The 72089-nt window shown below is 38.3% G+C and overlaps 3 protein-coding genes and 1 pseudogene across 4 annotated transcripts; 3 read left to right on the forward strand and 1 right to left on the reverse strand.

Moving 5' to 3' along the window:
- Nucleotides 1–9237: 9237 nt before the first annotated feature.
- On the forward strand, nucleotides 9238–14667 carry LOC143586141 (ATP-dependent 6-phosphofructokinase 6-like; annotated as a pseudogene). Its single transcript, XR_013144662.1, has 12 exons — nucleotides 9238–9696; nucleotides 11351–11397; nucleotides 11486–11525; nucleotides 11605–11667; nucleotides 11748–11885; nucleotides 11970–12180; nucleotides 12262–12330; nucleotides 12402–12531; nucleotides 12961–13226; nucleotides 13404–13452; nucleotides 13992–14146; nucleotides 14256–14667. The product of XR_013144662.1 is annotated as an ATP-dependent 6-phosphofructokinase 6-like (transcript).
- Nucleotides 14668–21298: 6631 nt separating this feature from the next.
- LOC143586144 (uncharacterized) lies at nucleotides 21299–23575 on the forward strand. The gene is made up of 3 exons (XM_077067749.1): nucleotides 21299–21611; nucleotides 21722–22557; nucleotides 23240–23575. The coding sequence occupies exons 1-3, from the start codon at nucleotides 21299–21301 to the stop codon at nucleotides 23573–23575; spliced, it is 1485 nt and encodes a 494-aa protein (XP_076923864.1).
- Nucleotides 23576–41027: 17452 nt separating this feature from the next.
- LOC143586145 (uncharacterized) lies at nucleotides 41028–42626 on the forward strand. The gene is made up of 5 exons (XM_077067750.1): nucleotides 41028–41129; nucleotides 41292–41388; nucleotides 41480–41553; nucleotides 41895–41984; nucleotides 42274–42626. The coding sequence occupies exons 1-5, from the start codon at nucleotides 41063–41065 to the stop codon at nucleotides 42360–42362; spliced, it is 417 nt and encodes a 138-aa protein (XP_076923865.1). The 5' UTR covers nucleotides 41028–41062; the 3' UTR covers nucleotides 42363–42626.
- A 1104-nt stretch (nucleotides 42627–43730) lies between these two features.
- Nucleotides 43731–45454, reverse strand: LOC143586146 (inositol oxygenase 4-like). Its single transcript, XM_077067751.1, has 8 exons — nucleotides 45279–45454; nucleotides 44980–45184; nucleotides 44780–44892; nucleotides 44588–44710; nucleotides 44425–44494; nucleotides 44238–44316; nucleotides 44058–44139; nucleotides 43731–43966 (listed from the first exon to the last, which is right to left on the reverse strand). The coding sequence occupies exons 1-8, from the start codon at nucleotides 45306–45308 to the stop codon at nucleotides 43940–43942; spliced, it is 729 nt and encodes a 242-aa protein (XP_076923866.1). The 5' UTR covers nucleotides 45309–45454; the 3' UTR covers nucleotides 43731–43939.
- Nucleotides 45455–72089: the final 26635 nt, after the last annotated feature.

Raw genomic sequence — 72089 nt, forward strand, 5'->3', positions numbered from 1 at the left:
TTGAATTTTAGCAACAATGAAGATGAAGATAAAAATTTCCTAAGGGCATGCTTTTATAGGCCCAGGAGAGAGAAATGTGGCAGCTGATCGGATTTCACGCGCCCCCACTCGCAGGGGCAACCCAACGAAGGCGCGACACGTGTCCCTAACAGCTGTGTGAGGGGACAAAAAGATGTAACCGACCTGCCACGGAACAGAGACGCGCCCCCACTCGCAGGTACTAACCAATGCGAGTGCGACACGTGTTCAAGACAGCTGTGTGAGGGGACGTGAAAGGCAACTGTAGCACCTCGAGCACACGAAACGTCTGACACGTTTACGGCGCACGTCATCACCAACCAACCACGTGTTTGGACCTTTCGTTTTCAACCAAATGGATAGAACTTCGCGCGACGATGGAAACAACCAAGAAAACGACAAAACCCCCTATAAAAGGACAATTCAGTGAGTCTAATATCTATCTTACCACGCTCGCGCAAGATAAGACACACATTAGACTGGGGGGGCTTGAAGAGGTATGTACCCGCCTCAACACCAAGCAAGGCGGGTCAACCCACAAGATAAAGACATTATGAAGGCACAAAGCCAAAACCCAGGCGCATGGCGCATACAAAACATGCTCAGGCATCATATGCTCGCGCATCACATATGCGCGCGGCGCATATCACATGCTCTTGCACATCACATATGCTCGCGCGTCACATATGCGCGTGGCGCACCAGCGCGCGGCGCATATCACACGCTCGTGCATATCACACCTGCGCATGAAATATCTGCGCGTGAGAATAAAAAGAAGACTTCGCGCATCCTCAGGATGGGCGCATATCACACGTACACATAATCAACCTCGTCCTTATCCAAATCAGGATCAGGGCAACCTTGATTGTGCACGTCAGACAATCTTCCAGAAGGCATCTTTTTAAGGAGTAAGAATATGCTGATGTTGACAGCTGCCAAATGAAAGGTCGACAACTCAGCATGACACATGTGCTACCACATGATTACAACCAACGAGAAAGCGCCAAGTGTCCCAGAGGACACGTGGCGCAGTGCGATTGGAGGAGGCCAACGAGGCTGAGCCCAACCAGTGGAAACCCTAGCACTATAAATACAGCATCAACTCCACTTTGATGACACATTCATTCACACTCAATCATTGACAGTTACAAGCAGTGATATCACATTCAATCATATTGAATTATATTCACTCACAGTCAGTTACAAAAAACACACAGTCACACAATCAAGAGTATTCAGCGATTCAGCGATATTCTTGAGATTCACTGACTCACACCTTATTATCTTCTCCACAAAGATACTGATTCTCACGCCGGAGGGTTACCCCAAAGAGGACCCCTCTGTCCCTTTCTGAGGGGTAAGTAACGGCGCTGTTCATTTTGTAGGTGGAAGAACACGGATTCAGAGGAACCATCGGTGAAACAGTTTAATCATACCCGAGGAAAGTAGATCTGCTACCAGTGAGTAGATCCACGTTTCTTCATCAGCCGTTTAAAATAATCAAAAGTGATCCTATCAATCTCAAGAGGGGTGACGAAAGCGTTTCCTCACTACCCTTAGGTACTCGCAAAGAAGTATCTGTGCTCCCATAATATAACCATTTGGACAATGGTTTTTTGAATGTCGGCTAGCCTATGGGCATTCAGTGACACTTCAGTTCATGGTTAGTGACATACAGCCCCTTAACTATCAAATTTATCATTTGCTCACCCGTCTCCTTTTTATGATCATAGTTTTCGTTCATATAATAAACTAGTAATTTTACCCTATGTGTTGCACCGGGTAGTTAGAATTTGCTTTTGTGCCCGGCGGTGCACTAAGATGGATTTGGTTGGTATGATTTAAGTTCGTTAAAATACTGACGCTAAATTATATTAAAAAAAAATGTGTACGCCAACACTTAAAACATAGCGACGCTCCTATAACTAAAAATTAACATATTATAAGTTCGGTAGGTATCTGGTACGTTCGTAATGGTACATGAATTAAACCAAAAAAATAAACTCGTTGAATTAGCATATTAAATCTTTAAAATTTACATGTGTTTCGTTGAAAAAAATTTATGCGTAATTTATCCCTCTTCGTTCTAAAATTTTGCCCCCCCACCCCCCCTCTCAGGTTTCCGTTTAAACTTTGTCACTGCATATTTCAAAAGAATTACTTTTGTGTCTGCTTGAATACATAGTTAAATTTCATTAATTTGGATTTTAGTTACGATTTGGTTGATTTTAGTTATGAGATCTTTTCACACCCAACTTATAATTACCTAACCATTTCTCTTCTTAAGGAGAGATACCTAGTCGGCTAGTCCGATTGGCTGTGAAATCAGACCTTGTGGATTCAATAGATAGAAATTAGATACCTTGTGACTAATAGACAAGAAACCGTTAACGAGCTATACTAAACATTATATAGGTACGTATCAAATATACACCTTGAAATCATGCACAAAAGCAGAAAGAGATAACCTATGACCTAACAAAATATCAAATTGATGTTCCATATTCATGACCTAATGAACTAAACGCCCACTAATCTTTCTATGTGGTTACGTCTCTGTCAACAATGTTCAAACCTCGTGTGGAAAGGACAAAAACACATACGGTAGTATTCAAGCGTCATTATTATTATATTTTTATTTTATTCGTTTCGAATGTTGTTCAAATAAAAAAAATTAACAAACAATATTATATATCTTTATGTACATTTTGTTAATAAACTAGGAATAAATAAAAATAAATACATCATATTTTACTATTTTTGTAAAGAAAACAAAAACACTTCAGTTTCATCATTTAGCATTATTCACATTCCAATTATCTTAATATTAATCTTAATCTTAAATCTATAATATATATAAACAAAACCTCTAAAAGCTTACTTGTTGTTCTCTATATTCTCTTAAGCCATCAGATTACTTTATTTGTAAATAGAGGTTTCTAATACATTTAAACCGAATGCACGAGTATGGGTCTTACCAAACTCAGATAGCCTTTAGACAAATTATAACATCTCATTAAATTACAAATTAATCTCACCAAATATTTGATATGATGAAAATCCTATATAATATGGATATACTAAAAATTAATATCTTATTTTATTTTTTTAGAAAACTATTATATATAATTAAGAAACAATTTTATAGTAAAAAAAATAAGTGGGTCATGGGTCTCACCAAACCCAGATAGCTTTAAACCGGGTTATAACATCTCATTTATTTGTGAAACCTTTTCATCACCAAATCGTAAATATATTATTAATTTATTTACAATAAATAAAATTAAAATCCTAAAAATATTTATAAATATTAGAAATAAATAATGTAAACCAACCCCATATTACGGGGGATTAAAGTTAGTTAACATATATACAAAGCAAAATATAATATAGGGGTAATTCCCAAAATAGTCCTTTATAAGAGAGAGATTCCCAAAATAATCCATTTGAAGAGAAAGATTCCGAAAATAGTCAATGCAAACTTATCTCCAACGTGACATTGGTAATCGTGACGTGAGATTTGTTAACCACTCATATACTGACACGTGTAAAGGTACGTGAAAGTTCCTCCCAAATCTGTCTGCGCCGATAGTTTTATGGCCAAAATCCTTTTCTGAAAAACCATGGTTTTCGAATTAAAGTTATCAGCCCCGTGTGTTTTCAAAAGCTATCGGTTTCCGTGTTTTTTTGAAACTTATCGCCTCCGACGCATTTCAGGCGAATTTCATTTTTTTTTACATAAAAAGAAGAGTTGTCAGAAAAGATGGATTTTGTTATAAATTATTTGAATTAAATAGTTTTTAGATGAAAGTTATCTTTTTTTGCATAAAAATAATAGTTGTCTATAAAACTTTTTTGAAAATCATATCTACCACCCACCGCCCACCACCGTCATCATCAACCACCACCACCTACCGCCATCATCCACCACCACCACCACCCACCGCCATCATCAACCACCACCCACCACCGCCATCATCAACCACCACCACCCACTGCCATTATCAACCACCGCCCACCACTGCCATCATCAACCACCACCACCACCCACAGCCATCATCCACCACCACCACCATTCACCACCACCGCCCACCACCACCACCCACCGCCATCATCCACCACCACCACCATTCACCACCACCGCCCACCACCAACATCAACCACCACCACCCACCGCCATAATCCACCACCCACCACATTCTTAACACTTTCCATATTTTTAAAAGTTTTATGAAAATCATCTTTAAGAGATTAAATTCATTGGGTAATTATCGTTTTTTTATAACTTTTTTGAAAATCATCTAAAAGACTAAATTTATTGGAAAAATATCGTTTTTTTGTAACTTTTCTGAAATTTCTCGTAGGAGACGAAATTCACCTAAAATCCGTCGGATGAGATGAATTTCAAAAAAACGCGAATTTCATCTTTTTTTGAAAACTCACAGGGCCGATAACTTTAATTCGAAAACCATGGTTTTTCCGAAAAAAGATTTTGGGTAGAAAACTATCGGCGCAGACATATTTGGGAGGAACTTTCACGTACCTTTACACGTGTCAGTATATGAGTGGTTAACAAATCTTATGTCACGATTACCAATGTCACGTTGGAGATAAGTTTGCATGGACTATTATTGGAATCTCTTTCTTCAAATGGATCATTTTGGGAATCTCTCTCTTATAAAGGACTATTTTGGGAATTACCCCATATAATATATACATAACTAGTTTGAGGCCCGTGTATTACACGAGTAATTGTTGAAAATTTTAAACTTTGACCATTAAGTGAAATACAGTCAACAAATTGATCATATATTGTTAATACAATTAAATTAAAATTATAGAAATTATATAACTAAGATTACACAAATATATTACAATTAAACCAAAAAAATTTAGTCAATGTCTGCTTGTAACTCTTAATAAAGTAACATACAAGCCTGTTTATAACTTTTGATATAGCCATATATAGTTGTTCGTGTGACAAAAAAGGTTCTCCAAGTACATACCAATGATAATATATATCCATGATACTAATAAAAAAATATTTATACACATAAAATACCATAGCTTTTAATCAATTAATATGAGGGTCAAGTTATTTTACAAATGGGAAGAAAAATGAGAAGGATGAGAAGCCATAATTAATTGACATGTGTCAAGTATGAACCAAAGGAAAAAGGGTATAAAAGTAATATTATTGACGTGCTAAAAACAGTCAATTAAATATTAACTAAATTAAACAAGTAATAAAAACTAGACCTAAGACTCAACTAAACAAAACACCGGCAAGTGAACCGGTCAATTGTACTAAGCTAAGTAAGTCCGGAATATCAAACCCACAGGACTCTATAAATTACGTTAATTAACTAATTAGACTCGACTTACGACACGACTATTTATTATAAATGTTTTAAGGGGGGTTTTTTAAACTAATATTAAACTAGGAAATTAAATAAACAAGTAAACGAGAAACAAGCAACTAAACACAAGATCGAAAGCAATAAAAGAAGGAATCTACCTAGGTAAGAATCTCATGCATCAACAATCATCAAGCAATGGACAAATAACATGATTATGGAAACTGATTTCTAAACGTATTCATCTAATAAACCCTAAAGAACCCTTGACCGAATCAAATGTAATTCCAAAGAACAATTATTAGATTATTAAGCAATCAGTATTATTGATTTCCGCAAAGTCATCAAATAGGGTTAATCAATAGTATCTAAAGCAAGCAATCTTACGAAACACTAAACCCTAGATAACTTGATAAACTTAACATGACATCATGAACATGGATCAAGATAATAAGCAAGAATATTGTCACTAACTATCCTAGCATGCAATTGACCAAGACACATGAACAACTCCTCACCTTACAGCTATTGGAATTTAGCAAAACATTCAAAATCCTAATCAACAATCAAAAAGCTTCTATGATCTAATGGGCCCATTTAATCACAATAATCAAAACACCAAGTAATTATTTAAACATAAACCCTAAATCTAAAAAACACAATCAAAAGATAAAAGATCTATGTGAAGCAATAGTTAATAATCAACCAAGATAATAAATACTTATACGCATCATTAAAACAAAGCCAAGTCTTTTACTATTAAATTAACAAAACCATAATCAAAACATTATCCAAAGCAAGAATCAAGCGTCAAACATGTTCATCAAACCTAGGTAGACATGAAGTCTAGCCTAGAATCATTATTAAAAACAATCCTAAACAAGTATTAAAAACAAAGAGGCAAGACATGACAAATTATGAACAAGGAACGAAAGTTAGAGCGATAAAACCCTTTGCGATTGATCCATGAACACCCGGATGAAAGCTCTCTCGATCCTCCTTGGTTCCTAGCTTCAAATCACCTTCAATACCTTAGCTCCCTCTCCAAAATCGGCTGCCAAAAGTCTCAATTCGTCTAGGTTTGCAAAAAGATGTTTATATAACGAAAATCTTACAATTTTTGGCTGACCAAAAGGCCTAGGCGCCCCGCAACGGGAATGGCCTCCCCCGGTCGCGCGGCGCGGCGCCCTCCAGGAGGGAATTTTAAGATTTTTTTGTTTTATTATTTTATCTTGCAAAATCTTGATTAATATTCTTCCTTGAACTCCAAGTAACGCTTAGAACCTTCTAGCCCTTCTTTTCCTTGACTTTCAAACCACCATCTATATGCATATAAATCAAAACTCGTAAGTGAAGTAATCATGTAACCAATGATGAGAGCATAAACTTCGCATGAAAAGATAGAAAGAATTAAGTTTAACATGCAAGACACCAAACGATATAAAACACAATAAACATATAATACTTGACTCAAAACTTAAATTAATAAAAGATAAACAAAACTCGAACTAAAACGAACTCAAAACATTAAATATACACAACTTTACAAGGGATTCGAGATGTATAAATAGACGTATATCAATTATATATTTTCTCTCTCCATATGCAAGTCACATTTTAATCCTCCATCATTTTAAACGTCTATAACTTTTTCATATGATATTTTTTTTAAATAAAATTCACCATAATAACAAGCGTCTTTTTTACCTTTAATATGAGTATAATTTTTTTATATAAGAATAAAAAATAATTTACGTCATTGTGTCTTTTTGTTTACCATTGTGTCTTTTTTCGTCATTGTGTCTTTCAGTTTGTTATTATGTTTTTTCGCCATTGTGTCTTTCAACTAATCACTGTGTTTTTTTAAATACTAATAACACCGTTGTGTAATAATATATATATATATATATATATATATATATATAATGAAAACACCAACAAATTATCTAATACATAAAACACAATGATAAATACATATAACACAATAACCTGAAACGTAAGACACAATGCTAAATATATATAACACAGTGGCCTGAAACGTAAGACACAATGGTAAATACATATAACACAATGACCTGAAACATTAAACACAATGGAATCTACATATTATACAACGGTTTGAACGTAATACACAATCAACATAATACTATTTTTTTCAAATTAAGTGGATACTGAGCATAATGACTAAAACACAAAGATAAGTATAAAGCAAACGTTGAGCACAAAGACAAAATGACGTAATCTTTTTTTTTATTTTTATCTTTAGTATGATTATCAATTGAAAAACAGAATGCATAGAAAAATACAATGGACAACCAAATAACACAATATAAAAAAAAACCATCAACTTTTTTTTATTTTTATATAACAATGTGATATTCATATTAAAGATAAAAAAACGCTTGTTATTATGGTAATTTTTTTAAAAAAAAAATGTCGTATGAAAAAGTTATAGACGTTTTAAAATGATGGGGGAATTGACATGTGCCTTGCATGTGGAGAGAGAAAGTCATCATAAGTGGGTTATTACCTCAATGTCCTTTTCATCAATTTTTATTCTTCAGTTAATCACCACCATCCAAATTTAAGATCAATGGATTAGATTCCTTCTCACCATTCTCATTTTTGTTATCCTTTGTATTTTAACTTTACCCTTAATATGATGTCATTTGAGAACATTTTCTCATGTTTATCCACAAAAAAATATGATTATCTCAAAAACCATATACCTGAACTTTGATTATATAATCATCTTTAGAATCTTTACAATTAGAAATTGATTAATCATGATAAATTTCTTGGCATTAATATTCTGTGTATGACAAATTTTTAGTTAACTTTATATTTTACAATTAAAAATTGTATAATCAAGCAACATAAAAACCGAAAATTTAAATATAACAAAATGATCTGTTTATTTCATATGAATGTATTTGTCAAGAAAATGAAAAATACATACTAACATTAAAACCATGTTCAAATAATAGTGATTATTCCGAGTTAGAAGAATATTAGAAGATTTAAAGTTGCATAAAGTGAAGGTAGTGATTCTTATTTATAATCGTCGAAAGTAGGGCTGTCAATTTTACCCGTAACATGAAACCCAACCCAAGAAAACCCGTACCTGAACCCAAACTAACCCGACCCGAGAAACTCGAACCCAAGAAAATACTAACCCGAACCTGAACCGAAGTAATTCGGGTTGGTTCTTGGTTCCAAATTCTAGGTTTCGGGTCAACCCGAAAACTTTTAGTTATAAAATCATATGTATTTTTAGGTATTAAAGGCTAAGCCTTAGCCGCTGACGTTATCAGGATTTAATCAAGTCGATTGTTCTCATTCCACATATTATGAAGCGAATGTTTATTGTTTATTATTTTGAATATAAACTATAATAAACACTTTAATTAACACTTCAAAATTCACTAATCGTATCTTGTCAATCCATATGGAGAATACTTATTATATGTAGTAATGGATTTAGTTTGAATAAACCTATAAATTTAATATCATATATTGAAATGACTTAAAAGATAAAAATCATATATGAAATTGATTGTAAAAATTGTAAGAAGGATTATGGTATTGACAAGTGACAAAAATGATAAGCTTTTATTAAAATAGATAATTTCTGAAATAAATACACACTTAAATTCCAAATCCATAGTTTCCATATTCACCTCTCCTAGGCTTGTCAAACAAGAAAAGTCCCATAAATGTCAAAACAAAAGTTATTGCAAGGTTTTATTAAGAACAAAACAAAATCTCAAAGAACTAAAAACAATAATCCAGAAACTCCCAAACTTAAAACAATTTGTCCAAAAATCAATACCCTAAAATACCTCAACTGCCATTTCCAATACCATCCTCGGTTATTGACCTTCTTTCCCTAGAGATTTAAAATAATTTCTTTTCAAAATTTTAACTCCATGTAGAAAAAAACACACATCCAAACATGTTTCTTAGCTTCCAGGAACACATGCAATAAGTTGGTTCAAAGTCAATGATATGGACCATATGTCCATATGGTCATGTTTGGTGTACCATACTTTGAATCATATATAGAGATGTTGTTGAATGTGAGTTTCTCTTAATATTAATGCATTCTGTAAGTAACGGTGCTTCGATCGGTGCTTTCAAGTTAAGAAGTGACCGGAAAACGGATAATATTAACAAGGGAAAACGTGTAGTGAAAGTTATAACACCTAGTAGTTCAATTATGGGTCCGAAGGTGTTATCTCAACCGAAGGTTGTCGCCGGTGATCATGGTTATGTTCTTGAAGATGTTCCTCATTTGACGGATTACATACTTGATCTTCCGGTATGTTAATTCTGTCCCTGTCTCTCTCTTCACACACACAAACACGAAACCTTTTTTAGGACAAACATGATGTACGTGTTCCTGGTTAGAATTGATTTAATTCTTGAAACCGTTAATTTTTTGGTCAAAAAAGGTTAATTTTATGTTGTTCATACACCGGGGATCTTGATAGTTGGTACCCTTAACGGTGGACAAACAGGATTAACTTTTTTTCTCACTATTATTTTATATTTTCTTTCAGTTTTGTTAGTCATGCCGTTACTATATATTATATTTTATTTCATTATTAATTTAATAAGTTTTGAATGTTTTATATTTTATATTTTCCTTTTGGATGTTTTATATTTTATAATTTATATATTATGTTATCATAATATACTCGCACATAGTGCTTGTAATGTATGCTTGCAAGATATAATGAAAGAAAAGAGAGCGGGTAATGTATGCTTGCAAGATATAATGAAAGAAAAGAGAGCGGGTAAGCAACTAAATAACTGTTTTCTATGTATCGCAGTACAAGAGTTTATATGATTATCAGTGCACCCTATTAAATACCGGTTGCATAGTGCATATTCGATTCTCTCTCTATATGTACGTATATGTGTATGTATCCTCTAATTAATTTTTTTTATTAATTTAATATTTAGAGTTGGTCCTGATTTGTTTTTTTTTGGGGGGGAGGGGGGGGGGGGGTTGGGAAGGTGAGTTTGAATTTGGTGACAAGTTTTATTAGCGATCTTAATTGTACCTTTTTTGAATACTAACAACTTTTCTTTTTTTTTAAAGAAAATAAAATGCCAATATCATTGAACGAAAAAAAGAAGACCATTTACGAGAAGCAAAAGACCCGAAAAGTACAAGGAAAGAACATACAAAAACAACCCATGCAAAGACTTAAAGTGGAAAATACACAATTAAACTTACACAATTTCTCCCAATCCAAGCTAGAGCGATTAATTCTATGCTTAGCCCATAGGTAGGATGCCGCTTTGATATCATGCACCACCTTAGACACCGAAAATGGGACACCCTAAAAAATAACCTCATTTTGTGAATTCCAAATCATCCAACATGTGACCGCCGAGATGGATTGAATAGCAAGACATTCCTCCTTGTTCGAAGTGTACCGTGTGGGATATACGAGTAGCTCCTTCACCGAATCAAAGTAATTTAATTTTGGTATCTTAACCCAATCATGCACGATAGACCACACCAATCAAGCCACTTTGCATTTTACAAATAGGCGTTGTGATGTTTCAATAGTCGCCCCACAAAGAGCACAAATGCAATCACCCATCAAAATTCCTATGTACGACAACGTAATTTTCGTCGCGATCCTATCCATTAACAATCTTCAAATAAAGCAATTTATTTTAATCGGAACCCAATTTAACCAAAAAGAAAAGTCAAGAACATGATGATCTAAATTATCAATTTCCCATCTTAAGGATTTCACCATACAACGAGAGAGTACTCCATCTAAATCACTCCAAAACCATTCGTCCGGACTAACAGAAAACGGAAATTTTGGAGATCAAATCAAGACACCTACTTAGTTTGTATTGCTGCTGAACTGAAGTGGGTTGTCTTCTGCATGATGGTAATATGAATTATGAAGTGTAACTGATATTTTAAAATGTATGCTTTGTTACAGACTTATCCTAATCCGCTTCGAGATAATCCTGCATACGCAGTTGTTGAGTAAGTTAACAACCATAGCACTTTAACTAATCTCACTTGTCAGTTTCATAATGTTGATTCTTAAGAACTTGTTCTTGTGTTTTCTCAGGCAGTATTTTGTTGACATGGATGACACTATTGCTCAAAAGGTCAGCATTTTTCTAACTTGCATTTGATTTATGTTTTTGTGTGATTAATAGTCCTGATAATGTGTTTCCATGTTTACAGATTGTTGTTCATGCTAATAGTCCTAGAGGCACACATTTTCGACGAGCTGGACCCCGCCAAAAGGTAAAAAAAATTCACATGTATCAACGACTTATAAATAAGAGAAAATCACAAAAAATAATCATTGCTAGCTGTTATTTCAGGTGTATTTCAAGTCAGATGATGTTCACGCTTGTATTGTGACATGTGGAGGCCTATGCCCTGGTCTCAACACAGTAATTAGAGAAATCGTTGCTAGTTTACACGATATGTATGGCGTTACAAGAATCGAAGGGATTGAAGTAAGTTTACTAATACTTTCATCCCATATTCCCATTTATTTCTCTTTAAGTATGAACTTATATCCTATGTTAATGAATATGCAGGGGGGATACCGAGGTTTTTACTCACGAAATACAATACCATTAACACCTAAAGCAGTTAACGGTATTCATAAACGAGGTGGGACCATAATCGGGACTTCACAAGGTGGATATGATAATAAGAAGATAGTTAATAGTATTGAAGACGGGAATAAATCAAGTATATGTAATAGGAGGAGACGGAACACAAAAGGGGGCGTCTGCTATCTATGAGGTAAACATTTTAAGTTTAAACTAAATTTAACGAGTTTGAGTTTTAATGAAGAAAATTGTAAACAAATTTGTGTTATTGCAGGAAGTTAGAAGGCGGGGTCTTAAGGTTGCGGTTGTTGGGATTCCGAAAACTATTGATAATGACATTCCGGTATGCGGTTTAAGGTGGTTAGTTTTTTTTTCCTCTGGCTTTTTATTAATATTATTTGATCTTGTTCACAGGTTATTGATCAGTCATTTGGCTTTGATACGGCTGTTGAGGAGGCTGAACGGGCTATTAATGCAGCACATGTTGAGTCAGAGAGTAATGAGAACTGTATCGGGCTCGTGAAGTTAATGGGACGAAATAGTGGTATGTTTTATGATATGATGTTGGGCTGGGCGGGTCGGGTTGAGTCACAAACACTTTCTGTCAATTTTCCAAAAAATAATTTTGAGTAGCTATCAGTTTGTTAATTATAATTCTAGAAACTATATTATCAATAATAATATTATCAATAATAATCTAAATCTTTTGATTAAAATGTAGGTGGTTGTATACATTTGTTAAATAGTCTGAATGTTTGAAGAAGTTTGAACCGTTCTCTTTTACAAAAGCAATATAATCATTAGAATAATAATATAATTTGGAGTAAAATAACGACTTGTTTAGTCACTGTGGTTTCATTCTCGTTTCAGTTAAAGCCAGAGAATGTGTATATACAGTGGCGAAGCTTTAACGGAGAAGAGAGTAAAACTAATGGACTGAAAAGGCCAACTTATGTTAATTATGTTTATGCAGGGTTTATTGCAATGTATGCAACTTTAGCAAGCCGAGATGTTGATTGTTGTTTGATTCCCGAGTCATCTTTCTATCTTGAAGGACCCGGAGGTCTTTTTGAATACATAGAACAAAGAATTAAAGAAAATGGGCATATGGTGATTGTTGTCGCAGAAGGCGCGGGCCAGGATCTTGTTGCCGAGAGCTTAAGAGCTAATGATGGCAAGGATGCCTCTGGGAACAAGCTTTTAAATGATGTTGGCCTGTGGTTATCACAAAAGATCAAGGTAAGAATCACAAGACACGAGCACAGACATGTATGGGCTGGATTAGGCCTAATGGGCCGGACCTCATATGGTCCCAAGCCCACATGTTGAGCCTGGTCCAGACATACGTCATATGTTTGATCTCAATAAGTCATGATCTGAATTTTGTCAAGAGATATGTTTTATTCTTAAAAACAGGATCATTTCAAAAAACAAACAGAAATGGAGATCAACCTTAAATACATCGGTAAGGAACTGTATATACATCATTTTACCCTTGGGATATGTGTACGAGTCGGTTTTGGGCTCAAACCAAACCAAAGACTGAACAATCCTTTTTTTAGGTTTTGAAGAAAATTGTTTGAATTTGGTTTTCACTTTGAGTTCGCTTTGGTTTCGGCCTTTTCAGGTTTACCATTTGGGCTTAAAAGTTGGCCCAAAATAATTAACTTGGGCCCAACGTTTATCTTTTTGTTAATTAATGATCAGTTGATTATTACATATTTGGACCTAAAGTTTTGAGCTACATCATTTATTAGTTTCTTATTAATTATTTAAAAACGGTTTTTTGGGTTCGACTTGTTCCAATTCTTTCACTTTGGTCCATTTTTTTTGGTTGGTAGGCTGGTAGCAATATTGAAACAGAATAGTTGTTAAAAAAGTATTAAACCAAACCGTCAGTTTTATAGTGGGTTCGGTTATTTTGGTTCGGTTATGACATATATTATGGTGTAATTTTGGGTTTGTGCACACCCCTAAACGAAAGGGTCTGGATTTGTATTACAGATCCTACATACATGATTCGAGCCGTTCCAAGCAATGCATCGGATAACGTTTACTGCACTCTTCTAGCTCAAAGTGCGGTTCACGGAGCCATGGGCGGCTACACTGGCTTCACTGTTGGCCCGGTCCATGGTAGAGAATGTTACTTACCATTCTATGTAAATTAAAAACTTAAAATTACAATTATCTTATAATCATCTTCCATAATGGGAAAAGAAACAAAGTTCAAGTGAGTTTGTTATCAAAATATTATTGTTATTTTTGCAGAGAATAACTGAGAAACAAAACAAGGTTGTGATTACTGATAGGATGTGGGCACGGATGTTATCTTCAACGAATCAACCGAGTTTTTTGAACACAAAAGATATCATTGAGTCAATCAAGGATGAAGCACCACCAACTCAGTTGCTGGATGACCAAGTGACAGATAACGGTTTGGTGACCAAGGAAACTGTTGTTTGCTGATTGTGGTCATGACGCGAATACGACCTTATTTTCAAGTTGCATGAAATGAATAAAAGTCTTGTATCACTAATGTGTGTATATATATACAATAATGGTTGGTATAAGAGGGGTGTTGGTTATAGATTCTGATGATCTCTGAGAGTGGAGATGCTTTTTTATGTAATTGTTTGTGCAAGAGTTATGATTGAATAAAAAAAACCCCTTACATTGTAGGTTTTAATCCTATTTTGTCTAACAAACTAGTACTTTTAACCCCCGCGTTGCGGGGGGCGGGCGATCGATTTTAATGTAACAAAAAGAAAGTTATGAAAAATTGAAGTTAATGATGCTAGTTAATTAAAGCGATAAATACCATTTGCAATGCTTGAATCTTTACAATGTTTTGAACTCTTTCCTCACACATTACACTTTCATCTTCGTTGTTTTGTTCTTAAACAACATCAAAATACTAAGTACTTATTGACATTCATATTGTTTACTTTGGAATTGCATCCATTCAGAATGACATTGGCAGTGGTCTGGCTGTATTTTGATGTAAGGGGTAACTGCAGTTGAAAATCATGAAGGTCAACCTTTTAAGATAATGGGGAGTCATTAAATTTGTAGATACTGATTCAAATTTCATTCCTGTAAAAGAGAAGGTGGTGGTAGTGAAAAAGATGTTTATTGAATGAGTAAATATTACATAGGGAGTAAGAGCTAAACCCTAATAACAACCAATAATAGGCCCATGGGTTTTAACTAACTACATGGGCTGAAACCCTAATATAATACAACTAACAATCCTTCTCAAGTTGGTGCATAAATGTTAATCATGCCCAACTTGTTACAAATAAAATCTATCTGAGTTTTCCGAAGAGGTTTAGTGAGAATATCTGCAAGTTGAAAGTTTGTCTTAATATGAATTGGTTGAATGGATGGAGGATCTCCTTTTGTGCCTACTACCCGGCCTCTGATAAGATGGCAGCCAACCTCAATGTGTTTCGTCCTCTCACGGAATACTTGATTCTTGGCTATTTGGGTAGCTGATTGATTATCACAGTATAACCGCATCAAGTAATAACCCCAAGTTCTATGAGAAGATGACGAATTCATATCATCTCTGATGTTACATCTGCCATGGCTCTATACTCCGATTCAGCACTCGATCTAGATACCGTGTGTTGTTTCTTACTTTTCAATGATACAAGATTTTCTCCAACGAACACACAATATCCAGTGGTAGATCGTCGTGAAATCGGGCAACCTGCCCAACTGCGTCTGAGAAACCTGATATCCGACCATCTCCTTCTTCCGTGAAAGCACCCACTCGGCAATGACTCTGATTAGAATATAGGATGCCAAGGCCTGATGTGGCCTTGAGATATCTTAAGACACGAAGAGCAGTATCCAAGTGACCGGTGTACGGTTCAGCCATGAATTGGCTTAGAATACTGACTAAAAATGAAATATTCGGCCGCGTGACGGTTAAATAGTTAAGTTTACCAACCAACCGTCAGTATCGCTCAGGATCTTTCATCGGATCACCTTCCTTTGGGAGGAGTTTCTTTGTAGGAAGCATTGGGGTATCAACTGGTTTGCAACCCAGCAAGCCACATTCAGTCAACATATCAAGGACATACTTTCGTTGAGAGATAAGTATTCCTTGTGTAGAGCGAGATACTTCTATGCCAAGGAAATACCTCAATCGACCTAAGTCACTGACTTGAAACTGAGACTGAAAAAACTGTTTGAGTTCGGTAATCCCGACCTCATCATCGCCTGTGATTATAATGTCATCCACATAAACAACTACAATAATCCTTTTCCCTTTTGGTGTCTAAATAAGACAGAGTGATCATATGCACTACGAGTCATCCCAAATTGTCCCATAACACTAGAAAATCGACCAAACCATGCCCTGGGAGACTGTTTAAGACCATATAGAGAACGACGTAGTCTGCAAACTTTCAAGGCCTCCTCCTCAACAAATGAACCCTGGTGGTTGCTCCATATATACCTCCTCCTCAAGAACACCATTAAGAAAAACGTTCTTGACATCAAACTGATGGAGCGACCAATGATTAATGGCAGTAAGGACAATGCAAATACGGACAGATGGCCTTTCTGGACACGAGAATAACCAAGGAAGACACAACGAATGGCTCGAGGTGCAAGTTTACTAAGACCCAAACGATGATCATGCACATATGCTACACACCCGAATATTTTAGGCATGAGTGGAAACATGAGATTGAAACATGAGTGTGCGTGTGATATCCAATAAGTGACGATTTTTGCGTTCAACAACACCATTTTGTTGAGATGTGTACGGGCAAGAAGACTCGTGAACAATTCCATATGTTTTAAGGTATGTAGAAAATTCATAAGAGAAATATTTTGTTGCATTATCAGTGCTTAGGGTTTTAATGGATGTGCTGAATTGATTTTGGACATCAGAATGAAACTCGCGAAAAATGGAATTAATTTCACTACGAGCTTTCAAAAGATAAACCCAAGTAGCGCAAGAATAATCATCAAAGAAGGTGATGAAGTACCGAAAACCCAATGTGGTTTTAACATGACAAGGACCCCATACATCAGAATGTACAAGTTCAACTATGAAATCGACGCGTTTCGACACTTTTGGGGGGTAAGAACGCCATTTATGTTTACCAAGCTCACATGACTGACAATGAAAATCTTTAGGGATAGTAATATCTGTCTTATTTGCCTCATAACCGCTGCAGAATGATGGCCTAACCGACAATGAGTCTCTCTAATAGTGGAATTACATAAATTTTCTACAGGGTGCAAAAATGGGGATATACGATAGAGACCTCCTGATTCAAAATCGGTACAAATTACCCGGTTTGTTCCTAGTTCACGAAAAACACAATGAGTTGGGTAAAAGGTTACAGAACAATTGTTTTGCTTGGTAATCTGACTTACTGAACAAAGACTGGTAGGAAATTTAGGAACAAATAGAATAGAAGATATGTTTATGTTTTTTGAGTTACTTATGGATCCTATGCCGTTAACGGGGCATGAAGATCCACCGGCAAGACGGACTGGTGAATAACATTGTGTAGGCTGGATAAAATACCTCGATTCCGAATCATGTGATGTGTGGCTCCAGAATCGATTACCCACGATGAGTCGAGGCTAGAAAACTTACCCGGATGCGCTGAGTTGGTTTTAGGAGGATTCAACTTGGAGGCAAGAAATCGTTGAATCAGATCATACTCCTTTTTGGTAAATGTATACGTGTGTTTTTCGTTTCCCATGGTAGTATGCATCACGAAATAGAAAGCAGTAACTTTCCCGCGGTGAACAGTAACTTCTGGCGTGAACAGGATTCCAGCGATAAACAGTAACTCGCTGATGAACAGTACTTTTCCGCGGTGAATAGTGACCCCTGCTGATGAACAGTAACTTCCGCGGTGAACAGTGTTTCCGACAGTGAACAGTACTACGTCGGTGAACAGTGATTCCGGCGGTGAATAGTGCTGCCGAAAAAATTAATTTTAGCAAGTGAACAGTACTTTCAGGCGGGATGGCTGGACAGGTTTGAAACAAATCCGAAAACGAGTGCCGGGACAGAAAAACAAGATGAAAACTAGGAGCTATATTCAGATTTATACCGAGAGCCTTAGCTCTGATACCATGTAAAAGAGAAGGTGTTGGTAGTGAAATAGATGTTTATTGAATGAGTGAATATTACAAAGAGGGTGAACATCTATATATACAAGAGCTAAACCCTAATTACAACCAATAATAGGCCCGTTGGCTTTAACCAACTACATGGGCTGAAACCCTAATATAATACAACTAACAATTCCAAACAAAATTTATATAAAAATATACCATTAGAAAAATGTTCTCTTTCGCACTCCACTTGTTACGTACTAACGGACCGCCAGCATCTACATATAATTCATTCATTACTCATAAAAAAATAGAAATAAATAAAAGCTAAACCAAACAAATATGAATATAAATGAAGTTTGGCGAATCTTGATTAAGAACACCAACCTCTTATGTGCTATCATCACGGTAATCTTTTTTTTTTGTTGTTGCGCTTGATTTGGGCTTTGTTTCTTTAGTCAACTTCCATGATTGTCTTCATTTGTATTTTTTTTGTGTAAGACCGTAATAAATACACATATTTTGTCCAAATTGGTTTCTAACCTGAACCGGTTTGAACCAAAATGTTTTTGACTGATTTCAGTCCGGTTTATAACCGGAATCAGTTTGGGCCCATTAACCAATTCTTACACCTCTATATATCAACTATGATAACCAACGGCTTTTAACACAAAACTTACAACTTGTTCGTTAAGCAACTTGTACGCACCTCTACCATTCAGAACCAAACTAACCATATACTCAAACATAGCAAAGAGAAAGAAACGGATCTGAACATCCGAAGGTACTACCATTGCAACCTGTTGCATTCCTCAACATTCGCCAACTCGTCAGCCAAATAATACCCTAAAGCGTGTTGTACCATGAAGTGAAGCCACATAAACAATGCAGCAACCTGAAGTGTGTTGCAATGTAATTATTAATGCTTTGAATATAGTTTGACATGACATGTTTTTCTACATATATTTAAACAAATAATAATATTAATAATAATTGGTGGGTGTGCTCTATATTGGTTCTTCATCCAGTCCAATACTTGTTTTTTTAAATAAATGTCTTATGGATAATCTAGTTTTTATAGTTGGGTTAAAAGCTTATTTCATATTATGGATATATGTTTTAGATTTAATGCATGGTTATAATAATTAACTGTCGGGCTTTTCTGTTTATTAACTATTCCAACGAGCCAATTAGGCATCACTCGCGTTAGTAATTCTAATATATAACAGGCCTAAAGTCAGTTTACGTGACACATGCCCCCATTTGATGATTTATAATTCGAGGAATGTAATAGATAATATAGGAGTAGAAGTAGAGATAATAAGCTGTTCCTGAGGCTTGTTTTCCTTAGCTAAATTCCCTAACAGTTGTTTCATTGCTTTATTTTCCATTGTCAAAATAGAACTTCCGTGATTTAGAAACTTCAGCTCTCCGGAAACCTCACAACCATCTGCCAACAATTTTACACTTACGTAATATAAACTTCGTTGACCTATTAATAACAACCAGTTGAATGGAATTTACCTGTAAAGCTTGTACATTTATTTCTAACCAGTGACGGATTCAAAAAATTTTCTCACAGGGTCCGAATTTTTTAGGTCAACACTCAATCTATATAGAAAAAATTTTGTTCCGGTTCGACTGTCCGGGTCGGGTCAAATCGGTATATTAAGCGGTACATAATTATGAAATTGGGTTCGGTTCAGCCTATCTGATTGGGTCAGATCATATAAAAAGTTATATTTCTACTTGCCTAAATGTATGTTGCTAACTCTAGGCTGTATATATATATCGATTAATATTTTTTTTAAGGTTTTTCTATTGAAATAAGTTTTAAAAATAATATATCTAATAAACAGAAAAGATGATAACCGAAACTAAATAAAATTTAAATTATAAACAACTAAAAGAATTTATATATTATAATACTAAATCGAATAACGTAATAAATAAATAAACTACAACTAACGATTTATATATATTTTAAGTTTGAACAAGATAAATGTTGATATCTCAAATGTAGCCTCTAACTGGGCCAAACAATACTTTCAATAAGTTACTTTTTATTAGTTTCTCAATTGGGCCACAAGAAAATAAAGTAAACCTAAAATAGGCCCATGTAACTAAACAAGAAATAAGGCATCCAATATGTCATTCTTTCTTCTTTAACGTTCAGCCAACACCGTGAAACCGTCACTGCGTCTACCGGAGAAGATTTTTGTGGTCTCCTATCTTCTTTTTTCTATTTTTCGTTTGTCACCCATTGGATTTGAAATTCCACAGGGGTCGGTGTCAAAATTTCACAGGGATCGGTCAGGATTTTAACACTATTATAGTTCTAATTATTTTTTTTCACAGGGGTCAGCCGACCCCGTGACATTAGAGTAGTTCTGCCCATGTTTCCAACTCAGCTATGTATTCAAGCTTTCTGACCCGTGAACGTTGAGCAAATTGCCTTCATTACATAGGTCTAAGATTTGTTGATATATTTAGTAACAATGAGCTCATATGCATATATCAGACCAATTAAATATTTAATTTTAGTTATAAGGGCATTCTTACTGTTTGGAACGTTTTGTGTGTGTTTCTAAGGAAGCATGCATGTTGCGTGCACGAATCAAATGAAGGACTAGAATTCATGTTTTTGAATATGTAATCAGTTTGTGCAGGATGTTAAATAACATTCTCGTGAGGCAATGAAGAAGCCACCACCACCATCATCATCCTGCAAGTTTAAAAGTCAAGCAGTTGACAAATATCGGGTCCCTTTGTTAGTTCACTGTTGACTTAGTTCAAGTTTGACCGAATATTAAGGATATGCACGTGGGGTGTATTTCAGTTAATTTACAACATGGAGTATGTGGAGAACATGGGATCATGTCACTTGGAGGCTACGTTTGTTTTCCTTTATAAATAGTTTAGGATTTCATTTGTTTTAAAGCACTTTTCATTCAGCAATTTGTATTCTAGTTTATTTCAGTTTAACATAAACCAGAAAATTTCCTCAGTTTGTCTTTGTCAATTAGTTCTTAAACTCTGATTGTTACCAACATTTGGTATCAGAGCAAAGATCCGTTCAAAATCCATGCATGCCAAAATACCTTCGATTCAAACCCATGTCGATTGTTACAAACACTTCAGCACTGAAAGAAACCGGTACCATATCCCTCCAAATCCCGACCCTAACCCCGACGAACTATACGACTTGGGCGATCAAGATGGAAGCTGTAATGGATGCCCAAGGTCTGTGGGAATCCATAGAACCATCAGAAGGAGCGGTGGAAGATGTGAAAAAGAATAAGACGGCTCGTGCATTTATCTTTCAAGCGATCCCAAAAGACGTTTTATTGCAAGTGGCAAAGAAGAAAACGGCGAAGGAGATTTGGGAATCGTTGAAAACAAGGTATGTCGGTGCTGATCGTGTGCAAAAGGCACGTCTGCACACACTCAAGGGTGAGTATGAAGCCTTGAGGATGAAATATGGCGAGTCAATTGACGAGTTCACGAGAAAACTAAGTGGGAGTGTTCGAGGTACAGTAGCTTGGGAGAAACTCTTGAAGATGGAACGATGGTGAGAAAACTGTTCGACTCGGTTCTTGACAGATTCATACAATTGGTATCATCTGTTGAACAAACATCAGATGTGGATGCGATGCAGTTCGAGGAGGCCGTCGGTAGGCTTAAGGCTTACGAAGATCGATTGAATCTAAGACCGGGAAATACGAGCGGTGAGAACACGATATTGTTCTCTAAATCCGATGGCCATACGAGCCAAAAGAATGCAGGAAGGGGGTATTCAGTTGGGGTTCGTGGTAGAGGAAACCATAGTGAACGAGGAGGAAGAAGCGGGTCACGAGGTCGTGGGTATATCCGTGGGAGAGGTGGTCGCTGGGGTGGCGGTAAACAACAGGAAACGAGTAATAATGCTCGTAAACCCAAGGACAAGAAGCATGTAAAGTGTTTCAAATGTGAACAACTTGGTCATTATGCCTCCGAGTGTGAAGAAGCAAGGAAACCCAACGAGGCAGCCAATCTGATACAGGCACATGAAGAAGAACCAACACTTCTTTTGACTGTTCATAGAGAAGAAACGCCGAACATGGTACTGTTGAACGAGAAGAACGTGTTCCCGTGTCAAGACAAGGAAGACAACAAGGGAAGAAGAGATGTGTGGTACTTGGATAACGGGGCCAGCAATCACATGACTGGGCTCAAGGATTCGTTCTCGGAATTAGATGAAAGAGTAACAGGTCAGGTGCGTTTCGGTGACGGGTCAAAGGTTCTGATTGAAGGGAAAGGCATAATCCTCGTTGACTGCAAGAATGGTGACCAACTGATGGTACCTAACGTGTATTTTGTAATTGCCTTGAACAACAACATCTTGAGTTTGGGTCAAATGACCGAAGATGGGTATGATGTGAGGATGCACCGAGACTATTTGAAGATGTATGATGAGCAGGGGAGACTTGTCATGAAGGTACAACGCTCAATCAACAGGTTATAGAAAATCACTCTTTTCATTTCAAAACCGGTTTGTTTGTTGGCAAAGTTGGATGAAGAGGCATGGGAATGGCATGCGCGTATGGGTCATGCCAATTTTGCGTTGCCCGAATCAATGGTGAAGAAGGGTCTAGTAGATGGAATGCCTTGTATATCGCACCCAACACAAGTGTGCGAAGCGTGTTTGGTAGCAAAACAAAAGAGACAGCCATTTCCTTATAAAGCACAGTGGAGAGACAGTAGACCACTTGAGCTCGTTCATGCCGACCTTTGTGGTCCAATTTCACCACAAACCATGGGGGGGGGGGGGGTAATAGGTACTTTATGCTAATTGTTGATAACTATTTCCGGTACATGTGGGTCTACCTGATTAAGACCAAGGATGAGGCATTTGAAATGTTCAAGAAGTTCAAAGTACAGGCTGAGAAAGAGAGCTCGTATGTGGTGAAGATACTCAGAACTGGGGTGAGTTTAACTCTAATCAGTTTAATGAGTTTTGTCAACATGTCGGAATTAAACGTTAATTAACGGCACCGTATACTCCGCAACAAAACGGGGTTGTGGAGCAACGCAACAGAACTATTCTTGGGATGACAAGATATTTGTTGAAGGCGATGAAGGTACCATAAGTGTTTTGGGGTGAAGCGGTTCGACACTAGGTGTATCTCCTCAACCAAATCGTGACGAAGACGGTGGCCAATAAAACTCCGTACGATGGGTGGAAAGGCAGTAAGCCAACACTTCATCACTTGAAAGTGTTTGGTTGTGTTGCTCATGTGAAGAGGTTGTCAAACCAGATTACAAAGTTAAGTGACAGGAGTTGTGCAATGGTGTATTTGGGTGTTGAAGATGGTAGCAAAGCTTATAGGATGTACAATCCTAATCAAAAGAGGGTTGTGGTGGCACGTGATGTTTTTGATGAAAAAAGACATTGGGCTGGGAAAGAGATACAAGATAAGGAGCCCAATAAAAGAGCAGAGTGGGTTAATGTCTAGTTTAATAATTCGACTTGGCCTTAGCCACAGCTATTGACCAGCGATGATGAAAATGGTCAAAGTCCGAAAACGCTGCCGTCATCTAACCACAATATATTTCCTGCTTTGGTCGATTCTACAGGTAACCATGGTGTACAAGAGAATTCGATTGGTACTCAATCGAGTCTAACAGGAGATTCAAGCACCCAACGATTGTCCACTTGCTTCGATCACACACCCATACAAGGGTTTCGATCAATCTAAGGGCTTTATGAAAAGCAACGACGATGAATGATGAACAGTTGCGAGACCTGTATGAGCAAGAATTGTTGTTGGTTGATGGGGAACCAACATCGTACAAAGAAGCTAGTCATGACAAAGAATGGAAGAAAGCGATGGAAAGCGAGCTTGATTCCATAGAGAAGAATAAGACCTGGTGTTTAGTCAAATTTCCATCAAATCACAAGGCAATTGGACGTAAATGTGTCTTCAAGTTGAAGAGGGATGAAAATGGCATGATTACGAAGCACAAAGCTCGTTTGGTAGCAAAGGGATATGTTCAGAAAAAGGGCATAGACTTTGATGAAGCTTTCGCTCTAGTTGCAAGGTTAGAGACGATCCAATTATTATTAGCAATAGCAGCAAAAGAGGGATGGCTTGTGCATCACCTCGATGTCAAGTCGGCCTTCTTAAACGGAGACCTTAAGGAGGAGGTCTACGTATCGCAACCTGATGGTTTTAAAGTTAAAGGGAAAGAAGATATGGTTTATAGACTCAATAAGGCCCTTTACGGGCTGAGACAAGCACCACGAGCATGGAATTCTCGACTTGACAGAGCACTCAAAGAAATCGGGTTCACCAAATGCTCACAAGAACAAGCCGTTTAAAAGTCACATAAATTAGGTTCGATTCTCATAATCGGTGTGTATGTTGATGACCTTATTGTCACAGGTTCAAATTAGATAGAAGTTGGCGAGTTTAAACAGAGAGTTAAAAAGGTATTTGACATGAGTGATTTGGGGCTGTTGTCATTTTATCTTGTCATTGAGGTGAAACAAAAGGGAGGTGTGATCACTATGAAGCAGGAAGCATACGCCAAGAAAATACTCAATTTAGTTAGGATGTTGGACTGCAATTCCTCAAAATATCCAATGGAACCCAAACTAAATCTGACCTAAGACGAAGAAGGTGAATCGGTGGACCCAACTGAGTATAGGCGACTCATCGGGAGCCTTCGTTATTTAGTTCACACGGGACCTGATCTCGGTTACTCTGTGGGAGCCATGAGCAGGTACATGGAGAAGCCGAAGATGAGTCACTTCAATGCAGTAAAACAGATCTTGAGGTATGTCAAGGAACAATGAGTTTTGGGTTAAGGTACACACAGGGTGGAAATGGTAGACTGATCAGGTATAGCGATAGCAGTCACGGGACTGATTTGGATGATCGAAGGGGAACAACCGAAATGGTATTTTATTACTCCGGCAGCCTAGTTACATGGTCTTCCCAAAAGCAGCGCACGGTAGCACTCTCTTCGTGTGAGGCTGAGTTTATGGCAGCAACAGTAGCTGCGTGCCAAGCTTTATGGCTGCGGGGATTGATAAGCGAGCTAACAGGTGTGGAAGGTCAAAGTGTGAAGCTGCTAGTAGACAACGAGTTAGCCATTGCTCTCATGAAAAACCCTGTCTTTCATGGTCGTAGCAAACATATTGACACACATGTCAGTGTGTGGAGTGTGGAACGTGATCAAATTCATGTGGAACATGTTAGTGGTGATCTTCAAAAGGCGGATATAATGACCAAAGCATTACCTCGGATCAAGTTTGAAGAAGTTAGAAACATGACGGGAGTTGAAGATACTGGAGATAGAAGTCAACAGTAAGGGGGAGAATGATAGTTCACTGTTGACTTAGTTCAATTTTGACCGAATATTAAAGATATGCACATGGGGTGTATTTCGGTTAATTTAAAACATGGAGTATGTGGAGAACATGGGATCATGTCACTTGGAGACTACGTTTGTTTTTCTTTATAAATAGTTTAGGATTTCATTTGTTTTAAAGCACTTTTCATTCAGCGATTACCATTCTAGTGTAATCGTTCATTTCAATTTAATATTAACTAGAAAATTTCCCCAGTTTGTCTTTGTCAATTAGTTCTTAAACTCTTATTTTTACCAACACCCTTATGTGAAATTTAGAGCATACCATTGTGGGCTAAGTTTAAACGGTAGAGCAATGGAATTAGGTGCGAGATGTTATGAACCTGGTTGATTTACATGAGTCAAAGACTTTAAAGAAAGGGCTTCCATTATTCTAGTACATATACGATTGATACGATCTGAATTTGTGCAAGTAAAGTCTGAAATCCGAAACCAAGATCAAAGCCTAAACACTAAAAAAATTTTTAAGTTTGACAATCTTATGTAACCACAAATCAAGAACTGATGATTGATTAACACCAGACGCGTCCGAATCTCCCATCGATTCCCTCCACCGTCCGTCGATCATCATAAACGCCATCGGCCTCTTCCCTATGACAGACAAAGAGAAAGAGACATGGGAATGAGAGATGAGAGTGTGCATAACGTGGAAAGATGGTTTACCTACTGTATTGGTAAATGGTAATTGGATAATGGTGGTCGGAACAGTGATGACGGTGAAAAGAAAGCATAGGGTATAAACAATGGTGAGTGAAGACGGCTACCGATAAGGTTGACGATTGATGTGAAAGGTTGACGATAGCGGCGATTAATGATGAGATGAATTGTGGTGATAAAGAATGAAGAGGACCAGAAAACAGAAGATACATGTGGTAGGATGGAAGGACAGGTGTCATTATAACAAAGAGGTACAAGTTGAATAGCACACATTACAACAACCAATGCATCCAATCTCCCGAAATTGTAATATTATAAATATGTCTCTTCATGCACTCTATAGAGGAGCTTCACATGAAAGCCCTGCACCACATCATGTTAATGTGTATTTATAGGGAACAACTTCATCTCTTGGTCATCGAAATGGAAACCCATGCTTAGGCATGTAACCGAACCATACGTTCACTGAACCCTATGACATAAAGTTAGTTTATTAAATAAACGAACAAAGATAAACACATGTCTTGTTCGCTCATTTATGTTTGTGAACGATCATTTATGCTCAGTCATTAAATTCGTTTATGTTCATTTACACATTTGTTTATGTTCGTCAGCTTATGTTTGTTTAAGTTCGTTTGTATGCTAATTTTAATTTCTTTGGCTCATTACAACTTAGTGATCTAGTTTAATGAAATTTAAATATCACCTGTTATAGCTTAGTCTATTTTTATCAATATTTTAGTCTAATAGACCGATCTTCATGCTGCTTTTAATATGCTTGCTTTTAATTGATGCTTGCTAAGTTATGTTTGCTCACATATGTTTAGTTATGTTCGCTCATATATGTGTAGTTATGTTCATTTATTAATGTCCGTATATGTTCATAAACCGTCCGTTTGTTTGTATTATTAATGAGCAAAAATAAATAAACACGAACATAACAAGAAAACCTTGTTTGTTTAAATGCTTGTGCTCGATCTTTTATTTTGTTAACGTTAAATGAAAAAACATGAATTATATATCGCTCGTGTTCGTTTGGTTCATTACATGCCCATGACATCTCGGTCTAATCCAAATGCAGAATATATGGTCGTGGTGTCTCTGAAGCTTGTGATTTTAAAGCCTCCTACTTGAGCTCCACCATCCTCTACCACAAGCTATTATAGTCTACTGTGATAGCGTAAGTGAACTATATATTCCTGTCATCTAACCTCGTTCAACATCGATAGACAAAGCACACTAAAATAGGCATTAACTTTGTGTATGCAAAGGAAATCCTTAGGCGGCTACATGTTCACCATGTTCCATAAGCTCATCCAATGCCAACATCTTCACAAAATTAGCCTATCGGCTCCATTATTTGCAAAGTTTTAGTCCAGTCTTAGCACCTGTAAACAAGACGAGACGACTGCAAGAGGCCTCTTATTTAGTTACTTGTTATATTTAAGCAACCATCTATAAACAAGACAAGATGACTGCAGACTGTAGATTCATGTTAGACTTTTTTAGTTACTTGTTATATTTAATCAGTGTTTATATTATATTCATTGTGATTGCCAATTTATGTAATATGGGAGACCAGTCATGTAGATTTATTCTTCTTTAACATGCATATTTCTCTTTGTTTCTTCTATATATTACTCAACAATTATTTAGTAGTGATCTCTTTCTATACCTGTTGCGGTGTTGTGGTGTACTAATGTGGATTCTGATGGTATGTGTTAAGTTCGTTAAGATATTGACACCAAACTGAAAAAAATAATCAGCATGTTGACGCAGAAAATAGAAGCAACGTTTGTATAGATAACAATTAACATATTAAAAAGTATGTAACAATAACGATACATATTTTCCCGCACGCGTTGCTTGGCGAATTTGGTCGGCAAAACCCCGTCATTTCAGCAACGAGTCAACACGAATTCCATCGGTACTGACTACGTTTGTCAAGGTACCAGAACTAAACGCAAAAATAAATTCGTTGAAACTAACATATTAAAAATCAAACCCAAAAAATAGCAGCACTCGTATAGTGTACTATAAAATATTTAAAACGACTTTTATTTGGTTGGTAAAACCCGAACGTTGGTAAAACCAGAGTATTATCGGTCTCTGGCATTGCAACGGTGAATAGGTAAAACTTGGACATTGGTAAAACCCGAGCGTTGCATTGGCGAGTCGTCGCGAATTTGATCGATTTCAATTACGTATGTTATCGTACCGAAACTAAAACCTAAATTAAAAAATCATGAAAGATAATGTGGTCTATTGATATCATGCCAGTTGGTCTAAATTCTAATAGGAACTTGGTCTAATTCTAATAGGAACTCAAGCGACACCAAACTGTAAGGGTATTCTTTGCCCATAAGAAACTTTTTCCTCGAGTGGACAAAAGTGAAATTGCACTAATTTTGACGTTATTTTACTAATCTCGTGAAAATAATGTTAAAAGCGGCGGGAGGTTAATCTGGCATCATGTGGTGGCGTTGATAGCCGAAAGACAATGATACATGGACCAATCAGCTGGCGTCCCGATGATTGAGTGTTATGTGCCTTGTGTCCAAGGCCTGATGCAAAACTGTAACAAACCACAAAATGAAAATAAAGAGAGAAAAGAAGAAAATTCCATCCCACATTGGTGGAGGAAAGAAAATGAGACGCTTCCACCATAGTATAAATAGGAGTGTATGTTTCTTGTCCCATATCGCTAGATTATAAAACTAGTGAGCTCTTTATAAGGAAGAAAATTTATATGTTAATATTCTTATAAGACAAATCACACCGAGTGGTCCTAGCGGAGGGTGCACGCGCACGGGCTCGGGCGATGGCGCAATGTGGCGCTTTGATGACGCACTTCGCACCGCTTAAGGGCCGCCTTAGTATTTTTGTGGAAAATTAAGATCTTTAATAATCCTTCCATCGAGATACGCGATGGGTTTAGATTAGCCTAATCGCGTAGCGCGATGACGTGTAACCTTATCCAGAAATAATGTGGTGTAGCGATACGCGATGAGCTGTTAAAGTTACACATCGCGTATCGCGACGTGGAAGTTACACAGACGACACGTAGCATGCCACGTGGTGTGCCACGTAGCAGGTCTAGGGCTGACTAGGCAAATGTATGAGATTCTTCGCGATACGCGACGCCCTTTGCCTATTCCAGAATTGGCTATAAATAGATTGGCCACGGGACATTCAATCTCGCACCAAAATTCTCTTTTCTCTCTGAATTTCTTCACACACATATATAAGGATCATAGTATAATACCCGAGTGTTGTAGCGATATCCTATCCAATCGAAAGAAACTATATACACGAATCCAAAAGCTCTACCTATTAAGGTGAGACATTGTGACATCGTGTAAAGTTTCTACTCTCGTGATTATCGTTATGATTATTGGTTTTATACTAATCTAGGTACACTACATTGTGTTTATCCTAGGTGCTTAATACCAAGATGCGTTTTCTTTAGTTGTAAACTAGCAAGGTGAGACATTCGAGTTTTTGTACCACTCACATTTGCGTGAGACAACTGTTTTTCCGACACTGTCATGATAATTTTAAAACCTATAAACCTCATGGCAGATGGTCTAAATATTTTCAAATATATTTTTAAAGTATTTTAAATACATTACAGTGATTAAGTCTCTGTAGACTTACGGGATGGTTACTACTGGTATTGTGGGGTTTTGTATACAAGGCTTGCCTACTGGGCTATTACACGTTACTTATTGGACAAGTGTTAGCCAAAAAGTAATATGACCACAGTCATAGATACGGTCGAGTGACAAGTACCTTTCGGTAATTTGTAAGCAGACAGATGTAAAAACATCTTAATGTTGTAATTGTAAAATATGTCATTTTCAAATGAATGTACTCACCAGTATTTCTTGCTGATCAAATATTTTAAACATGTTTCAGGTGACTTGTTAGCGACAAAGGAATGATGTCTGCGGGCTTCCAGCTTAAATAAGTGGCTTGTTACCAGAATAAAGAAATATGTTTTGTAAATTAGGGTTTATCCCTATAAAAATTATGTTTGTATCAAAATGGATTAAATTCCCAGTTTATTATAATAACAATCATGGTGTTTTTCTGATCATTTTTCCTAACTACGGTTCTGATGAAAATTTTCCGCTGCAAAATAATTTAATAAACACCGATACCACCAATCAATGTTCACGGATTCCCTCCTGGGGTATAGGGGTCGGGGGCTGTGACAAAAACTACCATCGTGCCGAGGGTTTCACCGGAAACAGTCTCTCTATTCCTGCAGGGTAGTAGTAAGGTTGTCTACATCTTACCCTCCTCAGACCCTACCATAACTTTTCTATTGGTGGGATATACTGAGTACGATGATAATGATGATGGGTTTATTATTATTATTTAGTAACATAAAGAAAGAAAAAAAATATATGTATTTCGTTTTTTTAACTTCCTGTATGCACATGAGTACATGACCACATGGAGTTTTATGTGGGCTTGTTTGACGTGAGAAAGGAGAAACAAAAGGAAAGGCTTTTATGTTGATTGTATTTGGCCGACATCACACAACAAATATAAAGAATTGTTTTCTTCATTTTGTCTGAACACAAACAAAGAAAGAATATAACTAAGAATTTCTTTTGGGGTATTCCTTTGCTGCCGACAACAACAGAGACGAAGAGAAGAAGTCTGGTGTTTTTCTTTTGGTGTTTGTGAAGATAAGTGACGTTCTCGAGATCGGTTATTTTCTCGTTGGTTCATTCGGGTCGGGAAAAAGTTTAGTCAAACAAAGATTAATTCCACCCATTTTGTTTTACCATTCATGACTAGATAGTCGTTTTTCCCAACACAAACTTCTATTTTATTATATAGTAATAATGGCTTCGCATATGGATGGTATATTGTTCTCACCACCTCAAAACATATATGACTTTTCTCTTGCTATAAGGGATGGTTTAGGGTCTAAAAGAAACGTTTTGCTAGTCGATGTTATGTATATAGAATACCCGGACGCTTATAATTTCACTATTTTTATAATACCCAAACACCTTTTAGACCCACTTTTTTTAGATTACTCAAAGACTTATAGTCTCATCAAAATTTGAAAAGGGCATATCACTTTTAATTAGTCAATGAAAGTTAAATAAATAAATAAAAAGAAATGAGTATGTGAGATAACGATAAAGTCGACTTTGAACACCAAGTCACGGTAACATCTGCATAAAGGAGTTTTTTGAAATTATAGCTATTCAAATCTTATTTACGATTCACAATGCTCAAAGAAAGACTTAGTGGGATGACGATGATAACTATTGAAAATGAGATATTATAGAGCATTAACTATGAAAAATTGATTCACCAATTTGCTATCAAGAATGTTAAGAGAGCTTCACAATTCCTCTGTTAGCTATTAGCCTATTCAGTATGTCTAAAACTCATTTAATACCATGATTGTGCTAATTGTTATGTTTATTACCATAACTTTAATCGGCGTATAAAAGAACGTGTTTACCACAAGGGGGTTAGTAAAGTCCTTATGAACCGGCTCAAACCGATTTTGAGTGAATTAATCACCCCCAGTCCAAACAGCCTTTGTCGAAGGAAGGCATATCCTGGACGACCCTCTTGTTCTCAACGAGGTGGTTCGTGGTGTAGGAAGTATGGGAAACGGATTATGATATTCAAAGTGGGCTTTGAAAAGGCTTATGACACCTTGAATTGGAAATGCCTCCTTTCGGTCATGACTCGCATGGGGTTTCCGTCAAGATGGAAAAATTGGATCTTAGGGATTCCTTTTCTTGCTAGGCTTCGGTCCTCTTGAACGGTTCACCAGCTGCTGAATTCGATTTTTTAGGGGTTTAAGGTAGGGGATCCTATATCTTCAGGTTTATTCCTGCTTGGGATGGAGATGCTCAATAAACTTATGGTGACACCATCTTCTTAGGTTCTTGGTCAGAAGAAAATTATTTAAACATGAACAGAATTTTGAGGATTTCCTTCCTTATCACAAGTCTTAAGGTAAATATGGCTAAAAGTCGGGTGTTCGGAATTGGAGTGACAGATCAGGAGGTGTCCCAAATGGCATCAATGCTTCGGTGTAATCCCATGTCCTTTCCCTTTTCCTATTTGGGACTCCCAATTGGGGCTAATACGAACATGAGTGCAAATTGGAAGCCGGTAATAGTTAGATTCCAGTCTAAACTTTCTTCATGGAAGGCTAAAGCTCTATCTTTTGCCGGGAGACTCACTCTTCTTAAAGCAGTCCTCTGGAGCCTTCCTTCTTACTACCTCTCTCTCTTCAAAGCTCTAGAGAGGGTTTTTAGGCAATGGGATAAGAAGGCGGTTCATGTGAGGGTGGAGCGGGTATCCAAAACAAAATAAAATGGGTTGCTTGGGACTGTATACTAGAGGCCAAGTGTAGGGGAGGGTTGGGATTTAGGGCACCAAACGATATGAACGTGGCCTTGCTTAGTAAATGGTGGCGGCGGTTAAAATGTCAAAGGGATCAAGTTTGGGCTTCAGTTATTTTTCCCTTCATGGAAATGTGTGGTGGTATAAGACGGTCCCGGTCAAGAAATCGTTGATTGAGGTCTAGAAAAATATTGCTTATCTTGACAAGGAATTCGCGAAATATGGTCTCGACATTCACTCATGTGTCCGTTGCTTAGTGGGCTTGGGTAACAAGGTTCTCTTTTGAGCCGACAACTGGACCAGGTTGGGCCTTTTTTGTGATATGCTCCCTACTCTTTTTAATGTTGCAGGTTCAAAAAAAGCTAAGGTTAGGGATTGTTATGAAAATACTGGTTTGGATGTTAGGTGGAGATGGGGTTGGAAAAGGAATCCGTCTACAGTCGAAGAATGGGCAGAGCCGCAACAACTTATGACCATTTTATCTTCCCAACGTGTTTTGAATGACGAAGATAAATGGCATTGGAGGAACGAGATGGAGAATACTTTCGTTGTATGTGGATTTTGCAAGAAACCGGGACATTCGGAAGCAGATTGTAGGAAGAAGACTGGAGTATGTTTTGAGTGTGGCGAGAAGGGACATTATAGTACTGAATGTCCAAAGAAGAAGCCAACAGTAATGACAGTTGGTGCAAGTGGCAGCGGTGTGAAGACCGATGCCAAGAAAGGAAATGCTCGTGTCTTTATGTTAGACACTCAAAAGGCAACTGATATACCGGACGTGATCACCGGTACGTTTCCTATAAATAATGTTTATGCTAGAATATTATTTGACTCGGGTGCAAACCAAAGCTTTATAGATTATAAATTCTGTAGTCTATTAAATGAGCCCTTAGTTAAACTAGATAAACATTATGAAGTAGAAACTGCTGATGGAAGTATAAGTAGAATAACCAAGGCTTTAGAAAATGCCACAATATCTTTAGCCAATCACGTCATATTTGTACGATTGTTAGCCATGACATTGGCAGGTTTTGATGTTGTATTAGGTATGGACTGGTTATCGTTTAATCAGGCCCGTATCCTATGTAATGATAGAGCCATCGACATTCGAACACCTGATAATAAGATTATTCGTATAACTGGAGATAAGGAAGGAGGAAAGGTAGGAATCATTTCCAAGATCAAAACAAGTTATTGCATAGGTAATGGATGCCTTGCATTCATGGCCTATGTAACCAAGGAACCCGAACCCAAGAAGATGGAGGAAGTGCCGATCGTGTCCGAATTTCAAGATGTCTTTCCTAACGAGTTACCAGGAGCCCCGCCTGATAGAGAAGTAGAGTTCAAGATTGACCTCATACCAGGAACGTCACCAATTGCCAAATCACCTTATCGCCTAGCACATATGGAAATGAAAGAGTTAAAGAAACAGTTGGATGAGCTATTAGAGAAAGGATTCATACGACCGAGTTCGTCACCGTGGGGAGCTCCAATTCTATTTGTAAAGAAGAAGGATGGATCGATGAGAATGTGTATAGACTACCGAGAGCTAAACAAGGTCACGATTAAGAACAAGTATCCACTACCAAGAATCGATGATTTGTTTGATCAGCTCCAAGGAGCAAGCTGTTTCTCAAAGACTGATCTTAGATCGGGTTACCATCAATTAAAAGTGCAAGAGGAAGATATACCTAAAACAGCATTTAGAACCCGATATGGACATTATGAGTTCACTGTGATGCCTTTCGGACTCACTAATGCTCCAGCAGCTTTCATGGATATGATGAATCGGATTTGCAAGCCATACTTGGACAAGTTTGTTATTGTCTTCATCGATGTCATTCTTGTTTACTCAAAATCCAAAAACGATCATCAAGTTCATCTTAAGATTATACTTGAAACCTTAAGAAACAAGAAATTATATGCCAAGTTCTCCAAGTGTGAATTTTGGTTGTCCGAAGTACAATTTCTTGGTCATGTTATAAATGAAAAGGGTATTCAAGTAGATCCATCAAAGATTGAGGCTATAACCAAATGGGAGAAACCTAAGACACCGACTCAAGTCCAAAGTTTTCTAGGCTTAGCCGGATATTACCGACGATTCAATCAAGACTTCTCCCGGATAGCTGTCCCATTAACTTCGCTCACAAGAAAAGCAATTAAGTTTGAATGGGGACAAACGCAAGAGGACGCATTCGAAACACTAAAACAAAAGTTAACCAATGCACCTATTCTGGCCTTGCCAGATGGATTAGAAAACTTTACCATTTACTGTGATGCTTCGTACACGGGAATGAGATGTGTTTTGATGCAAGGAAAGAAAGTTATTGCATATGGTTCGAGACAATTGAAAGTTCATGAAAAGAATTACACCACGCACGACCTTGAATTAGGCGCTATATTTTCGCTTTGAAGTTATGGCGACATTACTTGTATGGTGTAAAGTTCACGGTATATACTGATCACAAAAGCTTGAAGCATATATTCGATCAAAAGGAGTTGAATATGAGACAAAGGCGTTGGATGGAAACACTTAATGATTACGACTGTGAGATCGTATATCATGAAGGAAAAGCCAACGTAGTGGCTGACGCCTTAAGTAGAAAAGAACATGAGAAGCCAAAGAGAGTACGAGCTCTTAGATTGGAACTTAAAGTTGATTTAGCTAGTCAAATCAAAGAAGCTCAGAAATTGGCAATGGAAGAAGGAAACATCAAGGCCGAAAAAGAAAATGGCACAATTGATCAATTGATTAGAGGAAGTGACGAAATTCTTTGACTTGGTACAAAGATTTGGGTACTAATGGTCGGAAATCTAAGAGATAAGATTCTCAAAGAATCACACAAGTCAAAATACACGATGCATCCAGGTAGTGACAAGATGTATCACAATTTAAAAGATGACTACCGGTGGATCGGTATGAAGAAAGATGTTGCTTTGTATGTAGCTAAATGTCTAACGTGTTCCAAAGTGAAAGCTGAACATCAAAAACCTTTAGGATTACTACAACAACCGGAAATCCCGATATGGAAGTGGGATATGATAACCGTGGATTTCATCATGAAGTTACCAAAAACTTCACGCCAAAATGATGAAATTTGGGTTATTGTAGATAGACTCACGAAGTCTGCTCATTTCATTTCAATCCAAGAAACGTTTAGTATGGATAAGTTAGCACAATTATATGTCGAAAACATTGTATCCTTACATGGTGTGCCGCTATCCATCATATCCGACAGAGATAGTCGTTTTACTTCAAATTTCTGGTCCAGTTTTCAAAAAGCCATGGGGACGCGACTAAATTTAAGTACTGCTTACCATCCCCAAACTGATGGCCAAAGTGAACGTACAATTCAAACCTTGGAGGATATGCTTCGTGCCTGTGTTATTGACTTAGGAGGAAGTTGGGACACTCATCTCGCGCTGATGGAATTCTCGTACAACAACAGTTATCATACGAGTATCCAAGCAGCACCATTTGAAGCATTGTATGGACGTAAGTGTAGAAGACCTGTGTGTTGGTTAGAAACAGGTGATAGTCAGTTGTCAGGGCCTGAAATTGTTCAAAGGACTACCAACCAAGTAATACAAATTCGTGAACGATTGAAAACGGCAAGGGATGGACAAAAGAGCTATGTGGACATTCGCCGCAAGCCTTTGGAATTCAAAGAAGGCGATAATGTATTACTTAAAGTATCACCTTGGAAAGGTGTAGTAAGATTTGGGAAGAAAAGAAAATTAAGTCCAAGATTTGTTGGACCATTCAAGATACTCAAAAGAGTTGGTCCAGTTGCTTATCGACTAGAATTGCCCGAGGAGATGAAAGGTATTCATGACGTGTTTCACGTATCCAATCTTCACAAGTGTTTAGCCGATGAAACCCTTTCAATGCCATTAAAAGATGTTAAGATCAATGAGAAGCTTAAGTTTGTGGAACAACCGATTCAAATAGAAGATAGTATGGTTAATTTTCTCAAGCACAAACGACTTAAGCTCGTAAAAGTCAAATGGGATTCAAGACGTGGACCCGAGTACACATGGGAACTCGAGTCAGAAATGAAGAAAAAGTATCCCAATCTATTCCAATAAATCTCGAGGACGAGATTATTCAAAAGGTGGGGAGGATGTAACACCGCGTCCTTTACCCTCTTTAATTTAAGCCCAAAACAATAACTTAGAAAGTATAGGGACTGAAATTGCAAATTCTGAAAATCTTCTCCCGTCGCGGTACGCGACGGGGGGTAGCAAACAACCCATCGCGTAGCGCGATAGGTTGATGAGTCACCGGACACGTGTCGAACACCGTTTCAACACGTGGCGCAATGTGACGGGCCACGTGTCACCACCGCATAAGGCGGCGTATAAGACGGCGCCGCGGTACGCGACAGGTCCCAAGGAACCCATCGCGTACCGCGATGGGGTTCAAAAATGGCTATAAAAGGGGGGTGACGGGCATGAACCCCATTCATCCCAAACCACACCTCTCTTTAAACACACATAGCCTTGGGAAATGTGCCCCATTGTCGTAACAAGCCAACGTGCTGTTTTTCTCGTAATTCGTGCAAGAAACGAAGTTGTAATAAAGTTAGCAATCGTATAAGCGAGTAGATCAAGATCCTGCCTTTTTCTTATTATCAATCTAAGTGTCCGCTTTAAGGTAGGGTTTACGTTTAACTTATTTGAATTATATCTTAGACTATCAATCGAGGTTATGGCCTTTAACCTTGATCGTATTTTATAAACATTCATTCACAATCATGTTTTCATGGACGTTACTTTATGATGAAGTAATGTTAAACAAAAAGATATATTTTGACGGGCATGTAGTAACTGGAAGGGGGATATCACTAATAGTAAGTTTCTTGCCTAAGGAAAAGTAATTTGCATAAATCCCAATCAACCGTGTGACCCGTTTACTTACCTGGAGAAACTTACCAACGTGATAGAACCTATTAGGCCAAAGCATGCTATATCAAAAGTCACATAAAACCAAGTGTTTTCAATCACAATCAAAGATAAACGATTTCAAGGTTAAGCTTACAATCATAGCTTAATCATCATTCAAATCATTCATACAAACCTATTTATGTATAGGTTAAAATCATTCACAATCAATCAATCAGTCAAGGGTTTTCAACACCAACGGTACAGGTGAATATGTTAACCTTTTCAATCAGTCAAAACATGTTTATACTCAAATAAGACGAACGGGTGCTTGTCTTAACGAGTCAATCAATGTCTACATGAGATAATGAAATCTCTAAAACGTTATAATACAAAGTAGAGAATAATATCAACTCAGACCGAATACACATGTGTCTGGATCCAAACATAACTGTTAAAGCTCAATCAATCAATCAAAGGCAATGAAGCCGCGAGCTTAAACGGTCATGACCAGTTCTCAGTTCAGGGCTGTTTGGCTCGGGGAATACCGTTGTGTGTGTAGGGCAGTGGTGCATATACCGGAAGTAGAAATACTTCCGCTGAGATTGTCAAGAAAACTACATTTGTATTGTAATGTCATTCAAAATGTTTTATTGAGTCATACGTGTTCACCAGCATATAGCTGACGTATTTTTCAAACCCATTGCAGGTAATTAAGCATAAGTAGCAATAGCAAGGATTGGAGTCTTATGATGATAGAAGCGCGTACAAGATGGCTCCGTTTTTTTGATAACTAAAATCCTTGTAATATGGAACATATGTTTTGTAAACCGATACTCGGGTATTTAATTCCCGAGTAAGTTTTCAATGTAAATTAATATTATATTCAACCTAAAGTCTTCCGCTAAAAATTAACCCATAAACTCTGATATATTTACAAAACAGGTACCAACTTGTGGTCACACGCCTAGGCCCTAAGTAGGGGTGTGACAGTGTATTTTTGGTAACATTACTTGTCTAAATTGTGGCGAGATCGAAAATGCGGATCACACTTTAGGGAACTGTTTTTTTTTTTTGCGAGGTTGATTTGGATTCAGCTGTTCTCTTAGGTCAAAATACCGGTTAATAGCTCCTTTGTTGATGTCCCCTTGTTGTTACATGTTGTTGTTAACTGGACATGCATTCTAAATAGGAAAAAGATTATTTTGGTGATGGTTTTCGCTACGTTGTGGAGACTTGATTATATAGAAATGATAGACTTTTCTCCGGGAGGGTCTTTACAATTTTTAAATTGATAGAAGATGTTAAAGACTTAGCTTTTCTATGAATGCTTAACCGTTCAAATGGCTTTGTTGGGGGGGAATGGAGAGCTTGGTTGGAGTTTAATTTAGATGGTGTATTGATGTCATATTTGTCTTTCTTTTTGGCGTTTTGCTTTGGGTTAAGCTCACCTTCTTGCTAGGCTTTGTTTGCTTTGTACTTTTATGGTGGAATGAAAGCATTGCATTTAAAAAAAAAACATTATTTTGTACGTTAAGACTTAAGGGACATATTTTTTTCAGCTCAGGCGAAACACATGAATTCTCAGGCCGGCCCTGATGATATTACTATGTTTAAAAAAACCTAATGAGTAAAGTGTCATTATCGTCCTTGTGGTTTGGCAAATAATGCAAATTTAGTTCAAAAAGTTTATCTTTTGCATATGGATCATCCACGTTTCTCAGTTCTTGCCAATTACATTCAAATCACTAACCCCGTTAAATTTAATCGTTAAGTCAGGGGTAGACATGTCTTTTCACTATTTCTTTATTATAATACTTATTTCAATGAACTGCGGTTTTCGTACTTGTGGTTTGTCCAAATCTGCGGTTTTAGTCCAGTAGTTTTAAGTTTGCAATTATCCTTTCTATGATTTCATTTCACTTGCAATTATACCCGAATTTATTAACCTCATTAGGTCTGGTCGTTAACCAATCTGCATGCCCTCACATGACGACTGTCGACCAGTTTTGTCATTTTTCTCCCCAAATAAGCCTCAGCCATAATTAGCAAGCTCCCTCACGTGAGGAGTTGGGGTGTATTTGAGGAAAAAGGAAAAAAAGAAGGAACAAAATGCCCCTCACGTGAAGGGCACACTGATAGGTTTAACAACCAGACTTAACGAGATTATTGAATTCAGGTTTAATTGCAAGTGAAATGAAACCATAGAGGAGAAAATTGCAAATTTGAAACAACCGAACTAAAACTATAGATTTAGACAAACCACATGAACGAAAATCACAGTTTATTGAAATAAGTAATAAAATAAGATTGAGTGAAAAGACATGTCTACCCCTGACTTAACAATTAAATTTAACGGGATTAGTGATTTGGATATAATTAGTAAGAACTGAAAAACATGAATGATCCATATAAAAAGTTTTAATAAAAATTCAAATTATTTATTAAACCACAATAACAAAATTGACACTTTACTTAAAATTAATTGTCATACCCATCCTTACACGGAAAACAAAATATCTAATACATGGAGTAGTTTGTTGTATCTTATTTTCAGACTGTCACTTTCATAATTTACCTACTTGTTAAACAAGTGTCTTTTTGTCATGTCTTCCCACTTGCACGGAAGATAGTGACTTGATTGGTTTTATCTCCAAAAATATTCAACGTTACAGCTGCTATGTGGTAACTTTTTTATTCATCGCAGCCTACCACACGTTAAAGGTAGATTAGAATGTTATCAACGAATAGATATATACAAATTATCATACGTAATATTTATAAATTTGATTTTCTTGAATACACATACTTCACATGCATATATACCTACCCATATAATGATGGTGTTAACATCTAACAACGACAGCTTACATCATCACCTGTTATGTCTTGTCATTTAGATGTCTCGTTAAGTTCTTCTAGAATACATTAACTAATGCACATTTAGTGGTGATAATGTTTGATACGAATCGAATATACTTTTGATACTGTTCGATTGTACTGTAGGCTGTAGCTAAGTAGTTTTAATTTGTGTCTCTAGCTTAAATACATGATTAAAATACAGATAAAAAATTCAAAAAATATGTGCCATAAGTAATTCTTTAGATAAATAATTATATATTATATTGTTCCCGCTATTTAGGTAAATCGTGATCTTTTAAAGTCTCAATCTGTCGTCTAAACCCCCTAAAAAACACATTCTCTCTCATGAGTTAAAGCAGTTACAGACGGTTTTTTTGCTTTCCTCGACATACAAAACCCTAAACGACGTGTTCCTCCCCTGCTAATCAATCTACAAAAAAGGCCGATCATATTTCCAATATGGGGTTCTGATTATACGAAAATTTTTCCACAAATCTAACAGCTCAAAGAAAGCTTGGAAAACGAATATAAGCACCGGTGATATGGAAGAGTTCTTCGTGAGGTTAACATTATGAAGTTCCATTTTTTTTATGTCAATAACAGCACCCCATACTTTAACTAATTTTAGCATCCCTTAATTTGAATGTATATTCGTTTTACAGGATTCAACTGATAAGCAATTGTTTTTCTTTCTTTTTCTTTTATTTTTTTACAAAATTTGATATTAATCTATATATTTTGTTTAATCTTTCCTTGCTTTCACATATTTGATGTTGGCTGGCTTGCTAGAAACTGGTAACTTGTGTAGTTGTCTTAAACAACATCAATTAATTGCTGGTAAGATTCTTTCTTATGAAGCATGTTATTCTTTGAAATTTAGTGCATTGCAACTTTGCAAGCTACAATAAAAGCAACCAATCTAACTCATTGAAAAAGCCATTTGGTCATAATGTGAGATGACATGCCTTGAATTTGAATAGGTGTACTCTTTGTTTGAAGGATTTTCTGCTTCGCTGTTGTTTCCCATGCCAACGATGGCTCAGGCTACAAGTTCTCGGGAGAAATTGTGGTACAGCTTGATAAACTCAACTCATAGGTGCAATTGTGCAAATGACTTCATTACCAAATCTCACTCTGTTTTCTTGGATCATGGTGAAATAAGCGTTTTGCCCTTCTCTTGATTGCAGGTGGCTTCGCATGGTTTCAGTCTTTTCTAGGTGGAAGCGGTATGATTTGACCCAACGAGTTCATGTCAAAATGAGTTGAGGTCAAAGCGGGTCATTTTTTAGAAAAAAAAGCATTAAACAACAGTAATTTGGTCTGGTCAAGAATGGTCGTTTTTAAAGTATTATTTGGTCGGCTAAAAAATGGATCGTTTAAAAAATTTAATATGTCTGGTCAAAGCAGGTCGTTTTAAAAAAATAATCTCGTCGGGCCAAAACAGAAAAAAATGGAATGTTAAAAATTCTAATTGTGATACGATGTTATTTGATATTTTGGTTTAGCTTTTTTTTATGAACATTCTAATATTGATTTCATGTATTTTCTTACATTGGAGTTTTTTAAATTATATATTTTCTGATGATATCTAAATTTATACAGGTGGTGGCTTTCCTGTAGCGGTTGCAGGTGGTGGTGGTGGAAGAGGGCGGAGACGAAGGCGGTGTCGGCACACTAACAATAGAATTGACAGTAGTGGTGTTGTGATGGAGAAACATGGCAATTTGGAGACAAAAGGAGAAGATAAAGCAATTATCAAGTGAATTTATTGGAGAAAATCTTTGAAGTTGATGAATAAAATATTACATTGTAATATTATACAACCCAGCCATCAGTGGAATTGAGTTTGTGTTTGTTGAGGTATTTTTTTGCAAACATTACAATTTTAAACAGAGTTGTTTATTCTGAATGTTATAAGATATTTCAAGTTGATGTGTTTTTTTTTAATATATATATGCAGTTAGTGATTATCAAATTCTAGAGAAGGAAGGAGACATATATCTGGTGCTTTTCGACGGTGTTGTGCATGAAATTAATGAAAGTTGCATAAGTAGTGGAAGTTCTGAGTAATAATCATGAGATTCAACCAATAGTTTCTTTACTCACCCTTCCTGCTGCACCTGAAGCTTTACACATTTCTGTGAAACTTGGCATACAATCCGCTGGATATCTTTTGAAAAGGTCAATCTTGAATCTTGGTCAGCTACAATATTACCCCAATACTCCAACAGTGGAAGACTCAATATGGTAGTCACCAAGCTTTCTTTAATTTTACTTTTATGATTTTGTTCATTTTGATAATAAATCTCGCGGGTTACACTTCATCACTTGTAAGGTTATGACATAAATTTTGAATTCTTTTCAAGCTAAATAGATTCAAGGCTACTTGTGTTTTATTTGCATCTGTAAGCGTATAACATGGCATCCTATCTTTCAATTTGTTTAGTGCTTATAAACTCATCCCTCTTGAAACATGCTACATGACTCTACAAATTGGTATTAATCAATGCTTATTGAAGACGACCTGCTTACACGTTAAACAAATATCGTTATCATTATGAAAAAAAAACTCCCGTCCACCGGACGGGTATAAAACTAGTTTATTTGGTTACAAGTAAATCAAAGGCATTCCAAAAAAATAAATAAATCAAATAAAACTATATATAACCGCTATGAATTATAATAATGTGTATCAGCTAGTTTAACTAACGTATGATCATGTCAACATAGTTGGCCTGAATGAGGTGGCGGGGCGCGATGTGTTCACGCAGTGAGATAGCTTAACTGTGAAAGTCACCGTTCGGAAAAAAAAACTAACGTAATGGCTAGTTCTTGCCCTGAACAAATCAATTAATGATTCAATTTGATTTAAACCAAAACTGTTAATTAATTTATTAAATTGATGAAAAAGATATCTACACTATTTATTAAAGCGAAAAAAATAAATAAAAAAGAAAGAAAGGATAAGTTACTTATTTCAATTTTGTATAGACATACAACTACACCTACCCAGAAAGTTTGGATGATATTTTTGTTGAGTTAGATTATATAATTTATCTTTATAGATGCTCTCGTGTCAATCTTAACCACAAACACAAACGTTTATTTGACAACTGATCGACGGCGTAGCAATATAGCTCGACCCATTGCTCATCGATAACGTTTTATCATTTAGATAAGCACCTAGCCACAAAAGATCTTTAATTCTTTATATCATTTTTAACCTATCAGGCTACCCGTTAACAACTCCAATCTTGGGCCACAAGCGTATATGTTTGTGTTATCCTTCAATAGGTGGTGCACCACTCATTTGATTGGTTTTAGTTATGAACCTTTTAGATGGCTACATTCGGCGTAAACTGCGATTTATTTGTTCTCGTTCGTTAACATAGATTGATGACATCATGTGAATTTAACGGTAACGAGTTCTTAAAAGAAAAAACGCATCTCCATTGGAGACATGATATATTGATAAATCGATCAATCATCGATAAAAACAAAGCAAACAATCAGCAGATACATTGAAATTTACAAATTTCACTAAATCTAAAAAGAAAACTTTTGATATATTATTGATGGGAGCTTGAATGATGTCCCTTGGATTATAACCTTCAATAAATCATGACCGCCTTTTAATATACGAGTCTTCACCATCTGAGAGTTTCGGGGAAATACTGAAAAGAAAACAAGATTCAATTAAGTGAAAATTCCTTTAAATTTGTTCAAGATTTTTTTGACATGATAATCTATCAACTAAAGACTCACCTTCTTAATGAGGGATAGATAATATGGCTTGACCTTTTCGACATCAACACGGACTTTGCTTTTACTATAAAGGTCATACTTGCTGCATAAGCAATCGATAAACGCACGTTAAAAAAATGTTAACACATTATTTTTCTTGTATTAATGTTGATTATTCACAAGTTAATCATGTTATATTACTTGAAGATTTGAAGCCACTTCAAGTTCTCAACATCCTCCTCATTCATCAAATGCTTATATGCACCAGACCTATGCAATGCTGCCATAACCAAAAGTAAGAATTCATTAGAATAGGTTCCAAAAATCCAAATTAGGTAAAAACTAATAATAATAATAATAATAATAATAATAACTTTGAGCAACTTACGATAAAATGAATGGTAACGAATGATGAACAGTCCTGCCTGTGGCAAAGTGGTTCCATTTTCCTTAGCAACCTGTGAAAATCACATTTATGTTAATCATCACCATTATTATAAAACATATAACAAAACGTGTATGTATGATGTTCAAAATATTAAATAACATACCAAATACATGTAATCATCATGCCCCCATGAAATCATGACATTATCGAGTCCACATCCTTCCTCATAAATTCCGTTCTTAGTTTGATAAACAGGATTGTTAACGTCCGGATTTTCTTTGAAATACTGCAATACAAAAACATTAATATAATTGATAAATATAAAACCAAAACTTACACCAAAATTAAAGCATACCTTATGGTGAACAATTGATTCATCAAAAGCACAACCAAGAGGATGTGTGTCACCTACAACAGCCCATTGTGGAAGCTCCCCAAATCTTGGAAGCAACAAAACTTTCCCAAGGTCTACAAGTCCATAAAAAAATTATTATAAAAACTTTTTTATATAAACCTTATATATATGTGATATTGATTATTGACATGCAAATATACCATGAATAAGTGCAGTCAAGTGGAGCCAATCCTCATTAGGATAATCTTTCCTAATGGCTTCAGCTGTCTGCAATAAATGCTCAATTTGTGGCCCATCCAAATCAGGATCACTATCATCCACAACTTCATTCAACAGTTCACAACATTCCCGTATACTCATCTCCAACTTATCCAACTTCTTATACTCCTCTCTCATCTTCTTCACCTAAATATATCACCATCCAAATTCATATTATTATTAACCATACACAATACACATTTAATATTATATAACACGATAATAAATTAATAATGCTTACGAATTCATATGTCTGGTGAATATGGTTCATTTTATAAAACTCCTCAACTTGCTTGTTTCTTAAGGTTTCAACATCATAATCTCTAAAAGTGTTACCAAATGCATTGATCTCCGGAGCATCAAAACCACCACTAGGATTAGGCACAACAAAACCTCCATCAAATACTAATTCATCAGTATTACTGAAGAGGTAGGTCCCAGTAGAGCCCAGTTGGACCCGCAAGACTCACCTTGAAGAGGGACGTCTGCGCAAAGACCAACTGGTTCCGCAGGACCCACCATGCTCAGAGATGAAGACCTTACGCGCAGTACGCCAGCTGTTCCCGCAGGGAAAGCCTCCCAATGGTGAAGTACCCCGCCTGTCCCCGCAGCTGCGGATACAAGCCATCTGGGAAGGCTACCCGCACTAATAGCAAGGCTACACGCACAAGGCACTAACTCTCAATAATTCAGTGTCACCTGAAGGAATGAGCAAGGCGGGAATACTCCCGCCCAAATGAGCCAGTCCGTATGCTTCTGGAAGATCTTTTGTACTATACCTGCCAAGATATGGACAAAATAGACAAGATCTTACCAAAGCAGCCCATGAACCAATCACAGGGTGACAGCTCACCGACAACAGTACGAGGAGCATGCTCTAGTACTGTTTGTCACTATTAGCCGCTGCCTACTCACCAACCCTTGTCGTGGCACGCACATAGCCTGCAGTTGGTGGAAATGGAACAGTACACAGCCGGCCTTGTCACTATCAGCCGCTGCCTACCCACCAACCAGCATGGCACGTGCGTAGCCCATAGTTGGTAGAACAGGAATATTATACAGCTGGCTGTACCTGCTTGGAAACCTACCTTCGGCTATAAATACTCCAACACATTGGAACGGTATGATCATCTTGTATCTTACCTTCACTAGCTATTTCTCTCAATATACACTTATATTCAGAGCAATTTAGTCTGATTCTCACGCCGGAGGGTGGTCACAAGGAGGAACCCCCCCTTCTCAGTGACGAGCTCACGGTGTCTGTTTTGCAGGTCATCTGAAGAACATTCCTTCTTTTCCGTACCTAACCCTCGTGGGAAACATTACTTAACCCCCAGATTGTCCATAATCTGCCCGGGGTCACCTAGTGTTTCTTCATTGGCGCCATCCGTGGGACAAAGCTAGAACTAATTCTCAGTTTTTTTCAAAACTTCTGAAAAAATGGTTAACGTTACTCCGGTCCCAAGGCCAGTAAGTGACCAAGAAACCCCGGTAACCACAACCCCAGCTACTGGGGGGAACACCGGCGGTTACACAAATTTTACGAACACTACCCCGGTTACCCAAGCCGGGGCAAGTGCAGTAAACAATCTTTCACTGGGATTCACCGATGCCCAGTTGGAGAAACAGACGAGGCTCCCCCGTCAAACACTCGATCAAGTTAAAGCGTGGGCCGAAGCACGTCAAAAGGAATTCCAAGCTGAGTTGGATGATCGCTTGCGTTCACTCCAGCAGGCTGACGAATTCGGAAGCACTCGACAACAGCTCAACATGAACAGTGAGTGCGAATACTCGGATGATGATCGGGAGGAATCCGACACTGACGCGAACCCTCGCCATAGGGCGAAAGGGAAGCGTAAGGAAACGGACTTCCAACCAAGAAGGAATTTCGGAAAAACCTTCAAACCAAGGAACGCGGGGGGAAACCCACGCGACTTCTCCAAAACCTTTAGACCTACTGCTGCAAATGCGGGAACATCCAAGTTTGCAAGGGACATTGCAGAAGCAATCGCTCCGAGAAGTGCCAAACAGATGTCCAACATCGGCACTTATGATGGTCTATCCGACCCAGATGATCACTTGAACAGATTCATAGCAGGGGCAACCGTCAGTAACTGGACGGAACCCACGTGGTGTTATATGGTCCAGATGACGCTGGTTGGAGCGGCCAGGGCGTGGTTTGATCGTTTACCGGTCCACCACATCTACGATTGGGCAGACTTCCAACACAAGTTCAGCCAACACTTCAGTCAACAGAGGAAATATACTGAAGAGCAGTGGACGATCCTCAACTGCGTGAGAGAGGAAGATGAATCTTTACTAGACTTCATCACTCGCTTCAACTCCAAAAAGCTGAGTCTGGGCAACATAAGTGAAGATCTTGTTCGCGCCGCTTTCATCCAGGGCGCCGAATACCCAGAGCTTATCCGCACGTTGACGGGTAAGGACGGCATGCCATCCACATGGGATGCCATCATGACGGCGGCCAAGCGCTTTGCCGAGACGGAGAAGCAACTGGGTAGGGATCTTCCCCAGAGTACACACCTCTACACGCAGAGGACCAGAGAAAACAATGTTCGGATCGCCCGGCAGAACAAAAAGAGGAAGCTAGGTATTTGGCAGTCAAGGGTAAACTTTGACACCTCATCCAGCTCTCGCCCTCTTGTTGGCGGAAGGGATAACACGCACCCTTCAAGCCGAAAACACCGGTGGACGCCACTCACCAAAAGCGTCACGGAGATATTTGCCACCGAAAAACTCCCATGGCCAAAAGCTCCAATGATCCGGCAGCGACCTAATGCGGATCAGAGCAAATCCTGTGACTTCCACGGGACAAAGGGTCACAATACAGAGGAGTGTACATCCTTGAAGGATATTGTTGAAACATTCGTCAAGGATGGAAGACTTGCACACCTTGTGGCATCAATCAAGAATGGAGGAAGGAATGATAACCGGTATAAAGGCAACGGACGAAAGCCCGTTGACATCAGCATCCACATGGTTCATGGCAATATCAGAGGAAGAAAAAGACGAACGACAGAACCATGCGAATGGAAGGAAGCTGAGGTGCGCTTCCGCGAGTGCCAGGAGGACCCAGCAAGGAAGGCCCTATCGTCATCAAAAGCCAGCTGGGGCATTACATAACTTCCCGCACTCTTGCTGACAATGGCGCCTCGTCAACGGTTATGTACAGGCAGTTCTTCGACAAGCTAGACGACGAAGACAAGGAACGCCTGGAAACGGTTTACGCCTCAATGGAAGGGTTCGACGGCAGCACAAACACCCCCCTAGGTATCCTATCTTTCCCCGTCATTCTCACGGACGGGAAATACTCCTGCACAGAAGACGTGGACTTCGTCGTGATGAGGAAGCCACACCACACATACGACATTCTCTTCGGGAGAGACGGGATGGCAAGATTCAACGCCGTGGTATCTTCAGTCCACGGCATGATGGGATGGCCAACTGCTGAGGGTGTAGCGATGATCACCGGTATCCCCCAGGTATGCATCGTATCCGTCTCATCTAAACCCAAACCAAAGATGGCTAAACCAACCATCACCGAACCAGAAAAATGGGCCCTCAATGGCAAATACCCTGACCAGGCTGTTACAATTGGCCCAACAATCATTGATCCTACGCGCACCTTGCTCAAACGCTTACTACAGAAAAACACTGACATCTTTGCGTGGACACCAGCTGACATGACTGGTGTACCTCGAAGTAAGGCAGATCATAAGCTCAAGTGTGACCCGGCTTTTACGCCAGTCATACAAAAGCGCAGAGTAATGGGGGCGGAACAAGCTAACGCGTGTAGAACCCAAGTCAAGGAACTCCTTGACGCGGGCATCGTACGCGTTAGTAGATATCAAACATGGGTTGCAAATCCCGTTATGGTACCGAAGGCTAACAAACAATGGCGCATGTGCATAGATTTCAAAGATTTAAACAAAGCATGCCCCAAAGATTGTTACCCGTTACCTGAAATTGACCTCAAAGTGGATTCATTAGCACCGTTTCGCCTTAAATGCTTCCTTGACGCATATAAGGGGTACCATCAAATCCACATGGCTGTAGATGATCAGGACAAAACCGCATTTCGGACGCCCGATGGCACATTTTGTTATCAAATGATGCCATTCGGACTTAAGAATGCAGGGTCCACATACCAACGCCTGATGGACAAAGAGTTTCATGCCCAAATTGGGAGAAACTTGGAAGTCTACATGGATGATTTGGTCATCAAAAGCCCTGAGCCAGAAGCGATGTTGAAAGACATCGAAGAAACTTTCAACACGCTCAGAAAGATAAACATGAAGCTCAACCCGAGCAAGTGTTCCTTTGGGATGGAAGAAGGGAAGTTCTTGGGAGTCATTGTTACTAAAGATGGCTTCAGAGCGAACCCTGAAAAGGTCGAAGCCATTATCAAAATGGAATCACCTACTACCATCAAGCAAGCCCAGGCACTGAATGGACGCCTAGTCGCACTTAACCGCTTTTTGTCAAACCATGCGGATAGGTCGTTCCCATTTGTGTCAACATTGAGAAACTGTTTAAAGAAAACGCACTTCCGCTGGACACCAGAAGCGGAAGCAGCTTTTCAGGAAATTCAGTCACGCTTGATCGAACTCCCAACGCTCACAGCACCAAAAGCGAAGGAGGAATTAATCATATACCTTTCTGCCACAGATAGAGCAATCGGGGCAGTCCTGCTAGTAGAGCGAAAAGGTATCCAGATGCCTATTTACTATGTTAGCCGTGTCCTAACAGACGTAGAAACCTGGTACTCACCCTGGAAAAATTAGTCTTAGCACTTGTACAAGCTTCACGCAGACTAAGACGATATTTCCAGGGTCACCCAATCACCATTCTCACCAACTTCAAACTCGCAAACGTTCTAGGCAAACCCGAGTTATCGGGACGTCTAGCCAAATGGGCAATTGAGTTGGGGGAATATGCGATAAAGTACAAGCCAAGACCAGCTATAAAAGGCCAGGTCCTGGCCGACTTTATTGCAGAAGTCCCCGCTTCGCGGGAGAAAGAGTGCCAGGAGGAGGCTCAACCCCCCCCCCAGCACAGGACATCAATGATGTCTGGCGACTCTACACTGATGGAGCAGCCAGCAATGAGGGTTCAGGCGCAGGGTTGAAACTAACCAACCCAACAGGCCAAGAATACACTTACGCTATTCGACTGGATTTTCCAAGTACGAATAACGAAGCCGAGTATGAAGCATTCTTGGCCGGGCTGAGAATTGCGCGTAAGATGGGAGTGAAAAACTTGGAAGCCCACGTGGATTCCATGTTAGTAGCCAACCAAATAAACGGGACGTACACGGCCGTGAACGACACAATGGCCCTGTACCTCGCACAAGCAAAAACCCTTATACGTGATTTTAATGATTGTAAAGTCATACACGTCAAGCGTAGCGAAAACAAATCTGCGGATGCGTTAAGCAAGCTTGCATCATTAGCCTTCACCCATTTGGGAAAGGACATCCGCATTGAACTCCTTGAAGCACCATCAGTCCCGCACAAGGAAATTTGTGTCATCCAAACCGGCACAGAAACGTGGATGACACCGATAATAAATTACCTTGCAGCGGGTATACTACCAGAGTCAAAAATACAGGCAAGAAAAATACGTTGTAAAGCATTAAACTATCAACTCATCGATGACATCCTTTACAGACGTAACTTTCTTGGCCCACTCTTAAGATGTGTGGACAACCAAGATGCTGACTACCTCCTAAGGGAAGTACACGAAGGCATCTGTGGAGTACACGCAGGTCCACGTGCTGTTGTAGCTAAGCTAAACAACGCGGGATACTTTTGGCCGGGTATGCATATGGATGCGCTGGCATACATTCGAAAGTGTAGGGCTTGCCAGCTCTACGCACCTAACACGCATCGCCCGAAGAATGAACTTGTTCCAGTCACCTCTTCATGGCCATTTCAGAAGTGGGCCATCGATGTGACAGACCCATTTCCCACAGCAGCAGGAAACGTTCAATTTCTAGTGGTAGCCATCGACTACTTCACCAAGTGGATAGAAGCAAAACCCTTATCCCAAACAACCGCAAAACATATTAAAAAATTTATTTGGGAATTTATTATTTGTCGTTTTGGACTTCCACAGACTTTGGTGAGTGATAACGGCACCAACTTTGCTGACAAGAAGCTACAAAAGTGGCTGGAAGAACTTCAAATCACCACACCTTTACCTCAGTGGCACACCCGCAAGGTAACGGTGAGGTGGAAAGAGCAAATAAAAGCATCGTCGAAGGCATAAAGAAAAGACTCCTGGAACACAGATCCGGCTGGGTAGACGAAGTTCCACACGTCCTTTGGGCAAATAGAACGCTGAAAAAGGCCAGTACGGGGGAAACCCCGTTCAGCCTCACTTATGGCACTGAAGCCATGGTCCCAGTCGAAATTGGTTTACCCTCACCAAGGGTCTTGCTTCAGCCAGAAGACAATGATGCGGAAAGTCGGTTAGACCTTATGCTAACCGAGGAACGCAGAGACTTAGCCGCAGCGCGTGAAGAAAACTACAAGCGACAAATGCAAAAGTACTACAACACGCGGGTAAAACTCTGCAACTTCAATGTAGGAGACCACATATTGCGTAACAACGAGGCTTCAAACCAAGAGCGCCCAGGAAAACTGGCACCGGTCTAGGAAGGACCGTACATTATCAAAGAAGTTTTGGGAAAAGGAGCATACCGGCTCGAAAGGCTCGATGGCACTCCTATCCCAAGAACATGGAACGGAGCTCAATTACGCAAATGTTACATGTAGATCAATTCCAAACTTGTAAAGAAAAGGCCTAGAGCCACTTCTAATGGAAATGATTCTCCTTTCACTTTGTGTTGATAGCCTTACCTTTATACTTATGAACTTCCCACACTGATATGCCGGTATTCACCGCATAAATATGAGAAGAAGTAAGTCGTTGCTTGTGGAAGGCGGCAAAACCCGCATAAACACATAAAACGGTAAAAATTTCTAAGGAAAAGATAAGGAAAATCTTCACGCAGGTCAGCTATAGGTGAAGTTTGGTCATCTCAATAAATGAAAGTGACGGTCCTACCCGCACAATCATGATAGAGGAAACTGAACATTAACCTATTGGCAACAGCACGTCGAAAGGTTAACTTATTCAAAACACTTAGAAAATTTCAAAGGAAAAGATGAGGAAAACTTCCACGCAGGTCAGATATAGGTAAAGTTTAGCCATCCTACTAAGTGAAAGTGACGGTCTTATCCGCACAATCACGAAAGAGGAAGCAAAACTTTAACTTATTATCTGCCACGTTGAAAAGTTAACTTATCTAAGTACTCAAGAAATTGCTAATTTAAAACAAAATATGCGCGAAATAAACAAGGCAAGGCATTAACAAATAATCTTTATTCCATCAACATTCAAACATTACAAGAATTGCTGGGTACATACCCGCATACAAGATTAGAAGTCTACAAACAAAAAAATCTACTCTAATGGTGGAAAGGGATCTAAAGTATCAAGCTTCAGGACCACTCCCACTTGGACCCGCACCATCAGTAGAGTGTGGTGGTTCAAGGAAAGCTTTGAGGATAGCTAGCCCATCATCAGCAGCAGCAATCTCGTTTACCTTCTCCACCACCGGATGCGGGAAGGCGGCATACTGATTCACTGCTTGGTCATACGCAGCTTCAGTAACCATATTGTAAAGAGGGAAGTTGGAAGGCGGAATACCTTGTTCAACAAACCCTAGACCAAGCAGGAAGCCAGCCTTTTCTCCATCCTCATGAGAAGCGTTGAGGGCTGCGCTCATCGCATCGTCATATGATGTGTTCGTGAACACCCGATGCACAACCTAAAAAACAGAAGTATATCAAAAACTCTTAAGGAAAAGCGTAAAGAAATTGTGAAACGGTGCATACCTGAGACAACGCTTCTCGGAGAAGCTATTCCTTGGTAACCAGAGCCTCCTGGAGGGTAGCTTGAGCTTCATTACGGGCGCGTTCGGCTTCGTTCTTTGTAAGGTTGGCAAGCAACACATCTTTGGATGCAGCCTCTTCGACGCCCTTTAGCTTACGCTCAGTGTGGTCAAGCACCCCCCTCTGGTCCAAGATCTCTTGGAGCTTCTTGGTATCTTCCATGGCCAAGGCATCATGAGCCTGCTGGAGCCTCTCTAATTTGGCTTTAAGTTCCTCATTCTCGATGCGTAGAGGCTCAGCAGCAGCTTCAGCTTTGGTGGCCCTCTCGGTTGCGTTCCGTGCAGTTTCCTTAGCCAACCGAAGCTGTTCATTAACAGCTTGGGCGGCCTTGGAACGGGCCTCGAGACGAGCCTGAACTTTAACTTGTCGTTTTCACGACAAAGCAGCTCGACGCGCGGCTGCATCCGGGCTACGAGAATGCGGAGCTCATTTGTCAACCTACCCTCCTGGTAGCTTGACATTGCTTCCCCCAGCGCCCCACTTGGGGCGGTGTGGCGCGCCCACTCGACGCATTCCACAGGCGTCCGAAGGGTTGTTCCTCGGCGGATGTTCCATCGTGGAACATACACTTCATTGGAATCCGACACTGCAAAAGCAAAAAGCAGTTAGGAAAAGATGATAAAAAAAATAAAAAATATAAAATAAAATAATAAAAGGCCAAAATAACCCTACGCACCTGTAGGGTCGACGACAGGCCTGTAGCCGCCAAACCCATCACCCGGACCTAACGGATATCCATCCAAGAGGTCAGGCAGATGGGAAGGAGGCAGAGATTGGCTTGACGCCCCAACCCCGGACATACCTGAAGGACCGGCCGTAGTCGCCGGCGCCGGAAGAGGCATAGCGGAGGCCGCCGTGGTAGAAACCAACGGAGGTGAACTCACCGGAGGTGAACTCACAACCGCGGCCGCGGCTGTGGAAGAATCCACAGAAACACTCACCGCCGGCTCAGTGAAGGAATCATTGAATATGGCACTGACAGCCGGCGGAGACGTCGTCACAGTTGGAACAGTTGGCTCAACCGGGTGAGCAACTGAACCAACAACTGAAGCAGGCGCGGTCGCCTGGGTCATCGCCTCAGGTAGGTTGACCAAACCTACCGTCATGGGTCCGGAGGTGCTCCTCCCCGCTCCACCCTGGAATGCGGTAGCATCCACGCCTGCACAGAAGATATATAAGTATAATGGCGGAAAGTTATGCAGTTAAGATAAAGGAAGTATACTTACGGGTCCTTTTGAGCTTGAAGGTGCGAACGGGCGGGGACGAACCCGATGGAGCCGGCCTCTTCGTACCGGTCACCGTCGTTGTCCTGGGCTGCTCGGAGGTGACAGCCGTTTCAACCTCCAGAGCAGTGGTCTCAACACCACCCGGGTTCCCCGCCGCCTCTTCACTCTCGGTCTCCGACTCAGACCGGTTCACCTGGTCGGCAGTGGAGGCTACATTCGCCTTGCCCTTCCCGCCAGCAGCCTTCTTCTTCCGCGCAAGAAGAGGACCATCTGCGGATTCCTCATTAGAAGACAAGATTAGAGGAATTCCAGCAGAGGTTTCAGCATTCAGAGGGCGAGGGTTAAATAGTCTTTTACCTGGCCGCGTGGCGCTCAGTATTTCGTTGCCTGGCGGGTAGGCCTCCACAAACCGATCCGCAGTCTGCGCAAGGATGGGCAACTCGTTCTCGTCAAGAGCACGAGTACCCAACCGAGCGGGACTGTCAGCTTCCCGCGGATGCAGGAGGGACTGCAAGTCATTTCCCTCTGAAATAAAAAGAAAAACAGTTAGAAAAAACCTTAAATCAACAAAGAAGACGGAGCATACTGTAAGGGATAAAGTTCAAACCGTATTCAAGTACGATGGGAATCTGTGGCGCATCCGCCCCAGCATCCTTCCACACCCTGCTCATACCGAGCATCACCATCCCGGACTCCGAAAAGCGGTAAACCGGAGTTTGGATCCGGGAAATCTTGGAGAACCATTCCGCCTCCTGGTAGTTGGAGGCGTGAAGGCTGGGGAGAGCTCTCCCGTTCTTAAATGTCATCGCTATAGGGACGACACGGGCAGAGATGTAAAAGAACTCCAGCTTCCAAGACCGAAGACTGCGCTCGGTAGCGCAGATCTTCAAACCCTTGATCCGGGTGACCAGGGTATACCAGCCTTGGATGCACCTCCATGAGTAGAAGGTCATCAGGCGGTCGACGTGGGGATCCACGCCAAGAATGAGGCACACCCACTCAAAATGGCGGATCTTGGCGATCGCCATTGGGTGTACCTCGGTCAGGTGCACACCGTGTCTATCCAGAACACGGTATACAAACTTCGTCAACCGGAACCTAAGATTCCCATAGACGAAGAAGGCGGCATATACCCCTATTTTGCCCTTGGGGGCATCGTACACCGTCTGGTGTGGCTCCGGAAACTCAGGCTCGAACGGCTCGAGCATGAACTTCCGGACGATGTACCGGTAAAGCTCGATGGGAAGAGCACACTGGCATTCGCCAGCAGTGCTCTTATCGTCCTTACCGGACGTAGACGTCGGGTTCTCGACATACAAGTCAGACTCCTCGACGGTAGCTTCTGGATCATGAGTAGACGACATGTTTTGGAGGTAAAGAACGATTTCAGGAGAATGCTCGACAGAAAGTTAGAGTATTCGCCGGAAATCGCTTAGAAGAAGAAGAAAGAAGTGAAAGTGTGGATTACCGTGAACCCTCTCCCCCTTTATATACTCATCGCAATGAATGCGATGAATTTAATGCGGAGGAGAGAGAAAAGAGCTGGTGCAATGAAACTATGACACGTGGAAAAAGCAAGCTGGCAACAGCTGTTGACGGGACGCGCGCCGTAAAATCCGCACCCACGCGCCCGAAAAATCGCGCCCACGCGCCTGAAAAGGCGTCTGGAATGACCATATACTGTCACGTCGCCATAACTTCCTGCACGTCCTGACACTGTCAGAAGAAACCGTCGGACGACGTTTCAACAGTTTGGACTGTTCTTATCCTTTCACCAACTCTTCGAATTTCAAAAAGATTCAAAAGTAAGCGGGACTATACCCCTTACCTTGGCAACCAAGTAACTATAAGACAGGTGCGAGTACAGTGTCAAGGCAAAACCCTTCACATACTTAGCACTCGCAGGGAATGGACGCCAAGAATACCTTGGAAGTAAGATAACTATAAGACGAGTGCGGGTACAGTGTCAAGGCGAAACCCTTCACATACTTAGCACTCGCAGGGAATTGAAACCAAGAAGGATCTTCTGGGCCATGCTTGCGAAAAGGGAAATAACATCCCCGCATAGCGGGAACGTTGAGAACTATATTGTTTGAAGCTCCAGGATGGAATTGGTTCTTAAACATAATTGATCACTATGTTTAAAACTACCGAAACCTCGTGGAGAATCTACACAAGTGAAACTCAACGCTCCTGACTTGCGAGGAGGTTACACACCTACCCGCATCATACCCAAAGAACAAGCAGAAAAGTCGGGAATTTCTGCACGTGACATTAGGGAAACCGCGGGAAGAATTCCCACGGACAACCTTAAAAATAAATCATTTTCAAAACCCCTTGCTTAAGTCCAAAGTTCACCTCACTTATTAACAATTCATGAGAAGAACATTGGACTGGGGGGACTTGAAGAGGTAGGTCCCAGCAGAGCCCAGTTGGACCCGCAAGACTCACCTTGAAGAGGGACGTCTGCGCAAGGACCAACTGGTTCCGCAGGACCCACCATGCTCAGAGATGAAGACCTTACGCGCAGTACGCCAGCTGTTCCCGCAGGGAAAGCCTCCCAATGGTGAAGTACCCCGCCTGTCCCCGCAGCTGCGGATACAAGCCATCAGGGAAGGCTACCCGCACTAATAGCAAGGCTACACGCACAAGGCACTAACTCTCAATAATTCAGTGTCACCTGAAGGAATGAGCAAGGCGAGAATACTCCCGCCCAAATGAGCCAGTCCGTATGGTTCTGGAAGATCTTTTGTACTATACCTGCCAAGGTATGGACAAAATAGACAAGATCTGACCAAAGCAGCCCATGAACCAATCACAGGGTGACAGCTCACCGACAACAGTACGAGGAGCATGCTCTAGTACTGTTTGTCACTATTAGCCGCTGCCTACTCACCAACCCTTGTCGTGGCACGCACATAGCCTGCAGTTGGTGGAAAGGGAACAGTACACAGCCGGCCTTGTCACTATCAGCCGCTGCCTACCCACCAACCAGCATGGCACGTGCGTAGCCCATAGTTGGTAGAACAGGAATATTATACAGCTGGCTGTACCTGCTTGGAAACCTACCTTCGGCTATAAATACTCCAACACCTTGGAACGGTATGATCATCTTGTATCTTACCTTCACTAGCTATTTCTCTCAATATACGCTTATATTCAGAGCAATCTAGTCTGATTCTCACGCCGAAGGATGGTCACAAGGAGGAACCCCCCTTCTCAGTGACGAGCTCACGGTGTCTGTTTTGCAGGTCATCTGAAGAACATTCCTTCTTTGCCGTACCTAACCCTCGTGGGAAACATTACTTAACCCCCAGATTGTCCATAATCTGCCCGGGGTCACCTAGTGTTTCTTCAATTACATTGGACGTTCTTGTTCACCACTTGTGAATCTATATATGTACAAAAAATAATATTATTACTTAAGTCTAAACAAAAAATAATATATATATATATATATTTTTATATAGAAGAGAATTAAAGTTTACCTGTTATGGGTTGCTCGATAGACACGGTCATTTTCACAAATAATATGTTGATATATAGAACAGAAATGGTGGTGTTGTGATGATGATGATGTTAGAAATGAAGGTTTTTTATAGTGTGTTACGAGAGGTCCTTGATTGCTAAATGAAAAAGTATGGAGTCCTCAACTGAAATAATAATAATAATAATAATATTTATACCTAAGCTGTATCGTGATATATGTTATTATTTCACAAGTAACGCGCAAGTTAGATGGATGGATACGCGTGATTTGTTTACCTTGGACTCTCATTCGTGGCGCGTGCGTTACATTTGATATTGGTAGGTATATTCCGTGGTTTGAGAAAAAATCTAAATGTGGTCGGTCGTTAGCTTATAATTATTTTTTAATTTTTTTTTCTAAACTAACAGAGGTTTTATGTTTGATTTAAACCTTTTGAAAGAATAATCAATGATATTTTTAAAAGTTTCGTTGGTGACAAAAAAATAATAATAATGAATCGGCCAAAACGGACCAATATTGATACTTATTCGGTTAAATATGTTGAAATCAGTAATAATCTAAATCAATAGAACAAATGCGTTTAATTATGTTAAAACTAGTCAACATCTGGAAAAACAAATTGATTCACATGTATTCATGTTTTAGGCTCATATGACGAATGTATGAGAACTTGAGTGGATAATTGACTTAAAACTGCTTATTATTGAAAATATGTGATAGACAGAAGATTTAATATATAACAAAATTAGTATCATTATAATCTAAAAAAGTTAGGAGGTACGATTCTTAAACTAAGTGGATATTTGCGATTTGTTTTTTTTGAAAATAACTAGCTTAATTATACTTATCTTCGAACTTTTTTTCATTGAAGTTTATAATTGTTTGTCTTAAATTGGTTGGCGTTCGTCTTGATCGAAGAGTTGAAATTAATGGCTTTGAACATGATCTATATATTTATTTGTCAAATATAACAATCCTAACATAAACCTATTGTGTGTAACCTATTGAAAAATTGGATGTAAATTAGTTTAGATTGAACTTGTAATAAATATTTTTTTTTTCTATTTTAATATATTTGACGAGTAGATATTTTATTTTATACCACTTAAATATGATCTCTTTGTACTATGACTGACGTATCGTGTATACCCGTATATGATAAGACACGAACACGAAACATGTATACTTGTACACAACACGAAAATTTATCGTGTACAGTTTCCCAAACAAAACTTATACACAATAAGAGTTGTTTAGAAACACATATTTAATTGTAAGGCGATGGCGCCGCTGCAGAGTATGCGAGGAGGGAGACCAGAGATGTGGGTTGCGATGAGGGAGACATGAGATGTGGCAGTGGGCACGCTGTTGTAGTTGTAGATGGACGAACGATGGTATGGCATGTGTGTAAAAAGAATTGAGGTTGAGTAGCAGTGTACAATACATATTATATTATTATTATATTTTTAGATTTAAAAAAAATCTAGTCTTGTACTAATGGGTCATTAATAGGTGAACAAGTATTTTATACGTTTAGACACAAAAATTAACAGGTTAATTTGTATCCATTTGTTAAATGCACGAAATATGTTAAGGTCATACAAGATATTTGTTAAGGTCGTGTTAGTTTATGTCACGTATTCATGTCTGTGATTAAATTGCCGGCCCTACTCTAGACAATTAAATAAGTAAAAACACATGTTAAATGGCAATTTTGATGAATTTTTGTGGCTCACAAAAATTTCAATTTGAAGTTCACATGATTTAAGGGTATAAGCGCGTGAATGATAAATGCGTGGATAGAATGACTCAAATCCAACGTGTTAGTAATTTGCGAGTAAGTGGATGAGAGGGAGTCGACTGGGTTCTGAGTCACCACTGACGATATTTTGACTTTGATCAATCTTGTTGGCTGTATCCGATGATATTATCCATTGTTTGACTTCTAAGACTAAGTTCATCCAACGTCTCTTATGTCTACACGTCACACCTACAATTTTCGACCTCTAAAATCCAGTGTCGGGAAAATATCATTTTAAACGTTCTGATCATCCCATTTGCATCTCATCACTTTGTTTTCATCTCTTAAAATAATATTTGTTGTGACATTATATGTATATATTCCCTTGCAACTTGTTGTGTATATAAATAAATTATCAACCTCAAATCCTTGTGCAGTCTCTCAAAACGAAAATTTATGTATATATGTATTTAACTTGGAAATTATTTCAACCCACTATAACCAAAATCTTTTAGGACAAAGTTATATACATATGGTTTTGCAACGGGTTAGTGAAATATATTGTGTTATGTTTTACCAACTATGACTATGTTATGGCAACGTTTGATAAAGTATCAACATGTTTTTATTGACTTTGATTATTCAATTTTAATGATGTTTGACTAAGAATGCTTGACTAATTAACTAATCATACTTACCTTAAGTATTATTAATTCATATTGATAGACTAAATTGTTTTTAACTAATTTTGACTATATTTGAGTAATTATGGTTATTTTTAACGAAGTACCTTTATGTGATGGTGGTTAAGCTCATTGGAAAAATAGTTGAACTCTTTTTGTTGATCTGTGTATGTGTTAAGCTTGATAACATATTATTAGCAGTTGTTTTACCGGTTTTTAGTGAGATAGTTTTAGCATTGTCTTTTTTGTGAAGGGACAACACCTTATTTTTGTCTACAAAGACAAATTGATTGCGAGAGGCAATATCTATTGTAAGTGGCGAAAACTAAGGTTCATGGGTTTAACCACAACACAAAAGAGGATTTTCACTAATGGATAAACCCTTCGGTTATCCATTAATGAAAGCCCATGAGAACCATGCATTAATAAAGCCTTCCCCAACAGATAGTTGATAGCTTTTACATCACCGTAATCCATGGCGGATCTACTTAGGGCGTAGGGGTAGCACGGGCTACTTCTCAACTTTGCCAATGAAGTACAAAAGCAGTGCAATTTTTTGTTCTCCGTTTTATGTATTGGATACCCTTGAACAATATAAGAACATCTCTAGGTCCGATTTTTTTTTGAATACCTCTGAAAATTTCTTCTAAATCTGTTATTAGGTGCATAATAACAATTTCTCACCTACGGATCAACACCGTCATCCTCATCAATAGATTCCTGGAAAACGGGTGACACGCGGATTATGGACAATAGTGGCAAGCTCAACTAAATTTATTGTTACTAGAAAGTAATTAAAAATAAAAAAGAAACAGTATAAGGAGGAGAAACAAGAGCCCTATTGATTATAAGCCAACGAGAAGAAGATAACCTATATGTAGCATATGCTTGTCAACCATGTATCTAGCTAGGCATTGGCTATCATATATTATATAACGACGGAACTCTACATTGACAACTACATTATCAGATAAAAAAATTAAGTAAATCTAAACTGCATAATGAAATCAACCTGATTAGTTAGCAATAATCGAACATTGTTATATAATAATTAATTGTATAATCAAATATGTTGTTGTCGGACCTTGGTTAGTTAGCGGGTGATTTCATATGTGAAAGAGCACTGGTGAATATTAGTGAGTGATCACCGATGTATAATTTCACCGAGAGCTCACCAACAACTACTTGAAAGTCGACCAAACTGATTGTTCCGAGTATTAGTGATAGATTTTCTTAATACTGTCTGACAAACGACAATATATATATTCCATATATAAAAATAATAAATTTTATTAAAATTTTTAGGAAAGTAAAATTAAATTCTAAATAGTATAAGTTTTTAGGGTTTTATGTAAGTTATTAATATGCCTTTTTTTTAACATGTCCAAGTTGTTTCTTATCAAGATAAGGGGTGTATGTGTGTTGATGTTCGCTTATATACTCGTAATTTGTAAACATGTGTTTGTAAATATTTTTTATTATTTTAAGGGGTTTTAGATATTTGATATACTATTATATTCTATCAATAGAAGCCTTAAGATAGTAGAAGCAAAGTTTTGGTTTGTTTCAAAATCTAGAATCTTGCCAGTTAAGCTGTAGCTGTTCCAAGGTGGTGACAAAGGTGTGTGATATCTTCACTAGAGGTGGTAAAATGAGAGTTTTTAATGAGTTGGATAACGAGTCAAAACAAATAACTATATCTTATCACTACGTAAAATTATAGTAGTGTAGTGTTATAGTACTAATCTTTTACAATGTTTGTAAAACGGTTAGTTGTATAAATTTTAAATGCAGCTATTTCCAGTGGCGCAGCTTCACTAGGGCCAGGGGTGCCCCCCCCCCGGTTTTCCGCTTAGTAGTGTCTATTTTCCGATATTCGGCCGAAAATTTGTATACGTAATGTAAATTTGCCCGTTTTTGGCCGAAAATTTGTGCCCCCCCCCCCGAGTTTATGATTTTCACAATACATTACCCGTTTTTGGCCGAAAATTTGAGCCCGCCCCCGACAAACTTTTCCAAGCTTCGCCACTGGCTATTTCCTAACAGTAAAAATATGTTTGCTACGATAGTTTAAAATTAAACTTTAAAGCTCCTTATTTGGGCTATATATTTCTATATTTCTTTGCTTTTCTTGGGCCAAATTGTTTTGATTCACTTTTTGGGCCAAATGACCGATGTCTAGAAGACTAGAAACAATAGACGGGCTATATATAGCTAGAGGTGCACATCATAACCGGTTAACCGGTTTCTAACCGATTTTGTAACCGGTTAGTAACCGGTCCAGTCCTAACCGGTTACTAACCGATCCTAACCGTCGGTTAGTAACCGGTTTGTATATTTGATTTCAAAACCGGTTATAAACCGGTTAACAGATTTTTTTAAGTATTATTTTATAAAAAACCAGTTAACCGGTCCGGCCTAACCGGTCAAAACCGCTTCTCCAGCCGCTCAAAACCGGTTACTACCCTAACCGAAAAAACAGTAAAACCGGTTATTGCCCGCCAAAATAAAACCGGTTAACAAAAAAACCGGTTATAGGTTAACCGATTAACCGATTTATGCACCTCTATATATAGCTAACCAAAATAAATAACTGAAACCACATGGTTGGTTAATTACAACAAAACAAATAACTTTTTTTACAACAAATTTTCCATCTAAAATCAACCTGAACTTGTACTTACAAAAAAATTAAACTCGCCACCTTCACTATAAATGGAAAAACACCATACCGCTAGATCATAGATAACAAAACAAATAACTTAAAAGTTTCTTTGTGGATCGATTAGGGATGAGATCGGGACCGTACCCGTACCTATACCCGTACCCGTACCCGTATCCGAAAGTACCCGTACCTAAAATCAGTAAATCTTGGTACCCATACCCGTACCTGAATTATATGGTACATGGTACGGGTACGGGTAGATGTCCAGGTACGGGTACAGGTACTTTGGGTACGATACTCGCTTTGGTACCTCTTTGTTCTTTTAAAAAAATCTCTACTAAACTAGGTATCAATAACGGTACGATACGACAAACAATTATCTATAATACCAAAACCGTAATACCGCAACCAAAACTAAACATGAAACAAATCAGTCATAATATAAAATCCATTATCTTTTCCTTTTCTTACTTTATTGCTTCCTCAATTTCTATAGAAAAACATGAGAGAAAGTTAATACATGTTATTTAATTATATGCACAATTACACATATACGTTCTAATAAGATAAATATATACGAATACACAATATATGAATATACACATATAAATTGAGAATGAACTTATTCAAGTTTTGAAAATTCCGCTTGAAAGCTAAGTCATAAGTGTTGGAAACCTAATAAAAACCCCTACGTATTCTAAACGGGTACTAGTACCCGTTATACATGTACCTGTACCCGAAAGTACCCGTACCTATAATCAGTAAATTTGCGTATCCATACCTGTACCCAAAAAACATGTACAGGTACAGGTACAGGTACGGGTACAAGTACGGATACTAAACAGGTACGGGTACGTGTATTTAGGAAAAAAAGCTCATCCCTAGGGTCGGTATAAAGCTAAGCCAGGCCCTTGTTGACCCTTACATTAAGAGTCGAGATGTTTTTAGGAACACATGCAACTTTAATGAGGATTGCTAAATGCATCCTATGATTAGTTCTTAACTTGTTTTATCTATTACTTGTAAATGATGCATTTTGTCAATATTCATTTTGTTAGAAAATTATCGGAAAAGATCTTGTTGATCTATTTTTTTTTCAAATAGACACAAGATTTTAGTGTACTTGTTTCTAGACATTCTACTTCTAGGCCAATAAGGTGGCTTCACGTCGGATAAGCCAGTTAAGCCTTTAGCCGACCCTTATTGAAACCCACTTTCTGACAAACAAGTGGCATATGTCACTAGTAACCTAAACTTAATTAGCCTACCCATCTACATATATACTCGGGCTTGCCACATCGTCTTGTAGCCGCCTAACATACACACCAGCTTAGTCTGCGTGTCTTTGTCTTAGCTAACTCCAGCACACTCTTTAGTCGGCTCCCACTAAACTTCCTTAGCCGGCTCTAACAACCTTGCAACACATCGGATAAAAATAAATGGGCCGGCTTAGCCTGCGTATATTGAGTTTAGACAATTTTAAGTTTTTACCTATCAAACTAAATATTTTTTTATATTTCTTCAACTTATTAGTATTTGTAAAACAAACTTATAACCTATAAATCGTCCAATTTTGGGAATTTTGACAAAAACCTACTTTTGTTTCCAAAACCTCCAGATTTAATGAAATTAGATTATCATATGTTAAAATTAGCGGTTTCGGAAAAATCATCTCTAAGGTGGCAGATGGGCTAGGAGTGGTGGTGACGTCAGTTTCCTACTCGTTAACATTCTGGGATGAGGTAGTGGTCGAAGTTTAGTTATGTTGTCGTGGTGATAGTCGGCCACTCGTTGCATTTTTTTATAATAATTTAAATATTGTTTAACTAGGTTATTGACCTGTATACGACACGGGTGGAAATATATAAAACGTTTAACAACAACACTCGAGGAGACAATAACATGATATATAGTTGTTATTATAACGTATTATAAACAAAAAGTTGCTTCAACATAAGTACAACCAAAATAACATTGGTTCTACAATTACTATATACATAATACTTTTCATAAACAACAAAGTAACTTTCGTTTTACAATTATTTGATAGATAAAAAAACTTGAAAATTAAAATTTCATAAATAACTAAATAGTTCCTTATAAACCACATTTGTAGTTTTATTTGTAACATTACTCTCCTTATCTAATATAAGCATTTTAACACCGACTCTACTCTTCACTCGTGATAAAGCCACATATAACTGACCATGTGTAAACACCGGCTGTCGAAGAAGATGAAAGGGCTTTTGAAAATTGAGGAGTTGATATTAGATAGTATGGTTATAAATTTATTATAGTAATATTATAATATTATTATGTTAACTTTCTAGACTTTAATTTGTAAGAAATTCTTTAATATGAATTACAAATATGGATTGTATATTTTCGTATACGATGACATATTTTTTTTATGATATGACGTTTTTAAAATTAAGTAGTTTGTTTTTATGAAACATTCATAATTGTCGGTATTGTTATATGCTTGTTTACCGTTTAAAGTAAAAACGATTTAAAAAGACATCTCAAATTTATAACTCGTTTGTAAATTTGTAGTTTGATAATGTTAGGTTTCAAAAAACAGAAAGTCAGTAGTGAAAAAACACGCGTTTTTGTTGGTTTTACAAATCTAAATGTTACATTTTTACAATCAAAATAGTTTTAGTAAAGCAAAGATGTTTAAATATTGATAAGTTAAAACTTTATTTTTTATAATATTAAAAGATTAATAAACTTATAGTTATATTAATGTAACATCAATGGATTTTTTTCTTGTTAATAAACGCTAGTTTTTCTACTCATTTAATAAAGTTATCGTATTCATTTCATCGTCTACATTTATTATTGTTGAATTATATGTTATTTTGTTGAATAACGTTAACTTTGTATGCGTAATTATATGATTCGATACTCATTTCATCATAAACATGCTTAATCTTTAATATGACACGTTGAACCGGAATGCCTAGACTAATATTTTATAACATGTAACAAAATATTTTGTTATTATTAATTTTATCCTAAGTATTTAAATTAATCATGTGGGTAAAAGATGGAACATTCTAGAACATTTTAAGTTAAACTTATTCCTCAAGTTAGTTTATCTAATCTTTATAATTTAAAAAAAAACAAAAAAATAAAAACAAAATAAACAGAAAAATTTTCAAATGTGCTGTGCACATATATATTATTTTTTTTATTATTTTTATAATTATTATCATTATCAATATTAAGATTAAATTATCTATTAATATTTAAACCAGTTTTATCTCTATCTCAATTATATTCAAACCTTCTTACCTCCATTATAAATAGAGGCTCTCATTCTCATTATTTTTCACAATAAATCTCATTCTCACTTTTCTCTCTAAGCATAAACAAGTAAGTCTTTATAATAATTTTGCTTTTCATTGTTGTTTTGATACATTTTTTATTTCGATTATGAATTTCTTCTTGTTTGTTCTTATATTCTTCAGTTTTCCTTTGAATCTTCATAGTTGTTCATATAATCTCACCATGATCATCATAAATTGTTAATAAAACTATAACAAACCATAAAAATAAATAAAGGAACAAAAGAATGAAAAAGTAAGGAAATGAAAAAAATAAAAATTCCATCCCACATTGGTGGAGGAAAGAAAAGGAGAGTCTCCCACCTTAGTATAAATAGGTTTGTAAGTTTCTTGTCCCACATCGCTAGATGATAAAACTAGTGAGCACTTTATAAGGAAGAAAATTCCTATGTTAATGTTCTTATAAGACATATCACACCCAGTGGTTCAAGTAGAGGATGTCGCGCACGGGCACGGGCTCGGGCGAAGTGCGATGGGCGCAATGTGGCGCTTTGATGGCGCACTTTGCACTTCGCACGAAGGGTCGCCTTAGTATTTTTGTTGGAAACTAAAATAAAATAAAAATCCTTCTATCACGTACCGCGACGGGTTTGGGTTACCCATCGCGTACCGCGACGTGGAGGTTACGCAGACAAGACACGTAGTTTGCCACGTGGCGTGCCACATCGCAGGCCTAGGGCTGACTCGACATAGCTATAAGTCTCTTCGCGGTACGCGACCCCTTTCTATTTATGACCATCGCATACCGCGATGGGGTCCGAAACTTGCTATAAATAGAAAGGCTACAGGACTTCATTTATTCGCTCAAAACTTTCTTTCTCTCTGAATTCACACACACATATAATTATATATTAATACTATAATACCGAGTTATCGCAACGATATCCTATCCGATCGAAAGAAGCTTATATACACGAATCCAAAAGCTCTGCCTGTTAAGGTATGACATTGTGCCATCGTGTAAAGTTTCTACTCTCGTGATTATAGTTATGATTATTGGTTTTATACTAATCTAGGGATACTACATTGTGTTTATCCTAGATGCTTAATACCAGGAGGTTTTCTTTAATTGTAAACCTGCAAGGTGAGACATTCGAGTTTTTGTACAACTCACATTTGCGTGAGATCACTATTTTTTCGACATTGTCATGATAATTTCAAAACCTATAAAACTCATGGAAAATGTTCTAAATGTTTTCAAATATATTTTTAAAGTATTTTAAATACATTATAGTGATTAAGTCTCTGTAGACTTACGGGATGGTTGCTACTGGTATTGTGGGGTTTTGTATACAAGGCTTGCCTACTGGGCTATTACACGTTACTTATTGGACAAGTGTTAGGCAATAAGTAATATGACCACAGTCACAGATACGGTCGAGTGACAAGTACCTTTCGGTAATTTGTAAACAGGCAGGCGTAAAAACATCTTAATGCTATAACTGTAAACTGTGTCATTTTCAAATGAATGTACTCACCAGTATTTCTTGCTGATCAAATATTTTAAACATGTTTCAGGTGACTTGTTAGAGACAAAGGAATGATGCATGCGGGCTTCCAGCTTAAATAAGTGGCTTGTCACCAGAATAAAGAAACGTGTTTTGTAAATTAGGGTTTAACCCTATAAAACTTATGTTTGTAACAAAAGAGATTAAATTCCCGGTTTATCATAATAATAATCATGGTGTTTTTATAACTCTGATCATTTTTCCTAACTACGGTTCTGATGAAACTTTCCGCTGCAAAATAATTTAATAAACACCGATACCACCAATCGATGTTCACGGCTTCCCTCCCGGGGTACATGTGTTCATATAATCTCACCATGATCATCATAAATTGTTAATAAAACCCTCACTTTTTGCTTTAAAGATTATGATGATCATGTTATTCCAAGAAATCACAATTATTTTCACAAGATCTTGGATCAAAAGTATTATTTTTTCCATGAACAACTATGAATATTTTTATGATCTTCAAAAACTCATAAAGTTATCATAAATTATAATATTTACACTTTAAACCCTATACATTCATAAATGTCACTAAACATACTAAACTATAATATTTACATTTTGAACACTATACTTTCCTAATTGACAATAAATACACAAAACTATATTGTATTACACTTTTTAACCTCGTACTTTCTGATTAATCAAAATCATTCTAAAACATTTTGAGTTAGTATGCAAATAGAGTATAAACTGGGTATGTATGTATCTGACGAGCAAACGGTTCTGCCTAAGGTAAGAGTGGCGTAAATAATCCCATTGGACCCGTGACTCTTACCTGGGAATCAACTTGCTGGAGGTCATGCTCTCGGTTTAGAACATTCTAGTATGCGACACTCTAACTAATTTAAAATCGAAACTTAATCTAGGGCATCCCGTGACCGGTTCAACTAACTCTTGCTCGTGTTCGTGTTCGTCCATCAAGCAAGGTGAGTTCATATCCCCTTTTACATGTTTTTAAAACGTTTTATACTTTGGGGTGGAAACATGCAACTTATTCATTTTATGTTTTATAAATGCTATATGTTTCAAGATTTATTCATAATATTCATTGTGTGATCATTACGAGTATATACTTAATCACATGTACAACCATTAACTTGTTAAGCCCGTGGTAGTATGATGATAGATCTATTGGCCCGACCCGCCCAATCAGGCCTCAGGTAGAGGTCTGTGTGTTCAGAATCCGACGATCGTTAAACGCTAAACATAATAGTCTAATCGTGGATTAGACGACTCGCTAATCATGTTAGAGGTTTGGTTGTAATCACTAAAGTATATAAAGTAACTTAACACATATGAAATGTTTTCAACATAATGCATATTTTTTTTCTATTTAAAAACCTATGTTCTCACCAACTATTTTTAGTTGACACTCTCGCATGTTTTTCAGGTAATGGAAATTAAGGAAGATTCTTGAAGTATCACTTAGGGGATGTGTCAGACTTAGAACTTTAATTGCTATGTCATGTTTTCTATTTTGAATTATGTTTGGTTTGAACAACGTGTTAGTTTATTTTAATAAGAGTTTTTACATTTAATACCATGTGCATGATTTCAATCTACGCACGGCCCGACGTTTCTGCCTTCGGCCGGGGGTGTGACAGATTGGTATCAGAGCCTTGGTCGTAGAGAGTTAGTAACCGACCTACGTCTAAGATTATCCCTTAGGTTGAAATTATGTTCTATTAGATGTACTAACTTCCCTTTTGTATCATGTTTTTTGATTCCGACAACCCTTCCGAAAACTCCCACATCCCCTTACCACCGTTGGACGAAAACTACATTGCGCTAGAAGAGTTGGACGTGCCTTTGAACCCTCCGTCACCAAGTATCTCCACCTACAGCCCAATTAGTTGTGTCCATTTGATGAGAACTCCTTCCCCCACCAATGAAGAACCATTAGGCCCAATCGGAGAATTGGTAGCCCCGTTAGTCAATAACTCGATAGGAAGTACCTTGAGGATGATGCCACTTGCAAATGGGGCTGGACCATTACAATGATCATGAAGACTAGCGGACTTGTTGGACTTGGAGTATTGATCTGCCTTATTTTTTTCCCTAATCTATCTATGTGCAATCTTGATCCAACTTTATATATTTTTTAACCCCTCGTTAATTTGAAACCGGCAAAACTAGACTTCTCGTACACCGTCGAGTTAGCCAATGGTAAAACCATCCAAGCCAATACTATTATACGCGATTCCACCTTGAATTTGATGATCATTCTCTTAATATCGATCTAATTCCCTTTAAGCTTGGTAGCTTTGACATAGTTGTGGGAATGGATTGGTTATCCCGTAATCAAGCCGAAGTTGTATGTGCCGAGAAGCTCATTCGTATCCCGTTACCATCCGGTGAAACACTAATCATTCAAGGAGAAAAACCCGATCGTAACCTAAAAGTCATATATTGTATAAAGGCCCGTAGTATTTAGAGGAAACATTGTTGTGCCTTTTTAGCCCATGTAGTTGACAAGAAATCCGAAAGGAAAAAGATTCAAGACATTCCCGTTGTCAAATACTTTCCCGAAGTTTTTCCTGACGACTTTCCAGGACTTCCTCCGTCTTGAAAAGTCGAATTTCGAATCGACCTTATACCCGGTGCAAATCCCGTAGCCAAATCTCCATACCGCTTAGCCCCGTCCGAAATGCAAGAACTCTCTAGTCAACTTCAAGAACTTCTCGACAAAGGATTTATTCGACCCAGTTTTTCACCTTGGGGAGCTCCTGTCGTTTTCGTCAAAAACAAGGACGGATCTTTCCGAATGTGCATCGACTACCAAGAGTTAAATAAACTTACCATCAAGAATCGGTACCCACTACCAAGAATTGATGATCTCTTCGATCAGCTTCAAGGAGCCACTTGTTTTTCAAAAATTGATCACCGCTCGGGTTATCACCAACTGTGAATTCTCTATGAAGACATACCCAAAACCACCTTTCGTACCCGCTATGGACACTACGAGTATGAGCAACACCTTCGTCTCACATTAGAACTGTTGAAGAAAGAACACCTTTATGCTAAATTTTCGAAATGTGAGTTCAATTTTTGGGTCATGTTATTAACGATAAAGGCATACACGTGGATTCCGCAAAAATTAAAGCCATCAAGAATTGGGAAGCTCCGAAAACCCCATCAGAAATCCGTTCCTTCCTGAGTCTAGCCGGTTATTATTGTCGATTCATCTCGAATTTCTCAAAAATAGCCTTACCTCTCACCAGCTTAACCAAAAAGGCAAGCCGTTCATTTGGGAACAAAAGCAAGAAGACGCATTCCAAACCCTAAAACAACGACTTTGTAGCGCACCCATCTTAACCCTTACCGATGGAAACGACGATTTACTTGTCTATTGTGATGCTTTAAATCAAGGTCTCGGTTGTGTACTCATGCAACGAGGCAAAGTCATAGCTTACGCCTCTCGTCAACTCAAGATCCATGAAAAGAACTACACCACTCACGATCTTGAGTTAGATGCGGTGATTTTCACTCTTAAAATTTGGAGAACCTACCTTTATGGGACTAAACGCGTGTAACACCGTGAAAATTTCGAGTTCAAAGTATCAACTTTCCAAAGTCTAGGGACTAAAAATTGCCAATTTTCAAAGTTGAGGGTCTAAATTGTAAAATCTAATTTTCCTGACCCCATCGCGTTACGCGACAGGTCAGAAGAGACTCCCATCGCGGTACGCGATGGGGAGTCTGACACAATGTGACACGTGTGCTACGTGGCACACGGTGGCACTATGTGCTGCCACGTGTCACCACGTGGCAACACTGCCGCCACGTTGCCACGTGGAGTGGTGACTGCCACGTGTCGACACGTGGCATGCCTACACCGCTGCGTCATCAACCCTACGTCGCGGTACGCGACGGGGTACTTTGGAGCCGGGCGCGGTACGCGATGGGACCCAAGATTTGGTCTATAAATAGCTGCCAAGGGCAGCTCATTTCTGCACACCAACATTGCTCTCACATCTCACTACTCTCTCACTAGAATACCTCGATAAGCGTGCCACGATTTCCTCGATAAGCGTGCCTCGAATCTTTCATTGTGTACCGACGTTTCCTTTAGAAGTGGTACCACCCTCCACCCACATACCAAGAAGGTGTTTTTGGAATGGTAATGAGTCTCGATAAGCGTGTCAACGAGTATTGACGTTTGGTGTACTCATTTGACAATCGAGAAGTAAAGCAGTGTCGGAGTGCTGCTCAAAGTCCCTAAAGATTTCGGTACGCCATTAAGGTTAGGCGTAATATCGAATTCAATATAATTGAATCTTATATTCAAGGCTTTGGCCTTAAGTCGAGGTTATACTCGATACCTCGATAAAAGAAAAGAAAAGAAAAACATAACAAAGAAATTAGTGAAAGTTTGATTATGGAATATTGTGATACATA

This window comes from Bidens hawaiensis, unplaced genomic scaffold, assembly GCF_021521415.1.
Source record: "Bidens hawaiensis isolate Kalapana, Puna unplaced genomic scaffold, B.hawaiensis_p1.1 tig00034363_1, whole genome shotgun sequence".
NCBI lineage: Eukaryota > Viridiplantae > Streptophyta > Magnoliopsida > Asterales > Asteraceae > Bidens > Bidens hawaiensis.

Coding starts and splice junctions, on each gene's coding strand:
- LOC143586144 (XM_077067749.1), top strand. CDS start 21,299: ATGGAAGCTGTAATGGATGCCCAAGGTCTGTGGGAATCCATAGAACCA. Junction 21,612..21,721: donor ACTAAGTGGGAGTGTTCGAG/GTACAGTAGCTT, acceptor AACAAACATCAG/ATGTGGATGCGATGCAGTTC. Junction 22,558..23,239: donor AGGGGAGACTTGTCATGAAG/GTACAACGCTCA, acceptor GTTCGACACTAG/GTGTATCTCCTCAACCAAAT.
- LOC143586145 (XM_077067750.1), top strand. CDS start 41,063: ATGTTGGCTGGCTTGCTAGAAACTGGTAACTTGTGTAGTTGTCTTAAA. Junction 41,389..41,479: donor TTGATAAACTCAACTCATAG/GTGCAATTGTGC, acceptor TCTTGATTGCAG/GTGGCTTCGCATGGTTTCAG. Junction 41,554..41,894: donor ACGAGTTCATGTCAAAATGA/GTTGAGGTCAAA, acceptor AAATTTATACAG/GTGGTGGCTTTCCTGTAGCG.
- LOC143586146 (XM_077067751.1), bottom strand. CDS start 45,308: ATGAACCATATTCACCAGACATATGAATTC. Junction 44,893..44,979: donor CTTGACTGCACTTATTCATG/GTATATTTGCAT, acceptor ATGGACTTGTAG/ACCTTGGGAAAGTTTTGTTG. Junction 44,711..44,779: donor AATCAATTGTTCACCATAAG/GTATGCTTTAAT, acceptor TTTGTATTGCAG/TATTTCAAAGAAAATCCGGA.